The 72,089-nt window shown below is 39.7% G+C and overlaps 3 protein-coding genes across 3 annotated transcripts; all 3 read left to right on the forward strand.

Annotated features, from left to right (window-relative positions):
• The first annotated feature begins 1,775 nt into the window (after window positions 1-1,775).
• On the forward strand, window positions 1,776-29,183 carry shisa7b (shisa family member 7). Its single transcript, XM_067424957.1, has 6 exons — window positions 1,776-2,593; window positions 6,129-9,334; window positions 9,529-9,686; window positions 18,082-18,138; window positions 24,308-24,493; window positions 25,419-29,183. Exons 2-6 carry the CDS (start codon window positions 8,655-8,657, stop codon window positions 26,228-26,230), a joined length of 1,893 nt encoding a protein of 630 aa, XP_067281058.1. The 5' UTR covers window positions 1,776-2,593; window positions 6,129-8,654; the 3' UTR covers window positions 26,231-29,183.
• Window positions 29,184-30,082: 899 nt separating this feature from the next.
• znf865 (zinc finger protein 865) lies at window positions 30,083-47,133 on the forward strand. The gene is made up of 3 exons (XM_067426629.1): window positions 30,083-30,486; window positions 30,794-30,905; window positions 40,531-47,133. The coding sequence occupies exon 3, from the start codon at window positions 41,312-41,314 to the stop codon at window positions 45,851-45,853; it is 4,542 nt and encodes a 1,513-aa protein (XP_067282730.1). The 5' UTR covers window positions 30,083-30,486; window positions 30,794-30,905; window positions 40,531-41,311; the 3' UTR covers window positions 45,854-47,133.
• A 4,103-nt stretch (window positions 47,134-51,236) lies between these two features.
• dbpa (D site albumin promoter binding protein a) lies at window positions 51,237-64,211 on the forward strand. The gene is made up of 4 exons (XM_067425913.1): window positions 51,237-52,230; window positions 54,528-54,977; window positions 58,935-59,179; window positions 62,556-64,211. Exons 1-4 carry the CDS (start codon window positions 52,041-52,043, stop codon window positions 62,769-62,771), a joined length of 1,101 nt encoding a protein of 366 aa, XP_067282014.1. The 5' UTR covers window positions 51,237-52,040; the 3' UTR covers window positions 62,772-64,211.
• The last annotated feature ends 7,878 nt before the right edge of the window (window positions 64,212-72,089 follow it).

The following is a 72,089-nucleotide window of genomic DNA, read 5'->3' on the forward strand; positions in this document are numbered from 1 at the left end:
CAATGCAGTCCTCATTTCATTTTAAACAATAAATCTGGTGTTTTACTTCAGACTGAACTAGTGAGATGTTTTGCTTAAAATGTTTCCTGTCTGTCTTTGAAATAAATGCTTGGTTTAGTATTTTGGGTCGCACTATTCTCACTATTAACTAGTTGCATATATCAGCATGCATATTACTAGGATATTGGCCTGGCCATGTTCTACATTCCTTAATACTATACAAATACCTAAAGTTAACAACTAATTATATATATATATTATTCATTGTGTAAAAGATTCTGACTCTGAACAAAACCTCTGAACTCTGTATGCTTCGGTGTTTAACCGCTCAATACGGCATCCTCGAACTTTTCCCACACCTGAACCTGCTGTTCACATTTTTCCTCTGTTCACGCATGTGTGAGCGTGTGATTCCGTGTTTTCGTGTGATTATTTTAGTGTGCGGCTCTGTGACGCATTCGGTTTGGGCCAACGGCTGCAGGACCGTTTGAGTCATCTGGCTGTGTGTGTGAGAGCGTGTTTGTGTGTGCGAAGTTAGAGCACTTCTGGCAGGTTCACTACCATGAAGCTCCCACAGTGACAAGGCTGACCCTACCATTGCCTCCAGCAACCCAGGGAGTCATTGTCATGCCCCGAATACAAACATTCACTCTCACGTCACTGCAGATCGCAATGCTCATACCCTGATGTCCTAAAGTGTGTTGCCTGCGGTATGATAGTTGAGAACAATGCTTTGTCCTCCAGAGCGCCTCCTGAAACCATCTTGCCTTTTTCCACAATAAGAGATAACCAATGCCAGCTTTCCAAGACCTCACATGAATGCAACATGGCGTCTCTATTACTCCTGCTAGTGTTCGAGGTAACGCATTCACTGTAGGCCAAGTGACTTAAAAGAACTCATTCTGATTCAATCACAATCAACATCCAGGTGACTGAATCACTCAGGAGTAAATATATGTATATAATTGACAGATAATATATGAGAGAGTGAAAAGTTTAGATCTCATTTTATTTTTCACAATTATAATCACATTTTTGCTGTTTTGCAGTCGTGTGTGGTGTGACTGGATCAAAAATAAAACCATATCTTATTATTATACAATGTTATAGAAATATTATGCATAGCCTTTTTTAATAAAAACACTATTTAAAAAGGTCCCATTTCATCCTCAAAAAAGATAGTGTGTGATTATAATAATTTTCATGAGACACCACCAATTATGTTTTTTTTGTATTCCCATTCTCACAATAGTTGTTCTCATGATTTTTATTAATACAATAATAATAATTCATGATTACAATTTCTCAGTTAGTGTAAATTACAGTACAAATTTCCATAGATTTTTAAATTATTTTTTGACAGAATTTTTTTATGACAAATGTTAAACAAATGGGCCAACTTTACAAATTAAATACAAATTCGTTCCATTTCCCTAATATGAATGCAAATGTTAGCATTACAGAGCAGGAAAAATGTAAATACACGAAAATATGGTCATAATACATATACGTCGCATAAGCGGAATCAATCAAGAACCATTATTGTCATGGGATGCTGCGGTTACCACAGAAACCACTGGCACAGCACTCTCCATACATTTCTGTCACGCAAATGGAAGAGCTAAACTCTATAGTTTGACTGTCATTCTGTTCTTCGTTTCTTGGAAAGAGACAAGTTAAAATCCGGCCCGTTTTAAAGGATGTTCGTGAATTCTCGCGCGCTAGAATCTCATGAGCGCGTGCCAGTCTGCGAACGAGCGTCAGTTGATTCTTCCTAAACCCCAGCACGCGTAGAAAAGACGTTCTCGGCCAATAACGCGTGCCAGCGATTGGCAGATCATTTCCAACATTTAGCAAATGAAACCACGTGTAAGCGTCTCGCTCCAATCGATGTAAACTGAGCGAAGCGGACCTTTGTGGAAGCAATTGCGTTTCAGTGGCGCGGAGGTAGATATCTCTATTAGTGAGTGTGGAGCCCATTGAATTGGCGTTGAAAGCGGAATAATACGCTCATTTAAATAGTAGGGAAACGGATATTGCCGGGCGCATCTAATTAATCAACCGTTTTATGTTTATTTGGCAACATACGGATTAGACTGTGCATAGTCAATAGCGTTTTATATGAAAAATAGCATATTTTTACCTTGATGCACGGAGTATTCTGCGTTTTCTTTTCTCGTTGGACTGTAAATTACGCATGGTCGATATTTTTGCTAATATTTGGAGACGTCCACTTATTCCTTTCCCGTTTTTCTGACTTATGACTCAATGAAAACTATATTTTGAAACTGTCATTTATTTTGTAGAGCATCCAGGACGAGTGGCGGTTTTATTCGCCTTTAAATAAGATACTCTCCCATCGCCAATGCCACAAAACTGCGTCTTTTTCTACGAACCAAGAGCTGTTAAGAAACGCAAGACCCCATCTCTGTGAATACTGCGCGTGCTGCATCATCTCATTCAATTTGCTGTCAGCCAAGAGAGGGGCAACAATAACTTTGAACGGTTATTGTATCACGTTTCTTTCAGTCTCCGCATCATTTTCCACAGATTCGAAGCGGGCAGCTGTTGCAACACACGCATACACACGCAGGTAAGACGTGCCTTCATTTTGTTCCCATCTGATGCTGTTACTGCTGCAACGTGCGCGAGGAGCGCATACACATAGGTCGCGCGCTCATTACAGTCCTTTCTTGGCGTTTTTTGCATGATTTCTGTTTATGAACGCATCTGTTATAAGCTCAATTTTGCATATCCATAACAAATGTGGGATCAGGGAGGGATACATGTCGTGGGGATTGGTGTCGCACAGCGTGTGTCGTCCGCCACTGGAATTTTAATTTCCTCCCTGAGATCTGCCATGATGCTGCTGTGTGTATAGCTTGCTATAGTCTGTTTGTGTGTGTGTGGTTCAGGTTTTACCTATATTGTGAATGGAATGGTGTCTAAATGAATATATTAAAACGCAAAAAAAATTATTAAATGGTTAAGTTTAGGGGTAGGGGTTTGAAAATGATTATCTCAGTATAAAACAATTGAAGTCAATGAAAAGTCCTTACTCTGATAGAAAAACAAGCATGTTTTTTTTGTGTTTTTTTTTTAACGGCTTGTCACTTATGTCAACTATGGCGCATTGTCAACACACGCATTCAAGTGTCGCAAAATGCACATAATTAAGCAAATACTTCCATTAACAAATTACACTTGGGTGTCTTTGTTCATTTCTCTTCATCTGTAAATGACAGTACAAAGCTTTTTTTGTACAAAGACTTGTTGCTGACTTTAAAATCCTGAAAGCCACTTTCATTTTATCTTCTAAGGCCTACTGTCCTCTTTCTGTCCTTCATCTCTCCATCCCCATTTCGGTGTGTGCTCGCTCATAAAATGGTAATAGGCTGCATGTTGGCCTGACATCTGTCATCTGCACCTGTTTGTGGATGGGACGGATGCCTCCCATCCTCCTGAGTCAGAGAAAATAGGGTTGACGGTGATCAGGAGGAGGATGAAGGGGTGGGGAATGGAGAGGAAGAGGCAGATGAATGGAGATGTGTATTGCGCTCGCTTATAGGAAGAAGTATGTAGGATATTTACCGCAAAGGGAGGATGAAGCGAGCGAACTGAGCGAGGTGATCCATCTGCCCATCTCTATGTCAAATCCCTCTCCATCTCACTCACTGCAGCAGAGCTATTCTAAGAGAACACTTTCGACCCACGCACTGTCAAATAGATCGAGAAAAATAAAGAGTGTATGAGAAAGAAGGAAGGACGAGAGGCGTGTAGTGTGGCATGCTCAGGCCGTCTTTGGAGAGTTAGTGTGCATGTGCAGATGCTGTAGCACATCTGTGAGGCACCGCTTTCACGAGCCCGTGCTTCCAGGACCCTGTCTCTCCGCTTCACATCATTAGCCACACAAGGCGTTGCCGATGGCAACTCCGGAAAAGAGGCAACTTGGTGAGCATAAAGCACACTGTAAAATGGCATAAGATGCACTTGTGAGGGGCTGTTTTAAAGGTGCGTAGCCTTGTGTGTTTTGCTCTTATTACCTCATTCCTCCTTCCATAAGGGTCCTCGCTCCCAAAGACCCTTCCTCCCCCATCCCTGCATCCTTCCTGTCTTCTCTTCTCCTCTCAATAGGGTCTCTCTCTGCCCTGCCAACCCCCCACTCCGCACACATCTGTGGCTGTGTCACCCCCCGCTTCCTCTCTCGCTTCGTCCAAAGCTGCATCTCTTTGAGCGCATTAAGCCTTCAGTATGTTCCCGCAAGCCTTTTTAAGTGGCGTTTATACTGTTATTTGCTTATTTACACCTAGTGCCTGTCATTGAGGGTTTCAAATCCACTGTATTGCATCAGCTATGCTAACATGTGCATGTTATTCACTGCCGTAACGTGTGACTCAGTATGTGAGAAAGCTGAGGTCGCACTACTATATGCACAAAATATGGTGTGCATATTGCATACAATTTGCACCTTGTTGATCGTGGAGGATGATGCGATTCACAGACATATGATTGTGGATGATCTTGTTGTAGGGAAAAAAACATTCAAATGTATTTGAAACCGAATGCACAGTTCTTTATATAATTAAGATTTTTAAATAGTTTATTGATTGCAGTCATTTAATGTCTGGCTGAATGTGTAAATTACATATTTCAGTATAAAAACCGAAATCTTATATCTTTGTGCGAGTTATTTTATATCGTTATTAAGGTGTGTGTGTGTGTGTGTGTGTGTGTGTGTGTGTGTGTGTGTGTGTGTGTGTGTGTGTGTGTGTGTATGTATTTATACAGTACAGGCCAAAAGTTTGGACACATTACTATTTGTAAGGTTTTTGAAAGAACTTTCTTCTGCTCGTCAAGCCTGCATTTATTTGAACAAAAATACAGAAAAAAAAATGTAATATTGTGATATATTATTACAATTTAAAATAATTTGTTTTCAATTTATTATACTTTAATTTATCATTTATTTCTGTGACGCAAAGCTGAATTTTCAGTATAATTCCTTCAGTCAGTGTCACATGATCCTTCAGAAATAATTCTAATATGATTCATTTTCAAAGTTGGAAACCGTTCTGCTGCTTAATATTTTTTCATAACCTGTAATACTTTTTTGTAATACTTTGATGAATAAAAAGTAAAATAAATAAATAAAAGAAGCAAATGTTTTAAAAATAGAAATCTTTTGTAACAACAATATACATTACTGGTCAGTAATTTGGTGTCAGACATTAATTTGCTTTCTATTTTTTAAATAAATCAATTTTATTCAGCAAGGATGTGTTAAATGGATAGTAAAGGAGATTTATATTATTTGAAAATATGTTTTTATTTTGAATAAATTAAGTTCTTTTGAACCTTTTATTCATCAAATATATTGCAGATCTGTTTCCAACACTCATAATAAATCAGAATATTAGAATGATTTCTGGAGTAACCATCCTGAAAATTCAGCTTTGCATCACATAAATAAATGATAATTTAAAGTATAATAAATTGAAAAACAAATATTTTAAATTGTAATATAATAATATATAATAGTAATATATAATATATAATATAATAATAATATAATAATATATCACAATATGTAAAAAAAAAAAAAAAAAAAAAAAAAAAAAAAAAAAATCTGTATTTTTGATCAAATAAATGCAGGCTTGAGCAGAAGAAACTTTTAATATTACAAATAGTAATGTGTCCAGACTTTTGGCCTGTACTGTATATATAGTTATTTGACTGCAGAATGCAGCTCTTTTTAATCCAAGAAAATTTGTATATATTAAATAAATATTATGGTAATGTTCAATTTTCGATAACCCAGTGAATCACATTTATTAAATAAAAAAGTTACTTAATTTAATTTTAATTTATTTTCTCTTTTCCCCACCAAATTAGACAAAAAAGTTCAGTGCTGCACTCAGAAATATGAATAAGAAGTTAAGGCTGTGAGAACTTTGAATTTGTTCATTGGTTCCTTCCTAATAAGGGTATTTTGTCAAAAATAGTTTAGAATTTGTATGTGTTTTTTGGGATATCTAGCACTGTTCTGCTTCTAATATATCATGATGGACATATTGAGATCATTGCAGTTCAGGGATTTGATTCATTCCTAACTTACTTTTGTCTTTCAGTGAAAATCCAAGACTAACAAAGGAAAACAGAAGCCAAGACGAAGAGCCATCAGCCTGGATGAAAACGACTGGAGTCCCCGCCAGGAATAGAAAGTCGTCATCTTTTCTAAAGCAGACGAACTATCACTGTTTTTGTGAGCCAGGGGCTTTTTGAAAGGATGTTGATTTGCACAGATTGAAGATTTTCTCCTTGACTTTTTGCTACCAAAACCAGTGCCAAACACTAACCGTGCCAACCAGAAGCAAGACATTATTTCACCAGTACTTTTGCATTTTTGTCAACCCATTGAAACCATTTAACCACAATTTACATCAACTTTAATTCTCAATTTCTACTCAATTGCCATCCGTCTTTTTTACTACTGAATAGCATGCAAGGTGGATAATTTATATTCCCATCATTTAGTTTCAGTCGCAGACAAGCAGCTTTTGCTCCCCGAAATAGGGAGAACAGTGCATTATTGGTTAAACATGCTTTATGTAAGAGTGGCCGTTACGAATGCATTAGCCTGAAAGAGTTCGGCTCCTGATCGATTGATCGATGGATGGACAGGCTTATGGATGGCTGGCACAAGCCTCATTAAACTTTCCAAAGTGAGCTGCTGCTAATTCTGTTGATTAGTCGTCCGTTCCTCTCACTAAGGCCCGTTGAACTCTTCCTATCCATCAGATCTCTTTAGTCATCCATCTCGTTTGCTCCTCCCACCTCTACGGACTCTGCACATTTAGAGCAGAACCCTCAGGAGTCTCTGAAGGGTTTAGATACTGAAGCCATACGTCTCATAGCCATACTAACGTCAAGATCTCTGCCAGCATTGAGAGGATTGGGCTTGGCCATTCTAGAAGAGCAGATGCATGGGTATATTCAGGAATATTTTCAGAGGTCTATATGTTCGACGGTGGTCCAGGTTTGACGTTCCGTAATCTGCCATATTCACCAGCGAGCCATTGACGCGTTTACTGTGTTGACAGTGGGATGACGTTTAAAGTTGTCCCACTACTTGAAAAGACGCTCTTTAACATTTAGGATAGGTCTTTCGGTGTGTTTGCTTGACGGTCTCCACGTGTTCCATATTGACGGATGAATCCCGACTTGTTCATGCCTGTTCAGTGGGCTCAACCATGCTGTCCTGCCAGAACTGGGCCCAAGCCCCCGTTTGTTTTATTCTGTTGGGTTGAGCTAAATCCAGAGCAGAGACACTCACGCAAGAGGGTCCAACACACATAGACCCTCAACCTTTACCTAGACTCAGTCCATCCTTCCATTTCCTTTCTTCCCTTCCTGAACACTTCTTCCTTTCTGGCCTGACTTGTGTCGTCAGACCAAGAACTAATATATACCTGCTGCTTGTTACACTTCGCGAGTGCCCTAACCGACCTACACTCTTCCAAAGCCTTCGTAATGAGCCTTTGTTCCGTGGTGCCGCCTTTAGAGAAAAGATCAGCTCTTCCCCATTTCTGAACTCTTGAAAGTTGCTCTTTCACCGCTTCGTCCTACCTTTATCTCTAGCCTCAATGACTTCCTTCTGAAACTCGAAAAGATGCAGTACTTAGTGTTTTTCTTGAGAACTGACACTGTTAGCCTGATAATTCGGACTGAACAACAGAACCTCAATGACCTTGAAAGGTATTCTTGTTAGTCTTGCAAGATATTCTCATTGACGATTAAAGCCTAAAGCGCCAACAAACGGAGATTTGTTTACAAGACGACATCAGTTCTTGCAGCTGACGATGACAGTTGTTTACAAATCACACCGAATAGCTAAGGAGTATTAACTCTTTCTATGCGGTTGGTTAGTGAGTCGACAACTGAAGTGCCAACCAGAGTAGAGAGCATTTGGTGAGACATAGTTTACACTCGTACAGAAATGTTTACATGTTGCCCATAAGGTTAACTCAGATTGAGTCTTGAATGAGTTGTTAGTGCCATAAATCAGATCAGTTACATAGACTTAAACAAAACCACCTTTAAGAGGAAGCTGTTCCCTTGACACTTTAAAAAGTTTACATTGTTAAAATATACATTTTGTTTACAGAACTAAATTGCTTGCGACAAAAGTCAAAAACTTGTCTTCTTTCGTTTAACATTTGAGTCACTGACATATTTCTAAAGCTGTTGTTTTATGGATTTTTCTCATTGAGAAGATTCGAAATATTTGATTTTGTGCCAAATCAACATTTTCAAGCATTCCAACTCTCACCCATTAAGCATAAAACTTGTACATAGATTTACCTCATTCTTGTTAATAATTTTCTCTGAAATATGTTTACACCCTAACTGCGAGTCTCATGCTTTTTTCTTTAATCTGAACTCCCGCACTTGGATGTGCATTTTGCATATTAAATAATTTGCATACTAGTTTATGCACACGTGAAAGAGAGATTAACTTGTCTACATGTCTTATATATTGCCACACTGACTCGCAACTTTTGATAGACGTCAGCTTTTTGTAGGCCCCAGAAGTCTTTTGTACGAAGGCTCCACATTTTTTCATCTTTGATAAAAAAAAAATCCCCTGTATCAAGATGCCACCTGCTGCCATCTTGCTTTTCTTCCTGTTATGTCCTGTGGTCTCCACAGTGACTGTTACCTCGGAACGGTCCTCAGTGAATGGGGGGCCGGTGTTGCTTCTGTTGCGAGGACGCGGCCGCAAGGTCCCGCAGCCTGACATGCGGGACAAGGAGGCTGCTGCCATGGCGGCAGAGCCAGAGGCAGCCGAGATCCCTCCGAGACCCCTGCCGCAGATAATGCTACCCCGCAATGTGACGGCCGATGCCCTGAAGCCCCCGCTGGGAGCCGCACAGGTGGCGCCGCCTCCTCGGCGACTGGTGGACGTGGACGTGTGTCAGGGCTACTTTGACGTGATGGGACAGTTCGACAACACTTTCAACTGCACCAAGGGCACCTACATATACTGCTGTGGCACCTGCCATTATCGCTTCTGCTGTGAGCACCAGCGCAGCCGTCTAGACCAAGACGCCTGCACTAATTACCGCTCACCTGACTGGGCCGTCACGACGGGTTCCGTCACCCAGCCCCCGGTCCGGCACGACCCAGATTTCGACCCGCTGCAGCAACAGAACAACAGCACGGCTTACGTCATTGGGGGAGTCATCTCTTTTACCATGGCCGTGGCCATTGGGATTAAAGTGGCCTTCCATAAACTGTCTCGACGACCGAGGAATAGAGACATCAACATGCCTAGGTGAGTGAAAGGCCCATTATGACCATACTCGCGAAGTGGAAGGAGACAATGCTGTACACATCCGAGTCTGCATCAGTGACTGCCATATGAAGAGATGCGTAGTGATTTTGATGTCAGACTCTTTCAGCTTTTGCTTTTTGATTTTGTTACACACTCATCTTTCATTTTTACTGTTTATCTTTCTCTCTCTTCAGAGCGCTGGTGGACATTCTGCGTCACCAGTCTAGTCCGGTCCAGCAAGGAGAGAGGAACAGCAGCACGGTCCTAACAACCGCCACCTCCAGCGAGGGCACACTGGGGCGGCCATTGAAAAACTTCTACCCTCCCGTCCTCCAGAGCAAAGATAACCGAAGTGAGTCTATCTCACACACACATAAGAGTTATAGATCGAATAACTGCAAAATAGTTAGCAACGGAAATATTGGATATAGCCACAACGTGTATAAATGGGGGAAATAGGGGCTCGAATTGGAAGATCAAGAGCGCCGAATTGAAGTCTAGAAGCATGATTTAGTCGACAGATCGGCAAGCCTGAGTGTATGAGGTAATGTAGAACAGAGGATGTGTCAGAAATGAGTCACATTAATCCTGCTTCAGAGACAAAAGATGCTATGTAACCACATGCAACTAGAGCTGCAGGTAATGGAAGTAAAGGATTGACCAACATCCATTACCTAAAGTATGCAGCTTGTGGGCCACTTTTTGAAAGTAATCAGGGTCCATTGAATAAAATGTCTGGTAAAATCTGGTATTAGTTGTGATGCTTGATTTTCAAATGGCGTTAGAGTGTAGAGCAAACAATGGGACATTTTCCCACATTTTTTGTTGAATAGAAACTTTAAAAGAACAGGATTTATTTGAAATGGATAGTGAATGCTTTTACTGTTACTTTTGATTCATTTAAAGGATTAGTTCACTCAAGAATGAAAATGTCCTGATAATTCTCATTCAATATAGTCATGTTCAGGTGTTTCTTTCTTCAGTCAAAAAGAAATAAAGGTTTTTAAGGAAACAATCCAGACTTTTTTTCCCATATAGTGGACTTCAATAGCAACTTCAATAGGAGCCAAATTGCAGTTTCAATGTAGCTTCAAAGGGCTCTACACAATCTAAGCCGAGGAATAAGGGTCTTATCTAGCGAAACGATTCGTCATTTATTTATTTTTTGACTGTTTATATTTTATTTTTACCACAAATACTCGCCTTGCCACCACTTCACACATTACCTAATCATGTTGCAAACATCACGCGTGAAAAACTGCATCTAATTTTCTCCTCCATTTTCAAAATTGCCCGACATCATTGTTTTAGCCAGCAGCCATAATTAACTTGTAACCCAAGACTGGTTTCTCACTGAAGCTAAGCAGGGCTGAGCCTGGTCGGTACCTGAATGAGAGACCTTAGAAAACCATGTAGCTGCCGGAAGAGTTAGTCAGGCCAGCAGGGGGCGCTCACCCTGTGGCCTGTGTGGGTCCTAAAGCCCCGATATAGTGATGGGGACACTATACTGTCAAAGAGCACTGTTTGTTGGAGGAGACATTTAACCGAGGTCCTGACTCTCTGTGGTTGTTAAAAATCCCAGGATGTCCTTCGGAAAAAGAGTAGGGGTGTAATCCCGGCATTCTGGCCAAATTTGCCCATTGGCCTCTGTCCACCATGACCTCCTAATAATCCCCATATAGTGATTGGCCTCATCCCCCTGTCTCCTCTCCACCAATCAGCTGGTGTGTGGTGGGCGTTCTGTCCCACCGCCTAGAATGCAACTGAATGCTTTTTCAATCGCCTCCATCCTAAAAAAAACCCATGGAAAACTAAAATGCAATGTCGGAAATTACGGAATATTTACGTAAATATTTACAGCGGGTCTATTGGCATAGGGTTAGTATTACCTGAGGTAATTTTTCTGGACCTTTTTACAGAAGTCGCCATAATCTTTACTGACATTAGCAAACCCTATTCGGACGGGATTAGATTAACATGGGGACATGGGGGTAAAGTCATTTTACCTCAGGACGTCTGTAATATTAATGGCCAATTCGCACGGGATAAGACATCTCAGTAAAACTAGCAGAAGTGGGAGAAGTAACTCGCTTTACGCACCTCCTTGACGTCATGTGCGTATGACGTTACCGTTATCACGTGAGCAAACACACAACCTGAGCGCCAGTCTGAACTCCGTCTCCAATATGTGTGTTTTAATAAACAGTTGGGTCCAGTCTAACGATTCTGATTGGATTGACTTGGTAATAGACACTTTCCTAGAGCTAAAATAAGTGTTGTGCCTCTAATAAGTGCTTTTGATCTTCTTTTTGCTTTAAATGATATGCGGAAAATACTGGACGTTTGCCACAGATTTGTCCCACCACCTACAACGCAGCCGGATGCTTCAAGTTGTTTTTTTTCCTTTTAAACAGGAAATGACGGAATTTTACCATACATTTTTACAGCAGGTCTATTCGTACGGGATTAGTATTACCCGAGGTCATTTTTCCGGACCTTTTTACAGAAGGTAAAAGTCTCGGTAATCTTTACTGACATTGTCCGTAATGATTACCAAGATGGCACATTCGGATGGGACTAAAATCACAGAGAAACCTCTGGTTATAATTACTTTACTCCCACGTCCCCATGTTAAACTAATCCAGTCCGAATAGGGCTATTGTCTGTAATGATTACGCGATGGCAAATTCGGACAGGACTAAAAGGCCATCACTGAGAAGCTCTGGTAATAATTACTTTACCCCACCCCTCAATATTAAACAAATCCATCCAAATAGGGCTTTAGTCAAACACCCTTAAAAAAAAAAGCTCAAGTGTTTTCTGCTTACCAATCAGATAAAAAAGCACTTTGTCAGAGGTTCAAAAATTATTGTGGCTTGTAGGTGCCTACAGAATCCAATCAGAATGGAATTAAAAAATCGTTTGACTGGACCTAACTGTTATATATAGGTTATATGGTTTCTAGATTATGTGTTTGCACACGTGATATCAGGAAGCAACCTTATACACACGTTATAACAGGTAGGTGACGGCGGTGCGTAAATCGTTGCCCCTCCCAATTCTGCTAGTTTTAGTGAGATTTCCTATCCCGTGCGAATTGGCCATTAATATTACAGACATCCAGAGGTAAAATTACATTACTCCATCTACCCTTGTAAAAATGAATCCCTCCGAATAGGGCTTTAGTCTTTGCATGTTCGCTTTGTAAACACTGGGTCGGTGCTTCCGCTTCGTCATTTTTTTTTTTAAAGAAATCGCTAGATAAGACCCTTATTCCTTGGCTGTGGAGCCCTTTGAAGCTGCAACGAAAGTGCAATTCGGACCTTTTTCCTGTTGGTCCCCGAAAGACATGAACATCTTGGATGACATGGGGGTGAGTATATTATCAGGAAATTTTTATTCTGGAGTCAACTAATCCTTTTTAATGCATCCATGTTTAAGGTAGGATAGGCAATTTTGGAGAGGCTAGCAATAGCAGCTATAGCTTTGAAAGCATAAAATCCCACCATCCCTTCAGAGCGTCTCTATGCGTGTACAGTAGGGAGCAAAGAGCGTCACGAGAGACAATGTTAAAGTACCTCATGTCTCAAAGCACATAACATTAATAATGAACATAAACAACTCACAGAGGTCTCTCTTGTACCCCCTGACTGCTGCAGATTAATTTCGGTGTTGATGAGTGTCGCAATTAGCCAAGTTTCATGTACTTTTCCACTGCTTTGCTATCAACAAAGTGAATATGTTTAAACGGTTGCGAAATTTGCTGCCTGTTTCCATAAAATTGGCCTTTTACCGATTAAAATGGTGTGCGTAATGGCGTCATCCATAAAAAAACACATTGTTGCTTAAGTTTTGTTGTATCGCTAAAACAAGTAATTTCCATACATAATTTCACATGTATCGCTAATTATTGTATCTTTCACATCCCAAATATTTGTAAAATGCAGAGAGAAACGAGCCAATTGAAATTCACCAGTTTACTGCTTACTGTTTTCAATAAAAAATAGGCCATTACTAAATTATTAAATATTAATCAGAAGATCATGGCGAAGTGGGACAGTTTATCTGACAGGACTGCATGTATCTGCAATCATGACGAAATCCATGGGTTTGTATACACGGCAGCTCATTTGTACTGAATTCAAAATTTTAGGATCCATAAAAAAGGTTGGTACTGTAAAATGTTTGGTCATATACAATCTTTAACGTAGCGTTTGATGTGGCCGAGAACACATGTATTAGATCATTCAAACTGCATAGGAGTCTGACACGGCTAGAAATAGTTTTTGTTTGTTTCTGCGCACAAAGAGTATTCTCGTCACTTAAAAAAAAAAAAAAATCAGGAGTCACATGGACTATTTTAACAATGTTTTTACTACCTTTCTGGGCCTTAAAAGTGTTTATTAAATAGCTGTCTATTGTGAGGTCAAAGAGCTCTCGGAAATATCTTCATGTGTGTTCTGAATATGAATGAAGGTCTTAAAGGGGGGGTGAAATGCTGTTTCATGCATACTGATCTTTTTACACTGTTAAAGACTTGGAATCCCATACTAAACATAGACAAAGTTTCAAAAGTTAAGGTGGACGTTTGATGGGAGTATTTCTTTGTCAAAAATACTACTTCCGGTTGGTCATAAGTTTCGGCAAGTTTTTTGAGATCATGCGTCCCCTTTGACGTTAATGGGGGCGGAATTTCCTTGTATGGGCCTTACGGACAATTCTACCGGAAGCGCGTGAGAGAGAGAGAGGGAGAGAGCGAAAGTAACAGGCACGCCCATCAAAGCGCTGGCTTGTAGGATGCTGGACAGGTGATGTACACATAACAATGACATCAAAAAGTGCGTTTTTGGTTGCCAGACCAAGACAGTCCTGCACAGATTCGCCAAAACCCCCGCATTAAGGCAACAGTGGATGTAATTTGCTTTTCCGGATCAGCAACTGAGTTGCGCGAATGTTTATATCTGTTCGCTGCATTTCGGTGCCGACTGTTTCATAAACAAGGCCCAGCTCGACGCCGGATTTTCCCAATCGCCTAATGCTGAAGGATGGAGCAGTCCCAACGTTAGAAGGGTGAGTGAGACTGCTTCAAATGTCTGTGTTTTTTTTAGTCCGCTTACTGTCTACACAAACCACGCGTAAACACACAAACACACGTGCACAACATGTACACCTTCAAAGACAAAAATACGACGATATAATTCAAGTATAAATATGTAAATAACACAAGCCGCTAAGCATATTATATAGTTAGTGTATAACTTGTACCACATAGAGACGTCCTGCTCTAGTCGTTTTTGCTGCTGCTCCTGTTCAACCTCTGGGTCTGATTCCGGATCATAGATGTATGGCTGTATCTGATTAAAAGCCATATTTTTATTTTGAATAAAGTTTTTTTCCCGCTGTTGACACAGCTTTACGACGCACTCGACTCAACATAGCAGCAGCGAGCACACGTCATTATTTAGCTCCGCTCACACGACACGCCCCCACCCGCTCGGCTTTTTTCGGAAAGACTCGGAACAGCGCATCTTTCTTATATAATTATTAAAAAAATAAAGACTTTTCGGAGATATGCAGGATGCAATGCTACTCTATAGGTACTCAAGATTGACATGACTTAACTACATTTTTCAGTAGCGTGGTGGTAGCGTCGCTGTTTTCTCAATGAAATAGCTTTTCAGTAGCGAAGCTCTTCTGTTGATCAAGTAGTGCGGTAGCGTCCACACAAGCTAACGTTACATTTTCCCAAGCATTTCTGAGGATCAAGCTCAAATTGGAAACACAACTGATAAGAACGCGGATATACTTCACTTTCTACGTTCCTTTATGCCTCGCGCAGACTCGCACAGATGCGACTCATTTGGCAGTGAGTGCGTGAAGACGGGATAGGCGATCTAGTTGACGTTTTTTTTTCCTAGCGCTCAATTCGCTGTTGCACGTGCATCGTCCGCGCGGTGACGAAAAAGAAACTGCAAAGTTTTAAAATCTATTGTGTTTCTTGAATAAACACCTCTTGTTAAAAGTATCGGGGTCCAGTCTAGCCACCTCTTAATATGAATGAATGAATGAAACTTGTTTCATGTGTGTGGGAGATAGATCACACACACAGACGCTACATGTTTTGTTTTTTGCCATGTTGGTAATGTTTGGAGCAGGTCTTAATTATTTCGCTACTGTACTTTCTGGACTGGACTTTTTTTGTACAAGTTGAGTTGTAAATTAACTTTTTTTGTCCTGAAAAAGTGCCCAAGTCTAAAATGAGCATAAATGCAAACACACAGTTGTGTATGCATATCATACACATACAGATGAATATATACACACACATTAAGTCGGGATATTTTGGTGATCCTGGCTCAATTTATCCACTAATATACATATATTTTTCATTATCGTTATCGTTCTTGGTGTGAGTTTGCCTTCAGGGTATGTTTACATGACAGCTGTGTACTAAATTTTGCATAAAAATGACAAGATCACCAAGATATCCCGGCTTAATCCCTTATCCTAGTTTTGTGCAATAGGCCCCTGGTTTTGTTAATATTATGGATCACATGTTTTTGTTGCTGAATTGATTTCGGACAGTTTTTGAATAACTAAAAAAAATGTGTGTCTATATGCTTGACTTTTATTGATCACTGAAAGCATTGATTGGAATGAAGTGGGTTCAATATAAAATTAAATAAATAAAAAGTAGCTTAGATGTAGTAAACTACTTTTTTCAAGTTGCTGTAGCTTAGCTTGCTACATTCCAGGGGGGTAGCGTCAGTGTAGTGAAGCTTAATTTAATGTAGAGTAACTGGTAGCTTAGCTCACTACATTTTCCAAGAAGCTTGCCCAACACTGACAAACAGACACCTATAGTGATCAGCTAAACAAATGTATTTAAACACACACCATAGATCGCATGCTCCATTGATAAATAATGAACTATACACGAGCATGTTGTTTACTGATTTTTACTTGCCGTGTTTCAACCGAACCAGGAAAGACCATTGGATAGACCAACAACCAATCAGAGCAACGAAGCGACGCATTGTCAAATGTCAACAGAGCTCAACTGCACTGTGTTGCCAAGTCTGCGTTTTTTTCCGCGGGTTGTTTTCTATGTCCACTGGATGAAGCGACTACTATGTGATATTTAGACCCATGAGTGTGAATTTTAGCAGGCAACCTTGCCAAAATAACACTCATTTTACCCCCCAAACACCATTTTTTCCTGGAGAACCCCCCGAGAAGCTATTGTTTAGGACTAGTAGTTGGCAGGTTTTGTTGTAAAAACTTGGCAACCCTGTCTGCACGCTGGGATAAACGATCTTTGCCGTTGTTGTAAAAAAATAAAAGAATTTAATGATACACAGAGTACTTACCCAACATGATCATCATGTTTTAGAGAAATAGTGAAGGTGAATGCATATACAAACAAGCTCTCTGTTTAGGATTCGAACAAATGTAATCCAAGCCCCTTTGATGACGTGATGATTACGTTACTGTTGATCATCTGTCCGTCATCGGCTAAAGCCCGCCCTGATGATTTCATTGGTCCTAACAGTTTCTGTTCGGAGATAATTACTCCTCTATAGATCGAGGCCAGACCGAACCGCATGACCTAAAAATGTTGTGGGCGGGGCTAAGTTCGGCTGGCATCCAAGCTAACTGTAGAGGCTAATTCTGTCATGTGACATCTCATCTATTTGCGTTAAAACCATTTTTCTCATTTCTAGTTTCCATACTAGTTTTTCATGACATTTTAATTATTGACATAGAATTTATACACTTAAAGTTACATGGAAAAAGACTGTCGACATTTGCAAAAAATTATTTATAAGTGGCATTTCATTGGCATATGTCCATCCTTTTTTCACAAAACAATCCTTGAATGGAAACTGAAAGGCAAACCACTTACAGTATAACGTCACAGGTTTCCATCTCTTCCAGATGACAGTAGCTATGGTGTGAACACAGGATAAGCTCGGACCGAATGCCTTCCACAGACGATATATTTAATACATTTATTAAATAAATAGAATTTAAATAAATACATGTAGACCACTTAAATTTTTTATTGCTATCAGGATGTGAAGAGACTTTCAAGCAGTGTAACAAAATAGTTTCTGGAACAAAAAGATCATTAGACAAAATTATACATTTTGCATAATGTAGCCTACTCTGCCTTTAAATAAATAGTTATAGTATTAATTTCTTAAAAAAAAATAAAAAAGTGTGTGTGTGTGTGTGTGTGTGTGTGTGTGTGTGTGTGTGTGTGTGTGTGTGTGTGTGTGTGTGTGTGTGTGTGTGTGTGTGTGTGTGTGTGTGTGTGTGTGTAATGCATTCATAAAATTAACTCTTTTTATAAAAAATTTAAGAAGAAAAGAAAAGAAATTCTGTATTAATTCTCAGGGATGTAAGCAAATATTTAAACCTGGGGAAACCAAAGGTAGAATTTTACCAATCTGTCATTGAAAAGAACTATGGGGATGAATCCATTATTCACCATTATTGAAAAAGTATGACTGCCAAGTAAGCGATGTGGTACAGCATGACAAAACTGCTTTATTCATTATAACAGGAGCGCCACATGTCGCATTGTGTTTTTCACTTGCAGTCCTGATGGACATTTGGGAAATTCTCAAAATTGCGGTGGCAGGCCAACCAAAAATGTTTCTTGAGATATTAAATGTGCAAAGAGGCCTTGCATGTATTTTATGAACTGGGAGTGGGTCAGTGTTCACTTTGCTCTCTTGCAGCTGGGAAACACAGTTTTGGACAGACTGGGTCCAGTCCTAAACACACATCTACTATCGGTAAGCCAATGAGCTTAGACAGAGTGTGCAAATGTGTCGCTTGTGTGAGAGCGCCAGTGAGAAAGCTTCAGATTTGTCTGTGTGTATTTGTCACTGCCTTTGCTTTGCCTTGGTCTCGTTGGTTCGAGTGTGTTTGCTCGTGCCCTCCCACTCTGTCGCTACCCTGAGCTATTTTCTTGTTGTTTGTCCTGCACCCAGCACTGTTTGCACCAGTCAGCAAAGCTTCAGTAACTGTGTTGGCATGCAAAGTAGCAGAATGCCAAATGTCATGAAGAAAAAAAGTGTTTTCTCTTCATGTTCATGTATAATATTATATTCATATTTATCTACATGAATATGATATTTATCCAATAGATTGAGGAAAATAAATCCTGTGTCCAGGTTCTTACAGTGGAAAGATCTATCTATCTATCTATCTATCTATCTATCTATCTATCTATCTATCTATCTATCTATCTATCTATCTATCTATCTATCTATCTATCTATCTATCTATCTATCTATCTATCTATTCCTTCCTTCCTTCCTTCCTTCCTTCCTTCCCTCCTTCCCTACCATCTATTTCTTCCTTCCTTCCTTCCTTCCCTCCTTCCCTACCATCTATTTCTTCCTTCCTTCCTTCCTTCCTTCTCTCCCTCCCTCCCACCTTCCTTCCTTCCTTCCTTCCTTCCTTCCTTCCTTCCTTCCTTCCTTCCTTCTTCCTTCCTTCCTTCCTTCCTTCCTTCCTTCCTTCCTTCCTTCCTTCCTTCCTTCCTTCCTTCCTTCCTTCCTTCCTTCCTTCCTTCCTTCCTTCCTTCCTTCCTTCCTTCCTTCCTTCCTTCCTCCCTCCCTCCCTCCCTCCCTCCCATCTATTCCTTTCTTCCTTCCTCCCATCTATTCCTTTCTTCAACTTCATTCATTCATTCATTTATTTATTTATAGAGCACTTTCAACACCACAAGTGGAACCAAAGTGCTGTACATGAGGTATACAAGAAAATTTAAAAATAATAGGGGCAAAAACAATACTAACATATGACATACACAACTTACAAAGCATTATCAAAAGCTAAGGAAAACAAATACGTTTTTAGCGCACTCTGAAAAACCCCCAATGATGGACAAGTCTTTACAGACAGCGGAAGGTTGTTCCAAAGCCTAGGAGCTGCAACAGAGAAGGCCCGGTCACCTTTACATTTTAAACGTGTTCGTGGAACCACAAGAAGCAACTGATCATTTGAGCGCAGAGACCTGCTGGAGTGACAGCGGCTGATTAAATCAGTAACATACTCAGGGGCTAGACCATGCAGAGACTTAAAAACATACAACAGCGCTTTATATTGAATTCTATATCGTATGGGTAACCAATGCAGTTTAATTAAAACTGGAGTAATATGTTCTCTCTTTTTAGTGCCCGTTAAAAGTCTGGCAGCTGAGTTCTGAACAAGCTGCAAACGGGAGAGGGAAGCCTGACTCACACCCAGATACAACACATTACAATAATCCAAACGCGATGACACAAAAGCATGACAACCTTCTCCATATCATTAAAAGTCAGGATAGATTTCAATTTTGATATTAATCTAAGATGGAAGAAGCTATTCTTAACGACAGCGTTGATTTGCTGCTCAAATTTCAGCTCAGAGTCAAAAATAACACCAAGGTTCCTTACACTAGACAGTTTTTTCCCAGGAAGCAACCCTAGGCAGTCATCATCCACACACCCCTTATTTCCAAATAAAATAACCTCGGTCTTATCCTCATTTAATTGGAGAAAATTTTTCGCAAGCCAGCACTTAACTTCTGCCAAACATGCATGAAGAGACTGAATGGCACATTTATGCCCTTGTTTCAATGGTAAGTAAATTTGAGAATCATCGGCATAAAGATGATACTGAATCCCAAATTTCTCAAAGATAGAGCCCAGAGGGAGCATATAAAGGGAAAATAAAATCGGTCCCAGTATTGAGCCCTGTGGAACCCCACACACAAGGGGGGCAACGGAAGAAGAAAAATCACCTAAGCAGACTGAAAAGGTCCTCTCTGTCAAATAAGAAGAGAACCATTTCAGGGCTAAGCTCTGAATACCAATCTGATCCCTAAGACGATCAATGAGAATGTTATGATCAACTGTATCAAATGCAGCTGCAAGATCTAACATCAGCAAGACAACACGATTCCCAGAATCAACAGCTCGAAGGATATCATTAGACACTCTCAAAAGAGCAGATTCTGTACTATGACCAACTCTAAAACCTGACTGGAATCTATCGGAAATATTATTCCTAATTAAAAAGTCATTAAGCTGTATATTCACAATTTTTTCGAGTATCTTAGAAATAAATGGCAATTTTGAGATCGGACGAAAACTACTCATGTCAAATGGGTCTAAGGCGGGTTTTTTTAAAAGGGGTTGAATAACCGCGTGCTTGAAACTAACTGGAACAACACCAGATGACAGACTAATATTCATAATAGACAGAATACTTGGGCCAATTGAATCAAGTACCTGCTTAAACAGAGAAGACGGGAGCACATCACCAGGCGACCTAGTGGGCTTCATATGAGCAATTATATCCTTAAGCTCCTGCATAGAAACGGGCATGAAACTGGACAATTGTTTCTGAGGGGCAACAGAAACAAAGCAATCATTGCCAACAGGTGAAATTTGAGATCTAATTCCATTAACCTTACCAATAAAATGTTTTAAAAACTCTTCACACATGACAGCAGAAGGAATAAGTGCAGGAGTCACAGTAGGATGAAGAACAGCATTTACAGTAGAAAAAAGTACTCTAGAATTATTACAGTTTCTGGAGATGATGAGAGAGAAATAATTTGATCTAGCCAATTTAACAGATCTTTGATACTCGTTCAAACTGTTTTTTAAAATCTCATAAGAGACTTGTAATTTATCTTTAACCCATTTGCGTTCAGCCTTCCTACACTCCTGTCTAAGAGCACGGGTAGTACTGTTCAACCAGGGCTGCGATTTGTCTTTTCTCCCCCTGACTTTGACAGGAGCCACAGCATCTAAAATCTCCAAGCAAGAAGAGTTAAACTGATCGACCAACTCTTCTAAACCCATACAGGGAGAGTATGACTCTATCAATGAAAATAAAGGAGAACCATAAAAAACAGCTGAAAAACTATTAGCTGTGCATGGATTGAGTATGCGGGCCGAAACTGAGACTGAAACAGTATTAGCCAGTGGAACACAAGGAAAGTTAGTATTTAAAATAACAGACTTATGGTCAGAAAAAACAGTATCAACAATCTTCACGCTATCAATAGCGAATCCCAACGACAATACAAGGTCAAGCGTATGACCGCGTTCATGAGTTGGACCCGTAACACATTGTAAAAAATCAAACGACTCTAATAAATTAAAAAATTCTTTAACCAGGGGCTTCGAAGGGCAGCACACATGTATATTAAAATCCCCCAAAATTAAAATATTGTCAAAAGAAGATACTACACCAGACAAAAATTCTGAAAACTCCTGTATAAAATCTCCATGAGAATTAGGGTGTCTATAAATCAAAACACATAGCACAGATTTAAAAGAATTCAGCGTAATTAACTGAGATTCAAAAGTGCTAAAAGACGCTGAAGGTGAAAGTCTACACTTAAACTTGTCATTAAAAACAACTGCAAGACCCCCGCCACGGCCAACAGACCTAGGGGTACTAAAAAAACTGCAGCCAGGAGGAGAAAGTTCAGAAAGAGATGTCATTTCACCCGCATTAAGCCACGTCTCAGTAACAAATAAAAAATCTATTTCGTGAGAAAGAAAAAATTCGTTCAAGATAAATGTCTTATTTGCCAGAGATCTCGCATTTATCAAAGCCATTGTCACCGGAGAGAGAGTATTATTTGAAGAAGACGTTCGCAGAGAGGAATCGTTAAAAGTTACCGGACTCCCGTCACGTAAATAGCGAAGATTCCGATGGTTAACTCCTCGATCTGCAGACCGTCGCCTCACGAACGCCATCCGTGAAGACTGAGACATCAGCGCCGAAGACGGCAAGACAGGCAGAATGTATGAATGACTCAAGTTCACGACCACGGCCTCCGCCATCGAAGAAGCTGGTCCGATGACTGGAAACTTCCTGGTCCTCTTCGATCTGACAAGGGCTCCAGCACGCTTCCCACGCTTCCTTCGCCGTTTCCTCCACAGGCACAGACATCCCGGCAGGTAACACATTTTCCTCAATGCGACTGGCACAAAATGCGAGTGCAGATGCCAATCATCTCTGGGATTGCTAAGTAAGCAGTCGGACATAGCGGATCGAATATTTAGCAGCGACATGCGATCATATACCAGCGGGGAGCAAACAGAGCGCGCGATAAAACAAACAAGAAACATTATAAATAAAAGAGACAATGACAGGTTGTGGCAAGCCGGCAAACATCCTGGCGCCATCTTGCCTGTCAAAAATGAGAGAACGTTGAGAGAACGTTGAGAGCAAGAGTTTACAATCACAGTTCTTCCTTCCTCCCATCTATTCCTTCCTTCCTTCCTTCCTTCCTTCCTTCCTTCCTTCCTTCCTTCCTTCCTTCCTTCCTTCCTTCCTTCCTTCTATTCCTTCCTCCCATCTATTCCTTCCTTCCTTCCTTCCTTCCCTCCCTCCTTCCCTACTTCATTCCTTCCTTCCTTCCTTCCTTCTCTCCCTCCCTCCCTCCCTCCCTCCCTCCTTCCTTCCTTCCCTCCCTCCTTCCCTCCCTCCTTTCCTCCTTCCTTCCTTCCTTCCTTCCTCCCATCTATTCCTTTCTCCCATCTATTCCTTCCTTCCTTCCCTCCCTCCTTTCCTCCCTCCTTTCCTCCTTCCTTCCTTCCTTCCCTCCCTCCTTCCTTCCTTCCTTCCTTCCTTCCTTCTATTCCTTCCTCCCATCTATTCCTTCCTTCCTTCCTTCCTTCCTTCCTTCCTTCCTTCCTTCCTTCCTTCCTTCCTTCCTTCCTTCCTTCCTTCCTTCCTTCCTTCCTTCCTTCCTTCCCTCCCTCCTTCCCTCCCTCCTTCCCTACTTCCTTCCTTCCTTCTCTCCCTCTCCCTCCCTCCCTCCTTCCTTCCCTCCTTCCTTCCTTCCTTCCTTCCTTTCTTCCTTCCTCCCTCCCTCCTTCCTTCCCTCCTTCCTTCCTTCCTTCCTTCCTTCCTTCCTTCCTTCCTTCCTTCCTTCCTCCCATCTATTCCTTCCTTCCTCCCATCTATTCCTTCCTTCCCTCCCTCCTTCCTTCCTTCCTTCCTTCCTTCCTTCCTTCCTTCCTTCCTTCCCTCCCATCTGTTCCTTTCATATATTGCTTCCTTCCAATCTGTTCCTTCATTCCATTCCTTCCACCTGTTCCTTCCTTCCTTTCAAACTCAACTTTCAAAAAAAGTTAAATGAAAACTGCTATGTTAACCCTACCCCAATTCAAAATTAATTCATGGATCACAATCCAGATAGATATATTGTCTATGGTACTGGCATTTTCAGATGTTTTTTTTCTGGATGTATATTATTATTATTATCATAATAATAATATTTTTTTTGAGTGCTTGTGATCTTGGTGGTGATCTATTTATTCCTAAATAAGGAATTTTGTTTATAAATGTATTTTGTATAATGTACTGTATTTAGTTATTCCTATAGTGATAGATAGATCAACTTTAACTTCAAAAAAGCACATATAGCATATGGCCTGATTAATTAGGGTTAACGATTAAAGAACTGGACTTTTACTCTAAGGTACTTAAGTTCAAATCTCACCAAGGATGATCTATGAACTGGAGAGTTGCTGAGTTCCCATGTGACCACTGTGCCCTTGACTACATTTAATCTGCAGTACTTAAACCAAGGTTGCTCCAGGGGGACATTCCCTGTAGTATGTGTACAGCAAATTACTTTAAATAAAATGTGCCTGTGGAACAAATTACTACACGAATAAGAATATTATCATTACATGAGGATATATTACAGTTATAGAGAAAGCGAAGCGATGAACAGTAGTCTAGTTACACACATAGTCCAATTGTTTTTTTAAAAGTAATTCTTAGACATCTTGCCTTGTCATTTATAGAATCGGGACAAAGTGTTTCAGTCACCCACATTTAATTAGACCCATATTCTACATTTACATTCAACCCAGATAGATGTTCTGAACACATCAGTTGTTGGTATTTGTCTTATTCTCCTTTGTTCTCCAATCTTAGAGCGAGTTCAACGCATGAACAACACCCAGCTGGCCTCCACAGGAACTCTGCTGTCCGGCAAGCACAATAATTCTGGTTTTCACCCCTCCTTCTCTCACTCCTTCCACAACCTTGCCCAACTACCTCCATCATATGAGACCGCCATGAAACCAGAGCTTAACCGCTACAGCTCCCTCAAGAGACTAGGTGAGTGTGTGTCTGAAAAAGAAAGTGTGTAATTTCAGAGCTGCTACTACTGTGAGGGAGTTTTGCAAGGGGTCAACTGCTGCTGTTTTAGAAAGGATGTTCTGTGACATTGGATAGTTTTGTTTGTTTGTTTTTTTGCACGTATGATTTTATGATATATACAAATAATATTTTTTTTTCAAATATTTATATTGATCATATTCAGTCATATTCAATCACTGCTCGAAAACTACAACAGAAAGTTAGTCAAAAATGGCTTTTTGAAAAGGGTTGAGATTGGCCCCTATTGTACCTAACATTAGCATACATTTCTATCTGGATATTTTTAGTTGGAATGTTTTACACCTTCAGTGTGACCGCATGGTGCGATCTCACTTACCGGCAAAATCTGAATTACATACATTTTATAAACATTGATGGATAAATTGAATGCTTTCCTTATGAACCCTGTAGTTTGTTGAAATAATAGGATAAATAATCAGATACTGACTAAAGATAATGGATTAAATCAGTTTATAATACATTTGTTCATTGTTATTAAAATATAAAAATATTGATAAAAAATTTACATTAACCACCATGAATAAAAAAATGCGCTGCTTAAAAAAAAAAGTATTGTTCGTTGTTAGTTTATCATACATAATTCATGATTTAATGTTAACAAACTGAACATTATTATGTGTTATAATATATAAGTGTTATCAATATGTTACAATTCTGCAACACAGCATTTTTAAGTGATTATTTTGAGCATTTCATATTGCATAGCTCAAAATGACCTTCATTAAATGTGTTTAACATCTGTCCCAGACAACAGTGTATTGTTTTAATGCAGTCAAGTGCGAACTGATCACTAAAATGCATGTTAACACCAGGTGTAAAAGGTAAAAATAAAGATATTAATTTTCAATTTTCTTAACTACAGAAAAAAACCTTGATGAATATTCCGGATATTACACCTCCAAGCGAAGGCCAAACAACGCTCCACCCAGCTTCCACTCCTCCCAGCACCACCTGCCCTGGGGCGGTGACTTCACACTGGGTACCCGGGGAACTCTACCGCTAAACATGTCCCGCACGCGCATCCATGTTCCCAGTTCCACTTCCACCCCCAACCCCTACCCTTTACCCCAGACGCAGTACAACCCGTACGACACGATGAGTAAACCGCCTCGCCGGGTGATGTCCCAAGACCAGCTTCTGGCGCTGGGGGAAGGGAACACTCTCTCACGCCTCTCCAAGAACCAGCAGCATCAGTATTACAAACCCATGACCACCAGCAAGAGCTCCAACACCCAGAACTTGCGCAAGTCTCACGAACGCCTCCTGGTGTCGCCAGACCGCTTGGAAGAGCGAATGATGGCCGACTATACCCGTCTCACCCACCACCAGAAAGCGCAATCCCAGCAGAACGTGTGCGTGACGCCCTCGCTCGACCGCCATCACATGATCAAAATGAATTCGCACCCTACCTCCGGCCGCGAGCAAGACCACGCGGTCGCTGCAATGTCGTCCGGTCACGGGCCTGGGACTTTGGGATGGGGGGACGTCCACGGCTCCGGAGGAGGACCCGGAGCGATGGCGCACAGCGCTCGCCGGATGGCCTTCGCCACGAAGCGGCAGAACACCATCGAACAGCTGCACTTCCTCCCCGGAGGAGGTGGGGGAGGGGGCGTGGGGGGTGGGGGTGGAGGTCAGGCGCTGAGGACGGGGAGCAAGAACGAAGTAACCGTGTGAGTGCAAAAAGAACGACGGAAGATGGTAAGGAGATGATGGATAGATGAGGTGGGATTTCGCAAACCGGAGGGAGGGAAGACAGTGGAGTGTATAAAAGGCAGAAGACCGAAATGAAGAACGAAAAAGAGGAAGGAGATAAGAGGGTGGTCAGCAATGAGGCCCATTTGAAGAGAATACAGTGTATCACTACTGAGAGAAAAAGGGATATGAGACTGTACCTTAAGTGATTCAGTAGGTCCCTAAATTGCCAAATTCTCAACAAATAGAAACGTGAAGAGGGACTCAGGTTTCCTCCGACCTGTGTGTAGCATATAGTGTTATAATGGCACCATTCACACATGATCTGAGGAGATAGAAATGTGAGAAGGTTCATTTTTTAGAATAGGCCAAGTTTTCTCTAGTTAGTACATTCCAGCTAATGTATAAGTCAATTGGTTTAGGAGTTATTTTAATTTTTTTCTGAATCCAATGACAGCAGTTGACCTTGCCTCAGAGTTGGCCAATTTTTTGGTTTCATTCAACGCAAAGTGTCATTCTCAAAGAGCTGTGGGTGTGTCACCTTCATCAGTAAAGTAAGAGAACAATGAGATATACTGGATGAAACTGACAGGAGTCCAATAGTGTCCTGAATTACCTCAAATGACCGTTCTCAAATCAGATTTGACTTGATTTTGGAATGGATTGTGACTTGGGGAGTATTGTGCGTTTGCCATCAAGCAATACGCTGGTGATTCGTCTGAGAGAAGAACTTGGGACTTGAAAAATCTCACTCGTTTTGTGACCTGACTCTTTAGTCTGCACTGTTAATATGAGTCCAAATGCCATCAGCCATATTAGAGCTTATTCATATGGAATACAATTGAGGAAAAACATTTTCATTGGGAAACGGGTGTTATATCGATGAACAGAGATTTTTAGCAACTTATACTCAAGACTGTGAATCAAAGTTGACATGAATACTTGTCGGCTTGATTTATTATTATTTTTTTGCATTGTGGATAACATTTTGGCTGTTTTATAATATAATCAAAAAGCTGTCAGATTGATGGGTAAATCAGGTCATAATATCTGAACTAGAAATGTTTGAGTAGACAGACATTTGGAAACCGAAGTCAGCCATTCAAATCTGATAGAAGTCATGCCTCTTTCTTGCATGTTTGACCAGTCAGAGAATAGCTTCGTATGACGACATCAAACATTCTGGAGTTGTTACGGTTGTTCTGTCATTAAGTGTTAAGAGCTGAGATTTAATCATGGGCATGCAGTATGTCAAATAAGACCGCATTGTCTTCACACTTAATTTGCAACTCAAGCTGTTGTATTGAAGGGGGGACAGGGGGAAGGGTTTCGTTATACAATGGACAATTTAATCCAAGGGCTATTCTGAAACTTCTTCATGTGTGTCTGTGCTTCCGTGTTCTTACGGCTTTTTATCTTTTCCCGTGACACGGCTGTGCGGAACATGAAGGCTACATGCCAATGAGTGTACAAAACAGAAAAATAGAACAAAATCTGCAAAGCTACTTCAACACTCTGTGTCACACTAGGATGCATTATTATCTAACCAATGAGTTAGGACTTAGGAGTAAAAGCTGTCTTGTTTATCTATATTATATTCAAGAAAAATGTCTTTTTTTTTTGTTAGCGATTTCTGTGTGTTTTTCAGCTGTCTCCACATCAAATGGACACTTGTGGTGGAATGTCTGAGAACGACCTGGCTGAGCAAGATTATTGGGCCATAATATAGTATTTTAGATCACTCTGCAATGTTTAAGCTTTTATTAACTTGTTAATAAAATGGAAGTTAAATATGTTGAAAAAGAGAAAAAAAATTAATTGAATCCCGAATGTTCAAATATGTACACATGCCAATTTATGTGCATATATATATATACATAAATATATATAGTCATCGATATTATTCATATTCTTGATTATCATTGTTTTACTTTATTTTTCTCTGTGACTTTAGAAATTGTTTTTAGTTCTGTTTTCTGTTCATATTTGAGTTTATAGTGGATTTTTACCTTTGTAACTCAACAAAAAAGCAGATGCAATCATAGTGAAAAGACAAAACGCATGAAGATGTCAAAGCCAGTGTTGATGATGTCATATTGCTGACTTCTGATGTCAAGGTGTGTGTGTCCAGTTTTGTGTGTCTGTGTTTGTGTGCTTGTGCGTATTTCAGTGTCTATTTTGGAATGCTTTATCTCGCATTTTATCTGACTTTTGCTTTGTGTGAAGTCAGAGAATGTGCATTTCAGAAAACCCAAAATATAATTTTATTTTTTAAGTGAGTGTCTCTTTGAATGCAAAAAATAAACAAATCATTAAAAAAATTATTTCCCATTGCTACATTCGCCAAAGTTATGGAAAACTGAATAAACAAGCACCATTTATTTAATGTTTTTTTCTTTTTCCTTTCTTTTTAAAGATATAAATGTTTCTTGCCATGAAATACATAAACCTTGTTGTAAATTTTAAGGGGGGAAATGCCAAAATGCCATGCATAAAATATTTACAGCAAAAACTTTAATTATCATTATTTTTTAAATAAAATTCTCGCCATTAAGAAAGAAGTTGTTTTCTGGACATTGACACTTGTGTTCTTTTTCTCATGAATTATGAAATATGTTGGTTGGTTTTACATGTTTATATTTTTTAGATATGTTTTAAATCTCAATTATGTGCTGAGTATTTTAGCCATGTGTGATCTTGTATTAGACTAATTGTTTGCTTACATTGGTTAAAACAGCCAGGGGTCTTTTAAACAGATGCAACTCAGCCTGACTATAAGGATTTGGGATTAATTTGGAGTAGAATGGTTTAAGACAATTAAGTTAACCATTAAAAAGAAAGAGATTTAATTTATAACAATGTAATCGCTGATGTATTGTCCAAAGGTTCTAATGTTTCCACACATTTACATACCATAAATCTCAACTTAACATTGTCCTGCATTCATTTATTTTTTCATATAATTTATATTTGGTGGTCTGAATTGTTTAAACCTAAAAAAAATAGATTTTTGCTACTGTTGTAATTTTCTATTTTTCTATTGCTGTGGGGTAAATTATAACTGTCCTTTGCGAAAAGTAAAGTATTTATTATTCAATTCAAATATTTATTCATCTAAAAAGGGACGTTACAGGTTCCTAAATGGTTCCTAAGGGAGACGGACGAGCAATCACCGGCATTCGCCATTTTGAGGGGCAGGGTGGGCGAGGACCTTATGTTCTGGTAGGGTGGCGGGGGGGGAGAGACGACGGCATGTTGGTAAAATGGCTTCAGAGAGGTGCTATGCACTGCAATCCTTTCCTAAATATATGTGCTGTCTAAAATGCTGCGCGCGCGCTCTCTCTCGCTCTCTGTCGTACTCTCACGAGGTGAAATAATTGTTCTAATTACTTTGCCTCGCATATGTGTGGAACAGCTGTTCTGACTGGCTATTTTGTATCAGTCAGTCAGTGCGCAGCGCGAGAGAGATGACATGAGATGTTTTTAAGTCTCGCGCGGCAGCTCGTGAAGTGTTTGCTTTGACAATGTGTTACTACGTCACAGAAGTGAAATATTTAGAACGCGCCATATGGTTTGTTTTTGTTTTGGCACTGTTTTGCTAACCCGATAATAACACTATGGAATACGAATGCAAATAAATACATAATTCAGCGTGTTTTGTTAAAATTACACACAATTTCCCTGTCACCCTACCTCAAATACAAGATATAATGAACTCATGAATTAAAAAAAAAAGAAACGTCTTTCTTTGACCCACTTCATTACATACTGGTTTAAGTGTGCTTAGCAGGACAATGTCGGACGTTTTAACGCGTAACACCACCCGGAACTTGTATCACTGCCCGGAAACGACCACTGTGAGGCGAACAGAAGTACCCGAAGGAAGACGGGGGCACTAAAAATTGACACGGGGCGGAAAATATTTGGCCGACCATAATCCGCAAAAATTTAAGCGGAAAACGGACTGGGAGGGCAGTTTCGGTCGAGATTCTGCGATGAGAGTGTTATCGCGCGAGGTTAAACGTTAGCGAGCGCAGCCAGCGGAAATCGGGGTTTGTTTAACGGATCGAAAGCGATGGATAGGCCTGCGAGAGTGTTTTTCCACGGGATGGGGAAAAATGACCTGCTAACCTGAAATCGGATACCGCCTTTGTGCACATCTACGCTTTCGGCGCCCTTTTTAGCATTATTATTTTCACGCTTTGCTCTTCAAGAGGACTTTCCCCGTTCACGAGCAGGTGTGATACCAAAGCTTTTGAATGCATTCTGTTGCAATGTAAAAGGGTACGACGTCTTTATTTAGCTAGCTAAGAGGCTAGCAGAGTGAAGTGGGCTTACAGCCTGTATTCATCTGACGGGTTGTCTGCACTCACAGTCACTTTCTTGTTTATGTTTCTGTTTTTCTCTCTTGTATTTGGCCGCTACGCAACGAGTAGCATGCGCATATTATGCTAAATCCGTGTATGCTAATGCCAATTTGTTTGTGAACTTAACAAGTCTGATTTTGCGCTCTCTTTAATTATGAAACTTTTTGGTCTGCCATAGAGGGATGTGATTGAAAAAAGGAATTCGGCTCTCCCCTCTCCCTCATCCCCTTCACGGTCAACCACAACCCGGAGAACAATCAGCGCTTTTCTTTCAACCTGCAAAGGCTTTGGTAAGTTTTATTTCAGTTCTACAATGGAGTTAAATTGTAACAGCACGCATATTTTGAATGCGGTGTTGACATGGTGTTTCACCCTCAATGTATCCGAGTATTGTTTTTTCGGGTTTTTTTAAGCGTGTTCTTATTTGGCGCTTTGTTTACATCACTGGTTTGGTCGCATCCTATTTACTTTTGACAGGTATAAGGACTTGATTTATGGATTTAATTTGTGCAGATATTAGAATTTGATTTTGAAACATTTAAGGACTCGTAATGCCCAATGTTATGGATAAATGTATCAGCTGTTTTGGCTGGTGTGGTTATACTTAAGTATTTATTTATCTAGCTGTCTTAAAAAAACTTAAAGGTGAATGTAGGAAAATTGGGTCACTTTTGTCAATAAAATTAAGTATTTGTTTTTAAAAAAATGAATTTGGGTTATTTTTGTTTACATGTATGGTCCAAATAGTTTCAGATAATTTTTTGACTAGACCCACTTTATATAAGGTGGCCTAAACTACTATGTAGCTACTAATTACAAATTAATAATTTGATACAACGCACTTTTTGTGTACATACACAATTTACATTGTTTACATTAAAAAATGACCTACATGTAATTACATCTATAATTCAATTCTGTAGTTAAATTTATAATTACACCCTTACACCTAAACCCTTAAACTACCCCATACCACCACACCTGTCCCTAACTTTACCCGTATCCCACCTTAATATCAGAAAAAGTGTTGTGCAATACAATATGAACACAATTGTACTTTTGTACTTATTTTTTTAATTTAAGTTCATAGTAGTTTAGGCCACCTAATATAAAGTGGGACTGTTTGACTTGATTTTTAAGGACGTATTTGGAGTAAATGTGAACACTGGAGTAAATGTTGTGAATACTTAATCAAAAATATAAAGTTGCTTAAGTTAGAATAATTAATTAGGGCTGTACCAGAATATTCATTCAATGGGTTGGTATTCAATTTTCAAATTTGGGATTCGAATATTAGTTGTTCCGCGCACATATTGCACATAAATATCAATATTTCCGCACACCTGGTATCCACCTCAAAAAGGTTCTCATTCATGCTTTTATATGTTACACTATAAAACATTTTTTTAATAGGATGTTATACTTAAATATATATATTTGCTTCTTAGTGTTCCCTTCTACGGAGTATTTTCTATAGAGCGCACGGCTACATGAGATTGCATTTTGGGTTAAGCTATGTTGGTCTGACATTGTGAAAAATAGAATAACAGAATCAAAATGTATTAGCCATTTTACCCGTCAGGGTTGTGACGGTGAGAAATTTCCCTCACCGCCACATTGCGGTTGTGAACAAATGCAGCCGTGCGCAGTTTAAATTACAGTTTAATTACGGGGTTGCTTGAATTGTGGGTCCATTAGCTTATTATTCTTAATGAAGAACACAACAAAACAGTACAATAACAAACTTCCTTAAATAGGCACTTTTACGTTTCGTTCTTCTGCGAACATCTCGTCATTCAGCTTGAATGAATAAAATCTGACTCCTGCTGCAGTTTGTGCTGCGACTCTCGTACAGCTCACATTCAGTTTTTAATTGTAGTTAATCTGTTCTCCTACTGAACATTTATTTTTACTGCTATAATATATAAAAACTAGTGCAGTGTCCGTTCTCAGAGCTTATAAACTGGGCGCGCCGAGATTCCCGAGATTCCTGCCTTTATTAGAGAGAAGAATGTGTTCAGCCCCTTCCCTCCAAAGCTTTGAATATTCAATGTTGATTACTACCGAAGCTTCAAAGCTCAAAAAATGTTATTCGGACCAGCCCTAGTCTTAATGCAGCTTGCATCTGTGACAACACGATGCACAGTTAATCGCAGGCCAAAATGGACCTGTTACTGTGTTCACACCATCGCCGGCAAGAGCCCTGTCAACGACGCTGTAGAAAGATTTGTGGACGCGCTGGCGCTCTGACGTAGATTAAATGCTTGGTCTTTTTTTAACTATTTAAAGGGGCCGCAAAGCAAGCAAGCATGTTGATGGGCAGACTGACCACAAGTAGGGTATAAGTTAACATCATGAAATCGTTTAAATGTGAAAATAAGAATGAATTGCATTCCCGCTGAAAAAATAAATAAATAGTGTTGCGCGCATTGTTAACAAATTACACATCTTCCCTATGAATGATCATGTCATAAATGATAGGGAAACCCGCACAGCAATGATCAACTTCTCCTTTCTTTTGCTTGGGGACTAATGTGGTCGGAACCAAAGTTTACAGGCCTGCGTTCTCTGGATTTCGCTAAAGCGGAGCATTTCTACGTTCCAATTGGTTGCTGCCGAAACCGCGTCAGAGCTCATTACCATAAAGTTGACCTGCTATTTTAATTAATTTAAAAAATCTTACTCACCCTAAACTTTAGAATGGTAGTGCATTAGGGTGCCATATTGCCAAAAATCTGTATTTTTTCCATATCATACAATATCGATATTTATCAAAATATTAATTTACCACTAAAGGAACACTCTACTTTTTTTTGAAAATAGGCTCATTTTCCAACTCCCCTAGAGTTAAACGGTTGAGTTTTATCGTTTTTGAATCCATTTAGCCTCCTTGTCTGGCTATCACCAGACCAAGCTCAATTTAAGATTAAACATTAGTCTGCGAGTCTACTCTATATTTTCTACTGCACAAGAGGCGTGATCAACAAGCATTATTCAAATGACTCTGTACACAATTGGATAGTCCTCCAACCAATCACACCACAAGAGGCGTGATCAACTATCCATCATGTTAAACCCACCAATAGCGTGATTGGATAACCCACTATGCGATTGGTTCCTGCAAAAGTGTAACAGAAACAGTAGAAGTGAGTGTACAGTAGGGATGGCTCGATACCACAATTTTGGCTTCGGTACGGTACCACAATCTAATATCTAAGTACCGATATTAAATCGATACCACACGGTCTGATATTAGCACGGGTATATTGCACGCGAATGAGTACAATTATGCAAGTTTTGAGTTTATAAACTGGGAAATTACCGCAAATGTTTATTAGTAAATTAATCAGCAAAGCTTATCACATCAAATCAGTCATTTGAAAACTTTCTTGTGAGAAATAATTTCAGCAAAAATCTCTCAAAAAGAGCAAATTGCTTCTGGTTACAAAAGACCTACACTAGCAATCTGCATAATCCGATTCAACATTTCACGTTCTTCTCGTGAAATATTCAATAGTCTTTTGTGATATTCAATCTTATGTTAGGTTATGTATGTGCGTTGATCCGTATAAAAAGAAAATAAAGGTCTAAATGAGATGGTTTGAATGATTCACTGACCTGTCGATCTCTTAAGAAGTCTTAAAGTCAGGATAGTGACAGATGCTTCTTGGCTAGGTTTGATGGTTCTTCATCAACTTTATAAGCAAAGTAATTACAAAGTTCACTTCTAGTCCTCTATTAGTTCGTTTTGGGCATCTTGAGTGAGATTCGACTGCCATTTTGTTAGTCTATGTTGTTGTCACATTTGCCAGTTGTTTCGGGTCAGTTTGGGTAGCGCGCTGCCATCTAGCTGTGAACTTTGGAAAAGCAGCATATACCGAAATTTGCAAAATCATATCGTACCGTTTTAAATAAAATATATACTGGTATTTTTCCAGTACCGGTTTACCGCGCATCCCTAGTGTACAGGTTTCCAGACTGAGTTGCAGGGTTGAAATCAAATCGAGTTTACCCAGTCTTATCCAGGGTTTTAAAAGTATTAAAAAGTGATAAATCAAAATTGTCAAATTTAAGGCCATTAAAAGTGTTAAATGTCGTCTCAGGTATTATTTTTTCCCAAATTAGTATTATTTTTTCAGACTATCAGGTGTCCTATTCTGATTGAAATTCTATCTGCGTTCGCGTTAGTTCGTTTAAATATGGGCTTTAGCATATCTGGGCACATAATCAAAGATCTTTCGTCTCTGTCTCAACGTGTGCTTGATGCTGACGTCATATTCAGTGGTCGTTCGGCATCATCTCAGAACACTGTGCGCTCAACAGAAGTGGCGGGCTTACGTTTTATTTTAGACTTGCTTCAAGGCATATCTTCAACGACTATCCTCATAAGAAATCTTAAATGATTTATATAAAGTCTAAAATGAACAAAAAGAGCTGTGAGAGAATGAGGCGCGATCCATTAGACAGTATATAAACGGTGTGATCCCCGTGTCTGTCTGCTCTTAAAGGGACAGCAGCCAATAAAGCTTCCTGTCAGTAAAGTTAAAGAACAAAGGGAACAGAGAAAATGACTCGCTGCTCTTGACTAAATAACGTTTGTAGCTTTAATAACGATTAACTATTTAATGTATAGTTTATGCAGTGCAGACTGCATATAACTTTGATAACTTTATTAAATTTCTGTATATTTCCTAACTGTTAAGACAGGAAGGGCAGGAGTAAACATGACATTTATTATGGGTTTATGTTAGCATTGTTTTAAGTTTACTTAAATTAAAAACTGTTATATTTTTGAAGCCTAATAATAAATGTAAAAAAAAAAATCAGTAGTTGTATTAATATCAGTAATACTGGCCTTCATTCATAAAAAGATGCCATTTAAACAAGTATTTAAAATATACTGTCTTTATGTTGCTTCTACATTAATTTGATTAACTGTGAAATTATTATATTAAAAAATATATTAAAAACGTACAAAAACATTTCTTTTTTTATTGCGATTAATCACAGAAATCTAGTTAAAGTTTTTAATCGATTGACAGCACTAGTTTTTAGTATTTTGTTAAATTCAACAACTTATCACAGTTATAGAAATATAATATTTTGCTCAGGTTTTGTTGTTGGAAAAAAAACACTAAATAATTGAATTGCTGAATTACCAATTATTAATTGAAATCAAATGTGTATGCAGTAATGCTTCTCCTTAACCAACCTTTGTGAATGTTGAGATGTATTTTACTGTGTCTGAATGATAACTTATAACAGATTTCCTCCTGCTGTCGATTCTAAATCTATTCTTTTTTGTATGTTATACATGTCAACATCTGTGTAAATAATTGAAAGGTCGCTGCAATTCAGTGTCGTGATGGTTTTAAAAAATATTCTGAAGGTAGTAAAAAAGGTATTAAAAAGTAAATTTTACTTAAGCATTGCTGTATATACCCTGTTATCGATCTCCAGATCTGGCGGTCGAAGTTTTAGCATAGATCACTGAATCTGATAAGACTGTTAGTATCTCACTCAATTCCTATTTAAAACTCGACTCCTCTGTAGTTACATTGTGTACTAAGACTGACAGAAAATGAAGTGTTGATTTTCTAGACTGATGTGGTTAGGAACTATACTCTCATTCGTATACCCTCGAACTTTGCTGCTGTACCATGGATGCAACAGGCGCAATGATATTATGCAGCGCCTGGAAATAGTCCCAAGCACGCTCCCTGTGCAAGGAGGTTGTCACGTTCATTATAGTCCCTTTCACACTGCGATTCCGGCAAATACACGGATAATGCGACCCGGCATTTGTTCCCGGGCCGCTAGATTTGGTCCATTCACACTGCCAGCGAAATACAGTAATATGTGCGCTTTCACACACAACCCGTAACGGTCCCGGATTGAGTTGACACGTGACATCCGGATGTGACGTATAATGTACAAGTCGAAAAAGATTGGCGCCAAAGAATAAGGAAAGGCAAAACGGAAGTGTTCTCATTGCTTTGTAAACTTGGCTGTTGACTAGCAACTAGTGGCATTGTTGTTTATGCTAAATGCTCAAATTACTTCATGTTTTTCGATATTGACTTCTTTCTGGAGAGTTAATGAGACTGCGTATGCTGGAAGCAAAGCTTGCTGAGAGTAGGAAACAATGTGAAGCAGCGAGACTTAGAGCACAGAGGCGCCATCGGATGCTAAAAGCTACCACTCTGTGTACACGGCTCATGCAACTGGGTGTTTCTGATAGAAGAATGTGGATGCTACGAAGACCTCAAGGTGCTGTATTTTGGACTAATGTCCTAGAAAACTTCACCGCCGATCAGTGGCGTCAGCACTTTCGCATGTCACTCACCACTTTTGAGTTTGTTCTGCAACTTGTTGAGCAAAGTCTGAGACGAAAGTCTACAAACTGGAGAAAGCCAAACGATAGCTATATCATCACTACGTCACATCCGTTGCGGCATTAGTTTTGGCTTTTGTTCACACAGTGCTCGTCCCGGATCGAACCCCGCAAGGTTACTAGGTCCCCGACCCGGGTTCAATTCGGTAATCAATTCCGGGACGTGGTTGCTTTTACACAGAAAGCGACCCGGCAATGTTAAAGCAGCACTAGGTAACTTTTCAACCTTCATAATATATTTTTTAAGACTCTTGTGATGATAAATCGACTTACAATAGGTTGAATGACACGTCTGCCATAGCCTGATGGGGTCTGTATCGTTTTTAATCGTACTTTTAAACTTCGGGTTTCGGGTAGTAACCCGAGAAAAAGAAAAGAACTACAAAATTCGACTGCTTTACGGCATATACGTCACTTCCACCAACACACACACTTCCTTACATTCGGACGTGCGAGCCCAACTTTGTTCGTCGGATAATATAGTCATGTCCGAAGCAGCAGAGACAAATAAGAAAGAAAAGGTTTTGTTGGAGGAAAGCAATAAGAGGAAATGAAAAAATGATGGGATTAAAGGCAGGACGAGGATCAAAATGTGACCAGGGTTTGCTCGTCGGCGTGAGCTGAAGGAGGCGTGCCCAACCGATGCTGTCCTGCTTGTTACGGTGAGCTACCACTCAAACATTGAACTGAAGTATCATATAGATTCTGTAAAACGGTAACCAATAGACTACTATAATGACGCTGGCTTGTAAACGTGAGCATCGTGATTATTTGGCGTTTGAAAAAAACAAAACCCATTAAATTATATTCATATGACATGCTGAAACATAAGCCACTGACTGTAACGTTACCTGGGATGAAGACATTTCACACGTGCCGCCAGAAGTGCTGCACCGACCCGCGGGACGCTTTTATGAAGTTATTTGGCCCGCACCGCACCACTGTATATATTTTTACAACACGCCGCGCACCCGCGACCATTAAATAGACATACGGGGTCCGCGGGTTATGAGACGACCCACGCATCACTAGTTCAGGGCTATCAGGGTTGTCATGTCAACAAATGCACGCGCGATGGCATCCCCTGTTGTAGGATTACAGAGCTTACGACAGTAGTTGAGGACATTATTTTTTGCAAACTGTAGGGGGACCCCGAGAGCAAAAGTAGCCAAGTGGGGCTTTAATAATATTCGGGAATATTGTGGGTCCGACGTGCAGTGTGAAAGGGGCTTATGTTTATTATTTTGGTCATGTTGACGGAAGTTAGCCTATTTTCAGGCACTATGTGTAATATCATTGCGCCGCTGCACCCATGGTATGGTAGCGAAGTTCCCTGATTATTACGCGGAAATAAGAGTATATTTCGCAACTTTTTTATTTTCCTTCGGTCTTAGTACACGATGTAACTACAGAAGAGTCAAGTTTCAAATAGGAAAAATATCAAAAGTCTTTTGTCATTTTTTTTTTAGCGAGATTCTAACGGTCTAATCAAGGTTCATTGAAAGGATTAGATGTTACAGTCCCTAATATTTGCACCACTTCTAATCAGATTCAATTATCTATGCTAAGCTATGCAAAAAGTGTTAATGTTCGGCTGAATGGATTCTAAAACTTAACTGTTTAACTCTAGGGGAGTTGGAAAATGAGCCTATTCTCAAAAAAAAAGTGGAGTGTTCCTTTAATGGGCAAGGAAATGCTTTTCACATAGTTGTTAGACGTTGAGAATAAATGTAAACATTTTGACATAAATTACCTCCAAAGTGTCGCTATCATTTCACTTATGGCCCTGTGAAATACATTTTATTTTTCCCTAAGTTCGGTTATCTCCCTATAATTTTTTTAAGATTGTGTTTTGTGGTTTAATTCAAATTTGTATAGACTAACAATTTAATCAAGCTTTTAAAATGTAATCAAATTAAAATGATAAAAGTAATTTACAACAGAACTGTATAAATGTAAAAAAAAAAAATATATATATATATATATCTTGGTTGCATGATATTATGATGATTTTAGTATACTGTAGTGATCTATTTTTTTCGTAATTTCTTGAAGTTTTACTTTGACAGATGGCATGTAGATCTTTCAGTTTTAATTTCGGTGTGCATTTGATGGCACACTTTCTCGAATGAAACAAAATCTTGTAAAGTGACTTTCAAAGCAGCTATTGAGATGAAGTTCTTGTCCTCATATGCTGAAAACACTGTGATTGTCATGTGTGTTAAAGTTTCACACGAAACCGCACGTTCATTCACACAGAGACGCGCAGAAATCACTTATTAGCAAATTTCTATTGTTGACTATTGTTGTTTATTACTGCTGTGTGACAGGCTGTTAAATTTAATCCATATCGAGTGTCCTTATCTAAATCCATATCTTATCACCGTTATCTATGTAAATTTGATCAAGATATCGTTTATCACCCAACCATAATTTAAAGTGAATTAATGTAAATTGGAACTCTTTTTGGTAGGCAGTCATGAACCGATCAAACGAAAAATTTCACCATGTAAATGACCTGACCCAATTACTTTTGAGTGTGCGTCCTTATGACGTGATACACAGCGCGTGCTCACATACACCAAGCTATAATGTTGACGAGAGGAAAGTACATTTTTCTGAGGGATTTTTATTTCGAAAGAAGTTATGAAGATAATGTTGGAATAATGACACCGTCCCTAAACCTACCCATGCCAGCAAACAATCTGCATTTTTTAATTTTCTAACAACATCATTTAGACATAGCCTGCCTAAAATTTATATTGACAGCATTTGTCCCAGTTACTTCAACTGCACCTGACAGAAGAATATTTTTTTTCTGAGATGATTATTACACTTTACAACAAATAAATAGCTTTTATAAAACCGTATATGTCCTGGTGGTCGTTGGGAGTTGCAATGGCATCCGTGAACACATTCCAGCCGTGGAGAGGACAGCGTCGATATTTCTGATGCGGTAGACAAACTGAAAGCTGTGATGATTGCATAGTTGCACTTCATATCGATTAAGTTGATAACCTGCTGTTTCAAACATTAAGTTAACAATTTTGGGCGGTTGTAGATATTCGAATATATTCTAATACATTGCTTGATATTTGATATCTGTTCGAATTAGAATTTTTTTTTTTTTTTTTAAATGACCCTAGTCATGTGTTTATGGTTGATTAATCAGTCAATATTTTTTAAGTAGTTTTGTCACAATACCTCAACTTCAGAAGTTGATACCAACAGTGTAATTTTATGATACTCAATACTAGGAACATTTTAGTATTTTTTTATGTCTGTTATCTTTGTTAATAGCCTATGGCTTCTATTACCTTTATCTTAATCTTCTTTAGGATTGTTTTGTGATAGAAAGGGATTGTTTTTTGTATATATTTTTTAAGTTATGCTGTGTTTTTTTCCTTTGCGAGTCTTTGCTTCTCATGTCTTGATTGTACCATCTTTTGACATCATTTTGAAATATACAACCTTACTATTTTTGATCTCTCTCTATCACTCTGTCTCTTTCTCTTTTTTAGGACTGACAGGGTGCCCACAGCAGAGAGGAGAGAACTACTTGGTCATACCACTGTACTGTGTTTGTGGTCTTCCAGCTGAGGTGTTAAAGACTGAAGTTGAATAGACTCTGTGGACTATCTGACCTTTCAGCTTTTCACTCCAACTTGAACGACTGAAAAATAAGTTGCTCACCAGAATTTTCTCTTTAAATGAGGACATTTCTGAAGAAATCACGAAGTGGGACCATTTTATTCAGAACTTGTCAAAGGAATACACCAATATCAAGACAGGCAGACATTCCCTCATCGCTTAAATTTTAAATGGCTTTCAACACCTAAAGGATTTGCTTCTTAGTTTCATATAGTATTAGTAGTCAACTTTTTACTGTTTTAACTGTAGATATATCGTTTTGAAAGCCCATCGTGCTTGATATTGCATGGTATTGTAAACTACCTTTTACTTCCCCCTTTTTTTTCTTATTTAAAGATGATTATTTAATCCAAGACTTCCAGAGGTTTCTCACAGGTAGTGGCCCATCACTATAGCCAAAACTCTGTTTGCTTGGGATGGACATTCACAACATCAGACAAATTACTCCCACACAGACATTGCTTTTAAAAAAAACTGGAGCTGCTAGCAGATTACTTTATAGCTTTATATTGATTATTAGTGGCCCCAGTGGCAGATTTTTTTTTTCTGCACATCTTTTAGTTTAGACTCACGTTGACCACTTTGCTCCAGTACCAATTGAACGGGGAAGAAAAAAAAATCCTAAAAACACCCCTCAACAGTGAGAGGGAGATGTTTCAGTTTGGAAAGTACCCTATGGACATTTTAGAAATGCTCAGTGGACACCAGGCTCACCAGTTCAAAGGACTGGGGCTGGAAAGACAGCTGCAGCACCAACAACAAGTCCAACTTCAGCACCAGCAGCAGCTTCAACAGCAGCAGCAACAACAGAGTGAGGCATCTGGTGGCCTCCTGTCTGGGCTTGGCCTTGGTTCCCTTCAAGGATCTAGAAGTAATGCATTTGCGGATTCTTCATCCTTATTTGCCAAAATGAGTGCACCCCCACCACCTCTTCCACAACAAACTCAGTCCTCCTCCTCACAAAGCACACGTAAATCAAGCAAGATGAGCAGCAGCAGTGGGAGTGGCAGTTCTGCCTCTGGCTATCCACAGTTCCTACGCACATTTCACCCTGCTGAGGCTGCGTTAGCCCAGGAGCAGCTTCACTCAGGAATGGGGCGATTTGATTTTTCTGGAGGAAGTACTGGAGGTGGCTCTGGGGTAATCGGAGGAGTTGTAACATCTGCACCACCGCCACCACCCTTGCACCCTGGCCTCTCTGTTCCTCAGCCGTCTCCTGGACCATCCTCTTCATCACCCTCCCCTTCGAGTTCAACCACCACTTCTAATAATCCCCCCAGCAGTAGCAGCTCAGTTGCTGGATTAGTCGGAGCCCAGTCTGATGCAAGAAGTTTACACCAGCAGTTCAGTTGCATGCTAGCTGCAAACCAATACCTGTTTTCTGGTGTGCCCACAAATGCCAGTTTGGAACAGTTTCTAGTTCAGCAGGGTCCCCATAATCATCTTGGTCTTGCAGATTCGAATACAGGTCTTGCTCCTCCTCCAGCCCTTCATCCTTCCCACACCCATGGCCATCCAACTCCCCAGCCCCAACAACAGCAGCAGCAGCTGCCACCTCATGCGTTGTCCCACCCTCACAGCCATGCCCATCCACATCACCCTCTGCACCCTGCCCCCCAACCATCACCACTTGGTGGTTTTGATTTCCAAGGTATTCCTGTTCTTTCGTCTAATCAACTGGCTTCCCTAATGCAACAAGAAGCAGGCCTGCCTTTGCCACTCCCACTTCATCTCTCTGTACCAAAAGATGATGGGAAAGGAGATAGTGGATCTGGGGCTGGAGGAAGTGGAGGTAGTGGCAGCAGGAGAAAGAAAGCCATGGCTGGCTACCTGCCCCAGAGGAAGACAGATGGTAACAGTAGCAGCAGTGCAAGCAGTGCTAACTGCCATGGAAGCTCTGGGGCACATGGTCATGATGGGTCCTCTGGTCTTGTGGGAGGAGGTGGAGGGGTTGGTATGAGGGGTCTTGGTGGTGACCCCTCCTCCATCCTCTCCTCGTCAACACCATCCTCCTCTTCTTCAACTGTCTCCTCCTCTTCTTCCTCTGCCCCATCTTCAAACTCTGCTTCTGTGCTGGTATCAAATATCTCTCAGAACCCCAAGCCTGAAAACCAGCAATCAATGACTCCCAATATCCCAGAGCAAGAACCTCTCTTTCATTGTGGAGAGTGCGGAAAGTCTTTTAACCACCTTCCAAGCCTTCGTCGACACATACGCTGCCATGATGAAAATGGCAGTGGTCCAAACAGCAGCACAAACACAAACCCAAGTCATCAGCATCAGTCAGATCTCCCCCACTCAACACAAGATGGAATTTCTCAAAATGCTCACCACCAGCATGAGAATCCAGACCCAATGTCTTCCACTTGCTCAAGTCCAGATAAGTCATACTGTTGCAATGAATGTGGAAAGGGGTTCAAGAAGAGAGGACACCTGCTTCAGCATGGTGTCATTCACTCTGGAGCTCGTCCATATGCCTGCTCTGTTTGTGAGCGGTCGTTTAACCGCCGAGAGTCTCTCACTCGACATGAGAAAATTCACGAAGAGAAGCCCTACCGCTGCCCTGCTTGTGGCCGCTGCTTTAGAGAGAGCACTTCTTTGCTTAACCATGCTGCATCAGGAGACTGTGGCAAGCCTGGGAGGAGATCTAGAAGCAGTGATGGTAGCTCAATAAGTTCAGTAGAGGGCAAAGTTGAAAGTGATTTTTCAGGTGGACAAATGACTGACACAAAAGAATTAGTATTTTGCAAGAATGAGGATAGCACAGCAGGGATGTCTTGTGACAGTATGTATTCACAGGGAAGGGGTGCTAATCAAAATCCTGTGGGCAAAACGGAAGAGAAGTATAACCCTGAGTATTCAAGAGATCCTTACCAAACGTCATACAGGGTCGATGACTACCGTCGTCAACAGGGCAACCCATCATCCTACTCTGGAGACTCCTGTAACAACAGCATGTCAAGTCCGGCTCTCAGAAAAGCTCCTTTAGCCCCAACACTTCATCCACATCCTCAAAATCAGCACCATCACCAACAGCAATCTCATCTTCCACTCTCCTCTCTTTTGGATGACTCTGAAGATGAAGTCACCAGTAGTGCCATGTCTGCCATTGCTGCAGCTGCTGCCGCCTCTGTCTTGCCTGCTGAAATGAACAGTACTGGGGGACGAGAGGAACGGAGAGACATTATCGGAGGTCTGTTAGGAGGGCTTGGCTTCGGGTCTATGGGTACCTCTTCGTCTACATCTACAGGAAACGGTGGGAATGAAGAATGCCTGAGTGGTTCAATGATACCTTTATCTCACCCCACCCAACAGCAGCCTAATTCACAGAATGCCAACAATCCTAATGCCAAACCCAAGCGGCCACGGAAGCCCAGACAAAAAAGAGAGCCGAGACCCGGTGGGGCTCCAGGAGAAGTAGTGAAACGTCGGAGGAGTAATCAGAGTGGTGCTGCTGGAGATGGTTCCGAAAGGCCTTATTTATGCACTGTTTGTGGACGGGGCTTTAGCAGACGTGAGACCTTACGTCGGCATGAACGTGTGCATACAGGGGAAAAGCCATTTCATTGTGACATCTGTGGTAAAGACTTCCGAGAGCCGTTTCATCTTACCAAACATCAGACTGTTCACTCGGGGGAGAAGAACTACAAATGTACCCTTTGTGGAAAAGATTTTGGATATGCACAGAGTCTGAAAAGGCATGAAAAACTGCATCTACGGGGAGATTTCAAGCCAAGGCGGAGTAAAACCAAATCTGCGGCAAATCAAGGGGGACCCACTAATCAAGATCATCCTGATCAAACCAATCAAAATAATCAAACCAACCCTGGCGCTTATTACTCCTATTCTCAGGATAAAGTTCAAGGATCTAATGCTAACACAAGCAACCAACCCCCTCCTAAATTATATACATGTGAGATCTGCTGGAAATCTTTCCGCCATCACTTCCACCTGACTGCCCATCACCAAGCCATTCATGAACATGGTGGGGAGAAACTGTTTTCATGTGAAGTGTGCGGTAAGGCGTTTTCTTACTCAAACAGCCTGACCAGACATAGGTTATCTCAACACGGTTTGACTCGTACTGGTCCAACAACACAACCAACAGGAAGTGAATCCATTGGAACTGCCCCATCTGTCTCTGAGAGTGAGGCTGCAACCAATGCACTCCTTCATATAGCACCTGAAAGTGGAAGTCATGGAGTACAACAGCCCCATTCAACCATCGCTCACACACAGCATCCTCAGCCTGGTGGTTATTCTCCTCTCTTTTACACTCCAGAGTCAGGACATCACAGTTCAAATGTCAATTCACACCCCCAACATCTGCACTACTCAAACCCCTCTATGGGTCCCCTCCAGATTCAACAGCCAATCAGTGGGAAACAGCTAATTTATTCCGGGGTTCCAAGTAACACCCTTCATTCCACTCCACCTCACATCCACATTTCGCCACCCCAGCACTCTCAACACCACCAGCAACAGCAGCACCCTTTTTCAATGCCGTCCCAACATCTACAGCAAAGCCCTCCGACCCAGGGAGATACCACCCAGAGAAAGAAAAAAAAAAAAAGGAAAAAATATAAACTGGCTAGTGGCATGCAGTTGATGACTGGATTCAGTGCTTATGAAATTGCCAGGAGGCGTATGTATTTAAAACGAAAGAAGTGCAGGCTTCAGCAGCAGCTAAAGAGAAAGAAGTGGATAGCTCAGCTGAAATGGGCCAAGTTTACTGGAGGAGGGCTTGGTTTAAATGTAGGCGGAGGCACATGGCGTGCAGGGGGGTTAAGGTTTAGAGGCCTTCGGTCTCTTATAGTCCCCTTAAAGTCTTATTCTTGCCCTGTCTGTCCCTTTACCACTTTTTCAAGCCGCATAATTCTTTCAGTGCATCGTGTAACCAGGCATCCGCCAAGAAAACATGGCCGTCAGACTCGCCTGCGCTGCATAGTCTGTGGAAAGCGTTCTCGAAGGCTACTGACAGCTCTCCGTCATCGGGCCCACCACCTGTCTCAAGGGGTGTTCTCTTGCTCTCGATGTCCCTCAAGATTCTGGAATGGCACCCTCCTGCAGCGCCACAAATTTGCTTGTCGACGTGTCAGTAGAGGAATCAGAATGTCAATAAAGGGGATTAATGTTCAGAAGACGGAGGACCAGATCGAAAGATCAACAGTTGTGACAGGGTACAGGCACTAAGTAAACTGACATCAAAAAAATGCAAGGCCTTAAAAACTGATGTTTTCTGGGCAAGGATTACATGAAAATAGGCAAAGAGGACTGATGGAAATCGCCACACATTCAACTCCTTAAACATGTGGTCAGACTATAACCAAGGGAGTGCCTCTTAAAAATAAAAGACTCTTGATGTGAAAACAAGCCTGTACCTAAAGAACCATCCATTATAGACATGGATCTCTTAACACGGTTTCTCCAAAGGGGAAGAATATTCTAGATTATGGAACTGTTTTTGGTAGCACCTTTGTTGTAATGGTAGCATCTCTATCCTCTAAAAATGCATTCATTATGTATTTTCGTAACTTTATTTGTGCTGCAATGATGGATGCATACCAGTGAAAGTGAACTAATTTGAACAGTAACAATCTATTCTCTAAACTAGTTTCCCCCCCAGTACTCAGAGCTTAACGTTATAGCCTTTGTTTACTCTCAAATATACGTAGCTTTTTTGTTCATTGTGGTGTTGCATTTTGTTTTCCCCCCTTTTGCTGTCTTCATGTTAATGCAAATGTTTGATCTGGAACTGAAAGTTACTGGTTTTGGAGAGAGGATCAAGTACATAGTGTGTGTATTCCCTATGAACAACCTCAATTATGACACTCCATGTTGAATTCAACTGTGTCTCAAAGAGGACTCTGCAGTGAAACTGTCAAAATGTGCAAAATATTCTGCAGAGCCGATGCAAAGGGGACAGAATGGTGTTGCTAATGCCATGTTCCTGTGTTTAATGTCACCTGTTTTTTATTTTATTTTAAGAAATATGTAAAGAAACCTTTGCAGGTGTTTCTATGGCAAGTGTTAATGTCTTTGGTTGCGAGATTGGCTAGCGGGTGGGAGGAATGGCTAATCTGTACTGTACAATGCGTATTATATTTTATTATGTAACAGTTGTTCTTTCTTTTTTATTATTCAAAGTATAAGTTTTTTTTTTAAATCATTTTTACTATTTTAGGGGTGGGTGGGTTGTGGCAGGGCCTGTCATTGTAAGATGTGGGGAATATATGTGTCGGTGTGATTTTTGTTCCCTGCCCCTTTGATCTGTTTAACCCAAACAACAGTTTAGCCCAGCTTTCCCAACACTATTGTATTCATTCTCAATACTTTACTTAGCTTTACTGTCCCAATGTTTTCCTCTCAGTAAACTAAAATACAAAATATAAATACTAAACAACTGTTTTCTTTTTCTGAGTCAACAGAAATGTTGAGTTTCTCAGAAAGCAAATAAAAAGATAGAAAATGTACAGTTTTTGCTTGAGTATGTTGTATGTTCTTTTGAATGTTTATGAGAAGCCTGTCTCTTTGTGGCTGAGCAGATTGGATTAATTGGTTATTTATAGCATGTAGGTTAAATGATTTATAAACATCAAATTAAAGGATACGGCCAGGTGTTACGCACATGGTGCCATGGTGCCGTGTTCAGCTGGATGGTTCTGTTTACAGCTCACATGTGTTGGCACATGCCCTATGCTGTGCCACACACTATTAGAGGTGGGGGGAAGGATGCCCTTAAGGATACTTTGGTTTGGTGTATCAGAGGAACACAACCGTCTGTTCACTTAGTTTTTCTCTGTTTCCAAGCAAAAGTTTATCATCTCGCATGGCTTGATTAAAATTAACATGAAACTGCAAGTTGCAAACCTTGTCCTCTAGGTGGCAGTAATGTTCTCTTTGTTGCTGTGGCCTCAGAAATCAAATCAACTTGGATTTGCCTTGCAAGGCTTGTAGAGTGCAGACTGTTCATGCACAAAACCAGTGATTGTTTTTTCCCCTTTCAGGACCATACATAGCGTTTATTTGTTTCAACTTCTGTTACTTTGTACTACAGTTTACTGAACAAGTATAAGGAATTTTCAGATTTAAAGGTACTGTAACAGTCTTTGTATTCTTATGTTCTGTTTTAGAACTTTTGTTTATAGCCAGGTTGAAAAGTGAAAATCCTTGTAGTTTTCATACAGAAAACCTGGATTTATGAAACAAGTCTTATCTGCTGCGGTTCTCATTTGAGCACTTAATATAATAATTTAAACCACTTCATTTAAGAGATTGGTACCTGCCATATAAATAGAATTCCACACCAATCTCTGCAAAATTGTTTTAAAAAAAATGATTTGCATAACCTTTTCAGTGTGATAACTGGATAAGGACCTTTTGAAATCCACTTAAAGTGGGGCAAAAAAATATTTAGTCAGCCACCAATTGTGCAAATTCTCCCACTTAAAAAGATGAGAGGCCTGTAATTTTCATCATAGGTACACTTCAACTATGAGAGAGAGAATGAGGGGGAAAAACTGATTTTTAAAAAAATTATTTGCAAATTATGGTGGAAAATAAGTATTTGGACAATAAAAAAAGTTAATCTCAATACTTTGTTATATAACTTTTGTTGGCAATGACAGAGGTCAAACATTTTCTGTAAGTCGCCTCTAGGTTTTTACACACTTTTGCAGGTAGTTTGGCCCATTCCTCCATTTAGATCTCCTCTAGAGCAGTGGTGTTTTGGGGCTGTCACTGGGCAACACAGATTTTTAACTCTTCCAAAGACTTTTTATGAGGTTTTTACCCAAAATCTCACAATGCATGTCCTGGTCCCCTTGCAGAAAAACGGCCCCAAAGCATGATGTTTCCACCCCTATGATTTACAGTAGGTATGGTGCAACTCAGCATTCTTTCTCCTCCAAAGATGACAAGTTGAGTATTTACCCAAAAATTATATTTTGGTTTCATCTGACCATATGACATTCTCCCAATCCTCTTCTGGATCATCCAAATGCTCTCTAGCAAACTTCATATGGGCCCGGACATGCACCATCTTAAGCAGTGAGACACGTCTGGCACTGCAGGATTTGAGTCCCTGGCAGCGTAGTGTATTACTGATGGTAGACTTTGTAACTTTGGTCCCAGCTATCTGCAGGTCATTCACTGGGTCTACCGTGTGGTTCTGGGATTTTTGCTGACCCTTCTTGTGATCATTTTGACCCCATGGGGTGAGATCTTGCGTGGAACCCCAGATCGAGGGAGATTTCTTTACACCAAGCTGCTTACCTATTGCAGATTCAGTTTTCCCATCCTGGTGCAGGTCTACAATTTCTTGTAAAAGGAGCCTTTTAAAGAAGTTGCAGGTCTGTGAGAGCCAGAAATCTTTCTTTTTTGTAGGTGACCAAATACTTATTTTCCACCATAATTTGCAATTAAAAATCAATTCTGTAAAAATCACGGAATGTGTTTTTCTGGATTTTTCTTTTTCTGCCTCTCATAGTTGAAGTGTACGTATGATGAAAATTACAGGCCTCTCTCATCTTTTTAAGTGGGAGAACTTGCACAATTGGTGGCTAACTAAATACTTTTTTGCCCCACTGTATTAAGTCATTTTTAGATGACATATCAGTGACATTTTGAGCTGAGAATAACTAGAAGAAGAAAAAAAAAACTCTAAAAATGCTAATGAAGTTGGGTTGAAAATGGACAAACCCAGCAATTAGTTTGCTTTAATCCAAAAATTGGGTTAAATGCTTGCTCAACCTGCTGGGTAGTTTTATTTAGTTCAACTATTGTTTAAACCATACTTTTTGCTTGTTTAAAATTAACCCAAAGTATGTTGGAAATTAACACTTATTAATATGTTTAATAAATTAACATATGTTTATTGAATAATAATTAAACCATAAATATGAAATATTGCTTATTAATAAATGTTCACCTTTTTGATTACTATTGCTGCCTCTAATAATTATGTGGGGTTAATTTTATGCCAGTTATATAGTACTTTTAAACAATACTTGGGTTAAATAAAACTGCCCAGAACTGCTGGGTATGTCTATTTTCAACCCAACATATTTAGTGATATATATATATATATATATATATATATATATATATATATATATATATATATATATATATATATATATACATACACTACAGAAATTGCCAAGGTTTTTAAACATTTTAGGTTGACACTACTAAAAAAAATCACAATTGTAAAAACTTTCTTAGTTTTCCATGACCAAGCAAATCCTGCATAAAGAAGGACTTTATTTAAAAAGCCATGGAAATTCCCTGGTCAAAAGCTATGGGAGCCCTGCACATTTGTCGTTTAAGTTATATGCTTGTTTACTATGCAGCTGAAAATAAACAACTATGCATGAATGACATAGTTACATTGTTTAATCTAAGGTTATTTTCATTGGTTCAAATTGGTTTTATTCATATACACGTAAAAACGTTGTAATAGTGTAATTGCTTATTGCCCTTCTCTGCACACAGATTAATGAAACTCAGATGTTTTCATTTTATTTCAAAATTATAATTTCAATAGATTGTGCACACTAAACCTATCAGTTATGCAGACAAACACACGCAAGTCTGTATAAGTATGCATAACAATCCCCGTTTATGAAACCATCTTCGAATTTGTTTTGACTTTTAAACACGCAAAGGCAGATTCCATTTGATCTCTGCATCTGACAAGAGTTGCCTGCACTAATCCACAAAGATCTCACCAAGTCGTCTTTGCATGTTGTTGTACTCCCATCTCACGCGGCACTAGCATGGGGAAAACTCGGGGAGGAGCGACTGACCTAGTTTTGTCCAATTGCATCTCGCGGAGGGCGATACTGACCTACTTTAAGCCAATCGCGTGAAGGAGAGGCCGCCGGTAGGTAGCGTTCGCGCGTGCATGAGCCATGTGCTCGCTACGAGGTCTAGTGCTGGCCTTAAGGTACTGTGGAAATACATTTGTGTCGGCCAAACCGATATGCTCACGTTTTCAGATTATTTTGGCCAATGTAACTAGAAACAATTGAGAGAATGAATGGATATGATGATGTCTACAAATAGCAGCGCTAACAAGAGTCTTGCCATCTGTTTACTTTTGCAGGCACATTCTCACAAACAAATGTTGCTACGGCCACTTTTTTTATTTTATAAAGAACAACAATGTGACACTCTTTCTTTGTCAGTTACAAATGTGATTAATATAAAAAGTCCCGAATACACAATTTCTATGAATAATTTGTGCGAATAAAATCATTTTACGGTCATTCAAATTTGTAATTGACCCTACATGTATTGTATCGAGCCTTTGTCCTTTCTGCTTGAATGTATGTGGCCTGTTCAAATTAATTCGATCTATGAAAATGTAACGGCACAGAAGAGGTTAGTGAAAAGCAGGGGTGCTCTGATATTAATATGTAAACCAGGACGCATGCTATTGGTCAGAGCGGCACGTTTATCATATTGTGGGCGTTACAGTAAGGAGGTGTGTATAATGAATAATGAATAGCCCCGCCCCTTAGAGCCGTTCCCCCGTGAGAGGTGATGTCACGAGCGCTGCCCGTGTACGTTCCAGCTGACTCTTGCTACGATACCGAGCGCTCGCTTTACCGAGTGCCCGACGAAAGAGAGAGAAAGAGAGAGAGAGAGAGAGCGAGAGAGGTTGCGGAGGTTAGCTACAAAAATAACGAGAAAGAGAGAGAGCAACAAAGAGGAAAGAGGAATAATAACAGCCATCAGTCTTAACCGTCATAGCTCACGTTTAATTGTTTATTATATTCTGAAGAGGGGAACCATCTTTTTATTTGCACACGGAGTTTTTTTCCAGCACTCTGGATTCGATTTAGTCTGATTTGATAGTTTACTCGCAGTTTCTTTCCGACTGTGTGGGATTGAATTGTATCTCTGCCTCCATGGACGCCCGTTTAATCCAACTCATTCGGTTTTTCGGGGAATATTTCTGTCCTGGCCGCGAGGAGCACCAGTCAAATGCGATGACACACGTCAACAAATGAGCGGCAATCCTACGGGAAGGTATATTGAACGCAAAACAAACGTTACAATATTATTTCAAAGGAGCTAGTGCGTTTGAAGAGAATGAAGTGCATCTTTCTCACATGAGCGGACCGTACAGGACATCAGTTCACTTCAGTTTTCTAATGGGAACGCATTGGGACTTTGAATGCGAATTTTAAATGCTCATGAACTTCAATATACACCCTGATCACGGCGCGAGGCGTTCGTTTAACTGCCAAACTCAGTTTTTACTGCATTTCTACTTTTGATTGAAACATTTGATTCAGCCAACCAGCCCAACTGACCAGTGATCTGAAAAGTTATTAACCGGTTGAACCTGGACGAGGTGCTACGCCGAGGAATGTCCAGGCCAATTTCTCAGCTATTGCCACCTGACCTTCCAGCAGGGACCAGTCCACAGCTCGGTCCTGCTAACCCTGCAGGTACCACCACCAATGGCCACCTGAATAATTCTATGGCAAGTCTGAAATCCCTTCTTCAGCTGCCTATCAAAGGGGACCAGAGAGGAAAAGACTGCTGTGAAATGAAAGGTGACTCTCTCACTATCTCATCCACAATTGCTATTAAAGTGTTTGTTCGTTTTTAAGATAATCTGTTACAAACAATATCGTTTTTGTTCAGAAAGTATTTTGGTGCAGTTAAATTACAAATAGAGAGCGGCAATGTAACTTTTGTTGCCTCCAAAGCTTTGGACTGATCTACCTCAGTTCTGTGTAACCAGGAAACAGCTTCTATTCTTCATCCAGTCGGGCCGTTTCCTCAGCTGGATGAATAAATCGTTGACAAATGATGCGAATTGACGGGTTCACTACAAATTAAAGAAATTAGGGACCTCTCCCCTCTCTTAAAGGGATTTCTGAAGCTCCCATGGCTGCCATTAAAGGGATGCCATCCTTGCACCGAGGTGATGTTTTAATAGGAATGTACACATTACTATTTGCTCAATTGCGCCCTCTTGTGGATAATCTGTGCCACATCAGCGCTATGAGGTTAAAAGTAATCAGGAAGAGGATAAATACAGTGACAACTTAGTAAATGGTGATTTACGTTGTTCTGTCTCTAAATATGAGTTTGTTAAACTGGTAAATGTTCCAGTGGGATGATGATGATTCCGCTGCTGTTAATCGCAGCTGAAAACGCCCACTCCTCACCGAGATTCTTTTTTTTCTTTTTATTTATTAGTTTCACTCTAGAACATTCATCCACTTCCCATTTGCCAGGACACTGATGTTGTAGAGTAAAACACAGCTTTTCCCCAGCTATCACTGTGCAGTGCATATTCCCCAGCTCCATCTTCAAAAGCTCCAGTGTTGGAGATGACAGCTCAGCTCACTGCTTCCCTCTGAAGCACTCATGCAGCATTCTCATTTGCCAGCCAGAACACCCCCCCCCCCCAATCTCTCATCTCTCCAGCTGAGCGAAGGGCGAGAGAGAGAGAGAGAGAGAGAGAGAGAGAGAGAGAGAGAGAGAGAGAGACTGCCATCTTGGCCCCTGGCATTCCAGTCGTGTACATGGCATTGTGTGTTCCCAAACCCGTAGCAGCTGTGATGGTGCAGCAGTTTAAGGGTTACATACTCACAGTTTTGTTTATTCATTAAGCACACTGTATGGCCTTATGCACAACCGCCATGTTTATTTGTGGAAATTTGTAGGGATGCACCGGTTTTAAAATTGCGTCTATTACAGTTATTCAATATGTTATGGTTAATAACTGATAAATGGGTTATTGTATACAGTTTTATCTTAAAACTAAATCACTTTCTGTATTATATGTAATACTACCAGTGAATTTAGGTAACACAATATTATAATGTACAGTAAGATTTGCTATTGATTAGATTTAACAGTGTTATTAAACTATTAGTGCTTCAAAATGTAGGCGAGTTTTAAATGTTGGCAAATATGATCTAAATTTAAAAATAGAGTATAAGCATGTATGATTAAATATTCAAAGTGTTGGTTCTCTTTCAAGCTGAAATAAAAAATAAATAAAAAATTAGATGAAAAACTTCATATTAGAAATGTCCCCTTGGCAATAAACAGAAATGTTCAGGTGCTAACATTGCTAAAACTAAAACCAAAATAAAAATGAAGCAAAATATTAGAGATAGTTCACCCAAAAATGATAATTCTGTCATCATTTATTTACCCTCAGGTTGTTCCAAACCTGTATGAATTTATTTCTTCTGCTGAACACAAAAGACAATATTTCGAACAATGTCAGTAACTAAACAGCTAATGGGCCCCATTGACTTCTATAGTATTTTCCCCCATATAATGGAAGTCAATGGGGTCCATCAACTGTTTGGTTACCCACATTCTTCAAAATATCTTAACTTGTGTTCAGCAAAAGAAATACATTCATACAAGTTTGGTACAATCTGAGCGTGAATAATTGATGGCAGAATTATCATTTTTAGTGAAACTATCTCTTTAATAACAAAATAAACCTACTAAGACTAAGGAAAATGACAAAGCACATACAATTATTTAAAGCTAAACTAAAATCAAAATAGAAAAGGTAGAAAAGATAACAACACTATAATAATAACACTGTTATAATAATTCATTTTAAAATAGCTAATGACTAATGGTTAGCTGCTGATAACCAATATGGTACTCATATATCAGTCATCCCTAGAAATTTTAATTAATTTACATAAAGTATGAGCTCTATACTGTGTGTGTGACTCAAGCCAGATTTCTTTTAATTTTAGGGCATGGACATTCACATGTAATTTGACTAATTTAGCAATTTTACTTAAATATTTGCAAATTTATTTATGATTAAATAAAAATGTTTTTATTTTATTTTTGCCACTCTCAGATAAAGATAAACCTGTGGACTCTGATGAGGATTCGTTGGGTGCAGCGGGGAGCATGAACGGTGGGAATGCTGGGAACGGCGGGAACGGCACCCTGCGGTCTACCAACCAGTCTGCCTTTCTCGGACCATTGCTATGGGAGCGCACGTTGCCGTGCGACGGTGGCCTGTTCCAGCTACAGTATATGGACCTGGAGGAGTTCTTGACGGAGAACGGGATGGGGTGCATGCCTTCGGGAAACACCTGCAGTACGGCCGCTCAGGTCCCTTCTCAAAGCACACAGTCGGCCGTACCCAGCCAGAGCTCCCAGTGCCCACCTTCATCGTCTCCGCCCTGTTCTTCCTCCGCCTCCTCCATCTCTTCCCTCTCCTCATCGTCTTCATCATCCTCATTACTGGGTCTGGACGTGCCGCAAGGCCCTGGACTGCTGGGAGGTCCGGAGTGTCTGCATGGTAAGAACATTCATGAGTTTTTCATTAGGTTTTGATTGGGCTAACAGCATTTTTTTTTTAGTTTGTGTCTGTGCGATAACCAGTTATTTTGTCTCCTACACTTTTGTATTTTTGTGTGTTCATTGGTGTGAACAAGAGCAAGACAGTCTCAGCGATTCATGTAGACTGCAGTGATGCATGATGGGATATCTGTGTTGGCCTCTGATGCCAAGGGCAATGCTGGCTTTAAAGCTTTAAGGGCACAGCTGTGTGTGTGTGTGTGTGCGTGTGTGTGTGTGTGCGTGTGTGTGTGTGTGTGTGTGTGTGTGTGTGTGTGTGTGTGTGTGTGTGTGTGTGTGTGTACTAGTGCATGTAGAGTGGAAATGTTTCTTCACAGCATAATCATCAGAGCAGATAATAATATTTGGGGAAGCGCCAAATTTAGCTTTACCAAGCAAAAGAAATCCTTCCTAACTAGCCATATGTAATGCCATTTAGTGCCTGCACATAATACTTCTTATAAGTGCAATACTTCAACTATGTCTGTAGTTGTTTTGACAGTGTTAAATTGAGACTGATATAAATTATCAGCGCAATATTCAGCACTGTATTAACTAAAATATCTATTTGAATTTTCAAAATGCTGCACAGAAAGAGAGAGAGGGAGGACCACTCGAGATGGTGGGTGCATTTCTATTGCATGTTTTTAAAATCTCTCTCTCTTTCTCTCTCACTCTCCCTCCCTCCCGCTCTCTCACACGTTGAGGCCATGTGCAGTCGACTTGTCACGTGCCGATGCAGAGAGCAATGGAGAGAGAGACTGAGGGAAAAGAACGGATAGGGAAGGAGAAGAATGGACAAGAAAATAGAAAGAGAAAGCTAAAATGATTCAGTCAACAGATATCATTTTTTACTAGCGGGTGCAGGACAATATCGTTCATTTATGTAAGTGAGGATAGCAAAATAAAGTCAACTGCGACATATTATACCCCCAAATTCTTTAGACTATCAGTAAAATTGATTAAAATGCGGGACTAAAATTATTCAGACACTTTGACTCAGTCCTTAAGTGTTTTTTCTTGAATTGCTAATGCAACCTTTTACACCACAGACTGAACAAAATGAAGCATTGCTTGGTCATTGGTTGACCTAAATTGGTATTATCTAATTGAATACTTAAATTTACCAGCTGATTAGTTGATTGTATCCATTACATACTTTCTATTAAAGTTATCTGACATTATCAAGATGAATTTGTTCTGACTAGGGATGGGTACCGAAAACCGGTATTAAACGGGCCCCGGGGCTGAATTTTGAAAGACCGTTGTATCGATAAGCTCGGACGTTATCGGTTCTTCTGTCGGTACTTTTGAAAATGCATGTGACGAGAGAGAGAGAGAGAGAGAGAGAGAGAGAGAGAGAGAGAGAGAGAGAGAGAGAGAGAGAGAGAGAGCGCGCAAAACGACAGCCCACGGAGGACAGAACTAAACATTCAAATAGCCTAGTTTCACTTTACACTAGATTGTGATAATGTGATTTTATTTTAGATTTTGGCTTCTTTGGCAAAGATTATAATTTTGATATTTATATCTAGCGCAACTTAATTCCCATTGCAGCAGTTGCCTACGCTGTCATTTCTCCATATAACTCAAACGTAATGACAGAATAAGCACGATCAGTGATTGTTGTAAAATGCAGTCTAGCTACTGTTGGTAAATTGTGGGACGCGTTTAATAATAAAAAGAGCGATTAAAAGCACAAACATGTGCGCAAGAGATTGTTCCCAAGTCTGCGCGCGCTCTGAAACAGCCCGCAACGAGACGAGCAAATTACACTTTCGGTTTCACACTCGCGTCTAAACGATCAGATGTACTCAAACATCTGTGTCAAAATGACCGGCTTGGAGAGTCTCTTAAACACAGTTTGTGTCTAAAATGGACGTAGTTATTATGGATAGTCGGGAGAAAGTGTAATGTATCTGCCTATCGCCTATAGATCTGCACGTCTGTCTTAAAGAGGCAGCGGTGTAAATAAACATGATGACGAATTACTGGGAATTAAACAACCAAATGCAAAGAGCAAATCACTCACAGGTCTTGAATGAATAACCAGCTTTAATAAGCATTATTTTGGCTATTTATGATAAACTATGCAGTGTTATTTTACGTTTCATTAGCCTACTAGAATTCTTCCTGAAATTAAAGCACTGTGCAGGCCTATATAATGTGTATCTTTGTTAATTGTGTGTGTGTGTATATATATATATATATATATATATATATATATATATATATATATATATATATATATATATATATATATATATATAATCTCAAAAAGTACCGATAAGAATACCGTTAAAGTACCGGACCGATAAGCAGTATCGTTAAGAGTAGTAATACCGTTAAAACCTTAACGATACCCATCCCTAGTTCTGACACAGTTTAACTCTGAGTTCTCGTCATATTTTATTACCATTTTCTGTGATAGTATGAGAAAATGGTGGAGGTGTCTGAATACATTTCGAATCGACTGTAAGTTTTAAGAGATGTGTATGCATATGCCTGGTATCAGTCTTTTCATCATTGCAAAAGTAATTTTTTTGATTGGAATTAGATGTCTCAAATAAATGAAGTTGTGTTGTGTGTACTTTGTATGGATATGTGTGGCTCCAAAGACATGTTTATAGTTGTATATTTGTACAGACAGACAGACAGACAGACAGATAGATAGATAGATAGATAGATAGATAGATAGATAGATAGATAGATAGATAGATAGATAGATAGATAGATAGATAGATAGATAGATAGATAGATAGATAGATAGATAGATAGATAGATAGATAGATAGATAGATAGATGGGCTTGCCTTTGTATGGCAATATAAACATTGAATGTCATTGTGTGTGTTTGTATAGCTTGTACTATGTGAATTGTGCACACAGCTGTGTCTCTTGTTTATGTCTCCTCCTGCATAGAAAGGAAGAGGCCCAAAGGACAGCTGGTCTTGTGCATGCCCATGGGAAAAAAGACACTTTTTTTCCTCCCTTGCTAGATTTTAGATAGACAAGGATTAGTACAGGAACTGGACAATACGTCGGTTTGGCGGGAGGGGAGCTAGCTTTATGTAACATTCTTCCTATATCACTTTGTGTTGTTCTTTGTGTGTTGTCTTAATGAATGAAAAACAAATCTTTGGCAGGCCTCCTGAGTGCTCAGGCTTAGAAGCTCATTATTAAATTACAAAGAATTTGATTATGTTTACATGAGCAAATTGGGCTTTCAAGAGCTGTTTTAAGTCTGAAGCTGGATTGTTCTGTTGTTCCAATAAACAGAATTATCTTATTTCAACATTTACAGGAGATGATTAAAGGTGTATACAACAGTAAACGTCACATGCACATAATTACCTTCTAATTATATGCGTGTATCCTAAATGCATTATATCTGTGTAAGAAATCACTCAGGAACAATTTAAAGCAACGGCTGCCTTACAGCTAATGTATCATAATTAACGTCAAGTGTTTGCCATCCAATCGCAGTGTTATCAGCTGCTCTAAAAGCATATTTCAAACTATAAAGAGGAAGAATATGTTGGAAGTAAGCAACGTAAAGTGCTGTCACTGGAAAACGAGGCTGAATAATTTAAACGTTCTCGACCATGAACACAATGTGAGCGTTTTCAGGGTCAGTTTTATGATGTTTCTTTGGATGTTTATAACATGAATTGAAACTGCAGGTTGCCTTGTCGACCTTGCCTGCCAGCTGCTGAAATTGGCAAGTGACCACATTGGTTTTTGGTGCACCCTTGTGGCCAAAACAAGCCACTGCAGCTAGTCAAGAAACATACACATCTATTGTTCATAATCCTCTTTGCTTTTAGCCCAGACGCGTGGTGTTTTCATCTGTCTGGTAACTTGTGGCCTGCGACATGTGAGAGACTGTTTTTTCCTTACGCTTCCCTCTTTCTCAACAGGGGCTCAAACTGTACCACCTGACCCTTCTCCGAGCCCCTCGTGCCCACCTCCGCCGGTGGTGCCACCCACCAACGCGGCTGATGTCATGGTGAACTTTGATCCCGACCCCGCTGACCTTGCCCTGTCCAGTGTGCCAGGTCAGGAGGCGTTTGACCCGCGCAGGCATCGCTTCACAGAGGATGAGCTGAAGCCTCAGCCCATGATCAAGAAGGCTCGCAAGATGCTGGTGCCAGATGAACAGAAGGTAATACACTGAATTTAATTTTAGAGATGAAAAGGCATCCATAAATATTCAATGAGAATTATTATAGGATATAGCATTAGAGTCCATCTTATAAAAATATAAGATGGACTCTAAAGTTTGCTAAAGTGTTATTAAATTAAAGCAGTAGTTCAACCAATAATATAAAATGATCCTATAATTTCCTCATCCTATGTGAATATGATTTTCTTCTTTCAGCTGAACACAGTCGGAGTTGTATTAAATAATATCCTGGCTCTTCCCAGCTTTGTAATGGCATTGAATAGGGGCAGAGTTTTTGAAGGTCCAAAAGAGCATCCATCTATCATAAAAGTAATCCATACTCCGACTCCAGTGGGTTAATAGATGCCTTCTGAAGTGAAGCGATTGGGTTTTGTAGGAAAAACATCCATATTTAAAACTTTATAAAATATAATCACTGGCTTCTGGCAAGGCCGTATACGTTCACGAGAGGGCCGAGCTCCGGCAGAAGGGTAACCTCTTACCCAATGCATGACGTAGGACGTAGCTCCTCTTCTCTTATGTCAAAATCCTCAAATTTTTTCTTTAAGGCCCCCGCTCAGAGTCCTGCACGGGTCCATTTTTGGAGACCCGCCCCCGCCCGTACCCGCAAGGTTTAGCACCAGATCCGACCCGTGAAAATATCAAAATTAAATCCTCACCCGCCCAGACCCGTTAATATTTGGCTCGTTACCCGACCCGTGCCCGCGATAAAGCACCCCGCTAAAATCATTAAAATTAAAATGCTTTATTTTTTATCTTGCACCTCTCTCAACATCAACAGCATCATGAATGGGCTAAAGAAAGAGGCTAAAGTGGCTTTAAAGACTCGTTGTCAACAATTTCATATACTCCACTCAACTTTACTTTTACTTCATCCATTGCTATTCCTGCAACACTCGCTCCATCTGGGCTCCGAGAGGTATCAACAAAAGTTTCAATGTCGCAGTGGTGGTGACGTGATGGTGAAATGGCATATCTTTGTTGCATGTTTGTGTAATGGTAATTTGGACATAGATATTGTAATGGGGGAAGAAGGAGGTGGGAACCGGCGAACATTTAAAAGACTTTAACCAAACCAAACGAAAGTAATGTGGGCAGCCCCTCACGGACATCTGCAACGCGCACACACATAATAAAACGTAAACACAACTCAACGTCAAATCCAGGTCTGGTGATCTCTCCAGATCTATGCCTCCGAGCTTCCTCAGAGGACTCGAGACCGGTCACTCGCTCGCTCGCTAGAGCGCTCTCTTCTCTCTCACTCGTCCACCTCGCCACAGAAATATTGCACATATTTTCTACTATCCGCCCGCACAGAGTTAATTATCCGCCCGCATCCCTGCCCGTGAATTTTATAAATGTCACAATCCACCCGTTTTAGCCACTTTTATTTTAGACCCGTTGCAGGACTTTGCCGCCCCGCTTACACTAGTGTGTTTTCGTTTTAAAACACATAAACTTTGCTACGGCTACGTCTGTCGTACACTAGTCTTGCGTTTTCAAACCTTGAAAACAAAGACTTTTGAAGATGCTGCAGACCCTGTTTTAGTTTGAAAACTCTGGGGTCGAGTTTTTGAAAACACATTATGCTAAGTTGATTGTAGAAACCATTGGTGGCTATTGTTACAATGCTTTGGGGAAATGCAGCCCTGAATCGTCTCTCAACGGCTGTGTAACATACCAGCCTTGAAGACCGTGTAAACAAAAACACGGAGACGGAACTGCGTGCTTTGCTGACTTTGAGGTCCTCTTTAGCAGTCGTTGTGCAGTTATTACATGCACAAGAGGCAACTTTTTATACTTGTATGCATACCCAGTGTGCATGAACATGACATGCGTTTTCAGTCATGTAGCGAAGATCGTTTTTGAAACGCAGTGGAAACACCAGTATAAACGACGATCATTTTTATTTTAAAACACTGTTGTAAAAACAAAATGCACTAGTGTAAACAGGGTTAAGTGAAACTACGTTTTACGCCCTATTCGGACGGTAATTGTTTCTCATGTGGACGTCTGTAAAAATAACTTTGCATGCCATCTCAGTGATAAAAATCGTGCATTCCGATGGCGATTTATTCACGGTGGAGGAGCGAGTTTTGTGATCCGCACCTGGGATCACTGCTCACATGGTCAGTCGAATGATTGTTTGTCTGCTGTAAAAGAGTCATATACTTGGAATATTAATAAAATATTTAATTTAATAATAGGACATTATTTATTATTTAAATCTCCTGTTTAAAATGGAAGATATAATTTTTAAATTGTGGAAATAAGCAGAAATAAGTTAATACAATGCTGCAAATTTAACTTATATAACATTAATTACTTCCGTAATAACGGCTCATTTCAAACATTTACTTTTTTTCTCTCTTTCTTTTGAGTGGTGATGAAAGCTTATTCTTGTAAATACTTTTCAGCATTTCAGTAATAAAAGTGTAGACTAGATCTTTAAAATACATCAAAATTACAGGGAAAAGCAACGATATGGTGCTCTGCGGTGGTCAAAAATGATATTAACAGTTAATTTTGAAGCAGTTTTTTCTTGAAAACTCAAAAATGTGGATTCGGATAGCAATTAAATCACCACACGACCTTGTTGTTGGTAAAAAAAAAAAAAAACTTAGGTAATCCGGCTGGGGCTTTTTATACAGGTTGTGGGTGAAAAACACAGACATTCTGGATTCGGACCCAATAAAATCACAGACTAGCCCCTGTTAATGATGAAAATACCGTACGACCCCACGAGAAACAATTACTGTCCGGATAGGGCTATCGACTTCTAATTCGTGACAGGTATTTTGTTTCCCTCTATCCTCTGCTCTAATGTGTTCACTAGTTCTCACCTAAGCATACGCTACACCTACGTCATACGTCGAGTCTCTCTCGTGAACGGCGGAAGCCAGTGATTATAGTTTATTAAGTTTTAAATATATACATTTCTCTTAAAAACCCATCGCTTCACTACAGATGGCATTTGTTAACCCACTGGAGTCGTATGGATTTCTTTTATGATGGATGGATGAAGCTTCAAAAACTCAGGAAATTATTTAATATAACTCCAATTGCGTTTGGCTGACAGAAGAAAGTCATATACAGCTGATTGCTTGAGAGTGAGTAAATGATGGGATCATTTTAATTTTGGGATTAACTAAACATTTTTGTAAAGATTTACTTTAAGTGGGTGGTATAGCTAATCGAAATGTTTAAATGAGCATTAATTGGTGTAAATGAGAATGCACATTTAAATATCCAATATCAGCTGAAAGAGATAATAAAAAAAAACTGAAAAAACAGTATAATATATCATGCAACTGTAATTATGATCTGACCCATTTCCCCTTTTTCACCCTCAAAGGACGACAAGTACTGGAGCCGGCGCTACAAGAACAATGAAGCAGCGAAACGTTCTCGTGACGCCCGTCGGCTAAAGGAAAACCAGATTTCAGTTCGAGCAGCATTCCTGGAACGGGAGAACGCTGCCCTCCGACAAGAGGTCGCCGATATGCGAAAAGAGCTAGGCCGTTGTCGCAACATTATCAACAAATATGAGAACCGCCATGGAGACTTATGAAAAGGAACAACGGAAGGAAGAGAAAGACAATTACTCCTTTTGAAATAGCGTTTCAAGGGCTGTTCAACTCATCCTGGAATGGCATTTTCTCATAGCGATTGCTTCAAATAAGCACTTAGATACTGTTCACAAATTTCTTTTCCTACGTGCAGGGATCTGTTGAGTTTGCTGGGGTGGCACTTAATTGAATCAAATACTTGAAAACTATGGTTCATAGCTGAACAGCCCCAGCTCGAGGGATGTGCACAAGGTCTACATGTAAGCACAAGCATATTTCATAAGCAACGGCTCTTCACCCACGATACCACCCCAAACTTTGACTGTGGATGTGCAATCCAATCTCTCATAAATACTCACGGATCATAAAGGCAGATAACTTATAATGTCATGTAGCCCTTGTGAACATCCTCTTTCTATACAGGATGATTTTCTCAGAGAGAGAATTATACAGGAGGTGGTAGATATGTCATTTTTTTCTATGACAAAAAAACATTGTATATTTTTGAACTGTAAGGGTCAACTATAATAGAGTCGATGAAGAGGCGGAGGAGGGATTGCGGACGGCAGCGAGAGCGAGAAAGATTTTGACATAGGAAAACTGTATATTTTTATACTTGCAGAAGCAGGCAGGCGATGAGATTTTGGAAATAATCTTTTTTGTATATTTTATATATGGGTGGGAGGGTTTGGGGAGCTGGACTGAAAGAGGGCTATATGAAGAAAAAGTCAGGAACGTTATCAGCAAATGATATATTTTTAACATCAGGAGCAGCCAGGCAGGTCAGGAAGAACAAGACTTAAGGGACGCACGAAAAGAAACAGAGGAAAATAGTGAACATGAAAACTGTATAGTTGAATTTTTTTTCATCATGGGTTTGTTTAAACACTTGTTTTGGTATCTTTGATTCCTTTTCTTAAAATTCAGTGTGTGTGTTTGTTTTATCCTGAGGTGAGAGAGAGACAGAGAAAGAGAGAGAGAATGTCTGGAGAGTCTTGAATAGTGCAGAAGATTTTTTTATGTATATATTTAAATGTTAAAGCAAATACGTCCACATGCACACACACTCTTTTTGACACAATCTGGGTGTGGGTTTTCATGGCCAGTACTATATATATATATATATATATATATACTCTTTGAAGACGTCGTGAACCACATAACTGTTAAACACAGCAATATTGTTTCTCTCTCTTTCTCTCTTCCTCGAGCTTTTGACGTTGTGATCGGTGCTGGTTTGGCATTTCTCACCCAGGTCAGCGAGTGAGTTGCATGCTGGCGCATGCATATTTTTCTGGTGCAGGAAAAAAACACTTTGTGTTTACGACCGTCATTTTATATGGTGCTCACCCAGTCTCTTGACCCAAACGCACATAACCCAACAGTTATAACCTGTTTGCCTATAACCTTTGCTCTCTTATGATTTCTTATGATTATTGATTATTGTATGAGGAATCGTATATATATATATATATATATATATATATATATATATATATATATATATATATATATATATATATATATATTTATATAGACCTACACAAGTATATCTATACATCTCCTCTAAATTAACCCCACATCCCCCAAAAAAGACATGCACCCTAATACTACTGTACCATACAAAGTACAATATTATATTATATATTAAATATTAAACTATTCTCTCACTAGATATATGTGTGTACATGAGTATATGCTTGAATATGTGACTATAGATGTAATTTGCATAACTTGAATATATAAATGTAGTATCTTTCTGATAAAAAAGACGGATCTGATTTCTTATCAGTTTTCTCAGGTGTCTGGGATGACTAAAAAACACGCCATGCTGATCAGCGAAACTGTGGCTTTTTTTGCTTGATTGTTGTCCAATTTTTTTGGAGCCAGCTAATGGTGGCTGTATAATTCCACAGAAATGAATAGTGCACTACCAACTCTTTTTGGAGGAAGATTCTGTTAGAAAAATGGAAAGGAAAAAAAAACAACAAAAACAAAACAAAAACAGTGCTGGATATATAACTTTATTACATTAATGATAGGAATTAAATGTCTTTTCCTTTTGAACCTTGTTGTTCTATTATTACGATTGCTTGCATTATCATTGCTGTTGTTATGATTATAATTCTCACCTTTCTTTTCATTGTTTTCTTGCAACAATTTCATTTTCAAAGGAAATGTATTGATCTCTTACCTCCCTTGTAACTGCAAGACCATCTTGAATTACTCAGTCGAGCCCGTTCACTGTTGGAACCATCCACCGAGACTGTGCAAGGCCTCAAGTGCAATGGGGGGTCCGTAATCTTGTCCTTGTGTGTATGAATTTGATATAACCTGAAACAAACAAATTGTAGACTGACTGTTCCTTTCTCTTGACAGAACTTCTTCTACCACTTTTGACTCTTTTTGATGCCGTGTCGAAAACGTACAGTTTGTTAAAAAGAAGCTTAAAGCAAGTGAAGGTTGAAACCTTAAAGAGCTTAAAAACTTTTGACAGTGCTATTTTTCTATGTAACTGTGTGCACATACACTTTCTTGGGCATTGGTAGCCCGTCGTCACTTTTGCAGTGACGGCGCGCTGCTAAATGTTATTGCGGGTATTGTATTCATCATTTTATCCTTTTCCACATGTGGATTATGAACAGCTCCCTGTTTGTGACTGTTATGAACTATGAATCCCATGAGTACACCACTACCAAACATCACTTGGTAATGTCTACTGTTCCTGCCTATGGGGATGCTGGGAAATGTGGTCTGGCTTTTTTTTCTCCCTAAAACACCAATAAATAATTAGCCCTATTCACTGACAATGAATCCCTTGTGCTGTAAACACAAATTAACATCAGAATTGATGGTTGAAAGCAAAGTCATTTGTAAATAGGCCATTTTGAACAAATGTCTTGGAATGTGATCAGAGGCTGATTTTTTTATTTCGTTTTTATAAACCAATGATAGACCAGACCAGAACAGTGTGCCAAACTCTGACTCAATCGATGAATGATCATAGAAGTGAAATAGCAGCTCAGCCCTTGCTTGTGCATTTTGTTTACTCTGTGCTATTGTCGGTCTCTAAGCTAACTGAATAAAGGTTAACAGCAGCTGTCACGCACCCTTTCAGCCAACTATCCAAACCAGTTTCAGGCATGCAAAATGCTCTTTTAGTCTGCTTGCATGCCCATCTGTTTGGGCTTGCGCGTTGAAAGCTTACGTCAATGTCTTCTCATAGATGTATCTTAAGACCGTAGGTGAAGATTTGAAACTGTTCCAATCCAAAAGACCTCAAAAGGTCATATAAAATATGAAATTCTCCTTCTTCATCACTGAAAAGCATTCATAGCATCCATTCACCCAAGTGGCCTTCGCCAGACTGCAGTTGAAAAACTTCACTTTACTGAAAAGCCTCACATTGACTATCTAGTTTCGTTTAAGTTAGGGATATGTGTGAAAACTGATGTCTGTACTAGTGTGTTGGAAACAGTCTAGCCTTGGCATTGGACGGTCGAGTCAAATCAAGGTTTATTGTTCTGCTGCATTGGCGACTAAACAATATGTTTTTCTCCAGTGCGCTCATTTAGCATGAGACAATCAACATTAAACTGTAAATGGAAAAAATAAAAAGAACATTACCAGGAGTGGGCAACAATAAATAGGACATTAATATGAAATGTAGTGCTCAGTATAGCACATTATTGCACTGGTGAATAGAGAATTATTACACTGAGGTCTGTACTGTAATTTCATACACGTACGCAACCCTTTCAGCCGCTAGACTTTTCAGGCAGGAAGTTGGGGGAGTTGGTGAGTCAATGCTATTGAGCATCATGATGGTTCGAGGGGAAAAAAGCTTCCGTTGGATCTGGTAGTTGTAGTGGGTAAAAAGAGTGTTTAGGCTAACATTAGATGATTAAAATAGTAACTCACGTTGGTCTGCTAAGGGGCTCTAGTGGTCAGCTTGTGCTGTATTCGCTAGAAGGCTGGGGGCCCCAGTTGTCGGCTGATTGGGTTTTGAGGGCCCTGACAGCCTCCATAATCCAGGCCTGGCCATACAAGCTTCATAACATGCCAAAAGGCCTTTATATTTGATTACAGTGATGTCCCAGAACATTCTGGTCCTGACAAACCTTGGCCTACCTGTAAATGGCGGTGAAGATTAGGACTTGTTTTGATGTTTTGAAGTATCTTATGAAGAAAATATGTAGGTGGCTCTTTAATAAGGAGGTGTTTGAGTCCTATTGTTTGTTCTTTTATGTTGTGAGCCCACAATAAGTTGAAGCTGTTAACTATAATTATTGAAAAAGAATATTAAAGAGATAGTCACCTAAAAGATATTCACATATTCAGTGCATCCTAATTCACATACTTATGCACTATTCCAAAATCGCATTCTCTCTGTACTTATTTTAAATAAGTAATTACTTCACGGCTGCTAAAAAGTATGTTCTGAACATAAATGTGTGTAGTATGAATGTAATCTGGATGTACTACATTCACCATGTTTTTATTATCATGTGACCTACCAGTGTCACATGGCTTCACTGCCATTCACAAATCCTCACCCGTGGCCTCATGGGATAGTAAAGTATCCATCATATACACACTTCAAAATCTCGCCAGAAGACGTGTGGGTAATTCTGACACGTCTTTTGTCACATTCTGTTTTTCGCTTGCTACATTGTAGGGAAGACAATGTGTAACATTGGTTACTGTCGCAGCTTTGATTAAGTAGCTATAACTCAAAATAAAATGAATACTCTACATGGTTGAGCACATTGTGCATAAGTACATAGTATATTAGTTTAGTGCGTCTTTTGGGACAACTTCTGTAATCATTTACTCACCATCATGTCCAGTCTAGGCATAGATGAACTAAGAGGTTGCCATGGCGTCAACGACTGCTAATGAGTGCCTCAATGGCTATCATTAAATGGGGGGGGTGAAACACTCAGTTTCAGTCAATCTCATGTCCATCTTGAGTACCTATAGTGTAGTATTGCATCCTTCATATCTCTGAAAAATCTTTAGTTTTATTATATTTATAAAATAATTGATCCAGAATCATTCGGAGGCTGAAATAAATTGAACAGGAGAAACAGCAACAGCACGACCGTCCGTCTCTGTGGTATGTACTGTATTTAGTGGCCTGTCAACATTTGTGTGTCTTTACTCGCAGTTTATGAGGACATGATTCGGTTTATGGACTATTGTATGCGACTAAACCTTAGCCGTAGCAAGCAAAACGGTTTTGCACGTCAGACTAGTGTAACGTTATACATAGAACAACAATAGAGTCTGTTAGCATATTTGAATGACGAAGCACGCGATCGTGTCGTTTACTGATGTTAACTCACGCGACGAGCCAACAGCAGAGACATTTGAAGCAGTTTTACTCACCGGCTGCTTCCAAAGCAGGACCGAACCTTTATCGCTGGGACCGCTCCGTCAAAAACACACTTCTTTGGTATGATTTGGTGAAGTCCTGTGACAGCAGTGACCGTGGAAATCCACTTTGCGACGCGACTGAAGCGATGTTGTGATGCTTCCCGTCATTTCTGCGTTCAAATCGGTTCAAATGCAGCGCTGCCAAGTTGCTTGATGTCACCCATAGGAATAAAGTGGAGCGCGGTGCGGACTATAACGACATAAGTGTTCACGGACCACTGGATCTGCAGCTGAGCGAGTGTTTATGGGCGTGCATTTCCTCTCTCGCTCTAGTCACGCGCGCGCGCACCCTACCGGGAGAAGAGCCCGTACAGCCCATACAAGGACCTTCCGCTCTATCGACGTCAAGCCGACCCATACTCGAAAAAAACTCTCCGAAACTTGTGAGAAACCGGAAGGAGTATTTTTAACACAGAAATACTCCATCAAACGTCCAACATTAGTTTTTGAAACTTTGGGTGCGTTCACACTTGTCATGTTTGGTTCGATTAAAACGAACCCTGGTGCGGTTGCTCGGTTAGTGCGGTTCATTTGAACATATGTGAACGCTGCCACCCGAACCCTGGTGCGCACCAAACAAGCGGACCGTGACCGCTAAAAAGATGGGTCTCGGTCCGCTTCCAAACGAACTCTGGTGCGGTTCGATTGATATATGAACGCAACACGGACCAAAGACATGTAAACGGACCAAAAACCGGACGTAATGTCACAAGATGCCACGCATAATGCAGCTGATTTGACGACGCGGAAAGATCGGTGTATCCAAAATGAGTAACTTTAACGTTAGAGGGCAAACATAGAGCAACGAGGAAGAGCCTCATCAATATTTGGTCTGACGAGCATGTTTCGAAAATGCTAGAAAAAACACACAAAAAGCATACCTGGCTCTTCTCATCAAAGTTCCTGTGTTGCCCATTATTAGCAGGTACAGACGACAGAACGGCCGTCTCTTTTGCACAACGGAGGAAATACTGCTGCTGTTTTGAATGTTTTGAACATTTTATGAGCTCTTCATGAGTTCTCAGCGGGTAAAAATAATGCCACATGTACACGCATAAAATGATCGCGTTTAATCCAGCACACAGCGTTGTTTTGAACATTTCATGAGCTCTTCATGAGTTCTCTGGTAAAAAATAATGCCATATGTGTTACACGCATAAAATGATCGCGTTTAATCCAGCACACAGTGTTGTTTTGAATGTTTTGAACATTTCATGAGCTCTTCATGAGTTCTCTGGTAAAAAATAATGCCATATGTACACGCATAAAATGCCCGCGCGTGTAATCCGCACACAGCATTGTTTTGCATGTTCGGTAAACGAGCTCCTACGTCATATAAACCGACCAATCAGGTTGTGAGCGTCTCCCTGTGCCTGTGGTTCGGTAACTTTAGGTTCGCTGTTAAAAATGCCCGTGTGAACGCTAAGCGGACCAGGACTATTATGTTTGTTTTTGTTTTTTGGTCCGGACCAAACTAACCAAACGAACCGAACTACAAGTGTGAACGCACCCTTAGTCTATGTTTAGGATGGGAATCCAAGTCTTTAACAGTGTAAAAAGCTCAGTATGCATGAAACAGCATTTCACCCCCCCCCCCCCAACATGCTCACATTAAGCAGAATTCAATTTTGAGCTAAAATTAATTTAAGCACATTTAAGCATTTTAAAAAATTATTGGGAAACATGTCATTAAAGCATTTGTTTCGTTCACAGAATTATAGGGCAAGGTTTGTTAAATTCCTTTTTATATAAGGAAAAGTCATAGTTCACCCAAAAATGAGTCATTTTTGGATATAAGATCTTCTTTAAGACGAACACAATCGGACTGATATATATATATATATATATATATATATATATATATATATATATATATATATATATATCCTGGCTCTTTCAAGCATTATAATGGCAATTATAATGGCATTGACCAGAGATGGGACCAAGTCACACATGTGCAAGTCTCAAGTAAGTCTCAAGTCTTAACCTTCAAGTCTCAAGTAAGTCCCAAGTATTTTTTTTCTAGTCAAGTCACAGGCTACGTCAAGTCAAGTCCTGTAGTAGGACAAGTCAAGTCACCTTATTATTTCAGCACCTTGTTAAATCAATGCCACATAGAATTAAGGCAGTTTTGAAGGCAAAAGAGGGTCAGTATTAGTATGGTGTTCCTAATAATCCTTTAGGTGAGTGTATACCTACATACAGTACATACCTATACACACATATGTATATAAATATACATGCATATACACACACATACCCATATACATTAAATACGTACATGTAAATACACCGATATATGCTTTGTAAAGTAGATGTATAATAGTATGACTTCATTTCTCAGAATTGTGAGCTATTGTATAAACAGGGGTGCACATAACTGGTGTGTAGCTGTGCTTGCGTGGTAAAGATATATTATGCACAGCAGAAAACGTGGAAGGAAACGCTTTTTAGTACCAACATTTTTGGAGACAGAGACACGTTTAATTACTGAATTAGGATTTCTGCCAATATAGACATATTCAAACGATTTTAAACTCGGAAGGTGAGATGAAAATATGCACTTGTGTGCTGTTATCTGTGCTCACAGCCTGAAGCACACACATACAGAGAGAGTATCATTTTTTGACATAATTGTGTGTGTACAATACATAACACAAAATGATGTCAAAATACCCATCTCTGAAGTGAATGTGTGTGATGTGTGTCAGTATATGTGGTCCGTGCATTCTTTAAATGACAGCAGCCTAATATTCTTGGTGTTGTCTGTTATTAATGTTAGGCTAATATATTTTTTAAAATATAATACATTTTATTTTATTACATTTAAGCTTAACTATTAATTGTTGTACCTGAATAGTCTAATAGTGTTATTATTTTTAACTTTGTTACATAGTATTCATCTCTGCTTGTAATTTGTGTATTTGTTCTTGTTTTATTACTGACTGATCACTTGTCCTTAAAGCTGCTTTCTGTAACTTTTTTTTGTGTTCAAGATTTACAAATGAGAATGTACAACATAAATAAATTTTCTAAACCGTGTTTTTGTCTTACCCTGAATTATTATGCTAAACTTACAGTAATAGTTTAAATTGGGACTATTTCAGACCGCGGAGGGGCACAGTCCCTGTGTGACTCGCCATAGCAAAAACAGATAGAAGTAGCTCCGGCTGCAATGTTCTTTCGCAAGACGCATGATGTTCTGTTTATTAACCGCTAGAGCAGCTTTAATAATGTATTGTATTGTAATACACTTTATGATGGCCTATACCATGAAGCCGGTTTAGGTGACTAGCCAGATATTTTTCAGTTTAGTTTGCAGTATACCTGGGCTTGGTTTGGCTTTTAGCAGTGTTCATAGCCATAGCAACTTCGTGGCTAACCTACTCCAGGGCAGGTTATTATATTCCAGGTAAGGGATCTCAAACCGAAATTGGACCAGTCAGCTATGTAAGGGATAATGTACACCCAGCCGGTTGTTATCGCAGATAACTCCGCTTCGCGTCGGGGTCCTGATCACTCTGTCGGGGTTTATTCTGCGATAAAAACCGGCTGGGTGTACATTATCCCGCTTATTACACGGCTACTAGTCTCAAATAAATAATTATTAGACACAAAATATTGTCTCGAGATTAAATATTTTATTAGCTCTTAAACAAAGCTTCCGCGAAGGAAAACAGTTCAAACCTGCTTTAAGCCTTTATCTATTGCTGAAGATTTGCCATATGCCCTTGCTAAATGTTGAAAATGAATGCTGAAAGGGTTAGTTCACCCAAAAATGAAACCAAGCCTATGATTTACTCACCCTCAAGTTATCGTAGGTGTATATGACATTCTTCTTTCAGACAAATACAATCGGAGTTATATTTAAAAAGTCCAGG

Source organism: Pseudorasbora parva, chromosome 19, assembly GCF_024679245.1.
Source record: "Pseudorasbora parva isolate DD20220531a chromosome 19, ASM2467924v1, whole genome shotgun sequence".
Taxonomy (NCBI): domain Eukaryota; kingdom Metazoa; phylum Chordata; class Actinopteri; order Cypriniformes; family Gobionidae; genus Pseudorasbora; species Pseudorasbora parva.

Bases quoted from the DNA above. Each gene is read 5' to 3' on its own strand.
- dbpa (XM_067425913.1), top strand. From the start codon at position 52,041: ATGTCCAGGCCAATTTCTCAGCTATTGCCACCTGACCTTCCAGCAGGG. The intron at 52,231-54,527 runs GTGACTCTCTCA...TGCCACTCTCAG, and splicing joins AGACTGCTGTGAAATGAAAG to ATAAAGATAAACCTGTGGAC. The intron at 54,978-58,934 runs GTAAGAACATTC...CTTTCTCAACAG, and splicing joins AGGTCCGGAGTGTCTGCATG to GGGCTCAAACTGTACCACCT.
- shisa7b (XM_067424957.1), top strand. From the start codon at position 8,655: ATGCCACCTGCTGCCATCTTGCTTTTCTTCCTGTTATGTCCTGTGGTC. The intron at 9,687-18,081 runs GTGAGTCTATCT...GCTCTCTTGCAG, and splicing joins CCAGAGCAAAGATAACCGAA to CTGGGAAACACAGTTTTGGA. The intron at 24,494-25,418 runs GTGAGTGTGTGT...TCTTAACTACAG, and splicing joins CAGCTCCCTCAAGAGACTAG to AAAAAAACCTTGATGAATAT.
- znf865 (XM_067426629.1), top strand. From the start codon at position 41,312: ATGTTTCAGTTTGGAAAGTACCCTATGGACATTTTAGAAATGCTCAGT.